Genomic DNA, 72,089 nt, shown 5'->3' with positions numbered 1-72,089 from the left:
TGAGGTTGAGCCTGGGAAATGGAGGAGAAAAGTTTTTGCTTCAATGTCTGTAATATTTGTTTACTTGTTTCTCACTACCTAAAGCCATTTTAACTGGCAATAAATTATTTTTTTCAAGATAAGTCTGTTTTGCCCATGATGGTAACTGATAGGTAATTTCCCTGTCTTTACCTCAGTTCACAAGCATTCTTATTGCTGGTTTTCTTATTCTCTCCCCTTATCCTAAAAAGGTGGAGGAAGTGGCTGAGCGCCTGGGTGGGAGTTTGGCTGTTAGTAATGGTTAACCCACTATTGGAGCCGAAAGGTTTTTCAAGTACAAGATCTACTTCATCGAGGCTTGCAAAATCAGATGGAATATGTGGTGCAGAGGGTGAACTCCTTTATCCTCTGTATAATGTTGGAGAAAAAGACTTTGTCGTGACAAAGTAAAATCACAGCTGAGAAATCTGTAAGTGATTTCAATTTCCTTTTCTGTAACATGCTGCCAAATTACCATCTTTGATTACTTCAGTTTCCATGCTCATAACCTCTCTGACTCTTTAACTTCACCCGGCTTCTTATTTCCTTTCCGGTTCTGGATGAACTCTTGCCTGTTTTTTAAGGAACTTATTTGATAAGTTATTTGTCAAGTGATGCTCCCATTTCATACCTTTCACTGAAGAGTTTTCTTCTTTCTTACATAATATCACAAAATAAATTATGAATTTGCCTCAAAGCCAAAAGAAGAGCCATCATGAATTTGGAAAGGAAAATATTATGTGTTTGCAAAATCATGATATGCAGAGACAGACATAAAAACATAAATGGGGCTAAATAATCTCAACTTACTCTGAAACAACAAGCTCTTCTTTAAAAGGCAAACAGAATTAAAAACCAGCATTATCTACTTGAAATAGGGAAACAGTGAGATCTGTAACTTCTCTGGAAAATCTTCCCATACTTTTTACTCAGAACATGGAGCATGAAAGCTGACTAAAATGCTATGGCTTAAGGGAATACAGGAACAACACACTAAGCTAAACCTTCTGAGCACCAATGATGGTGGTTTTTTTTTTTTCCCATGTCCTTCTAGGATCACTGTGTGCTTTCCCAAAATCATTTGCATGTTATGTCTTGCTCTACGTAAGAGTTACCATCCATAGTATGCTAAGGTATTTTTTGGTCTGTGGTTTCCCATGTTGGCATGTCTATGTATTATATTCATATAAATCTTTCGTGCCACCAACAGTTTTTTGAACATAACTCAAACATCTCCAGACTGGTCAGTCTACTCTTGAACTCTCAAGTAGGTATTTGAAAAAGTCAGTGCTGATTTTCCTTTTTTTTTTTTTAAAAAACAAACTGAATGGGATGCAGAACACTTGATGATTTATTAAATGGTTCCATTGTAGTCGGAAATCTTACAGCAGCTGGCCAACAGATGCAGCATGCCCCAGCAGTCAGTACCTCAGCCTTCAATCTGTCGGATGGATTCCACTTTATTCACAGCCGTGCTTGTGGTTTTCAGTGGGGTGATCCCAGAAAACCCTAGCAGTTTGTTCCATTCAGCTAGTCTAATGCATTAAGGAATCCACTGGCAACTTTCTCTTAACACTGTCTAACTTTTCTGCATGAACGAGTCCTTCTTGTATCTATATTAAGTCCTTGGAGAGGGCAAGTGTAGACATTCACAATGTTCTTGGGTTTGTATCAATTTAGAATTTATGAACTTCTTTAGTATAGTGTTCTGGGTATGAACCTTATATTTTTTCTGTTTTACATGTGCCCAAAATAAACAGAAATGCACCAGTGGGCAAATTATATATTCCAAATTATACTACATTTACTGGACTTGTGATTTCAGAGGGAAAAAAAAAAGAAAAAAAAAGAAAAGAAAAAAAGAAAAAAGAATAGAAAATAGGTACTCATTTGCTGTTTAGTCAGGTTGGTGTGTAATTGGGCTTTAGTAGTGTAATCTGAGAACCTGAGGAGCACGGACATAATTCTGGCTTGGACTCAAACAAAGCCTTTAATCTGGGCAGGGATACAAGCATTGCTTGCAGGAAAAAAAACTTCTGCTATGAGAGTGGATTTTTGTTTGTCATGTAGACGTTGAATAATACAGACTTAAGCACGTTCTCCTCTGTTAGGTCATACTGTAGTCTTCACTATTGGCTCTAGTTCTTGCAGAGTTCAATGTAGAAATCATTGTTGATTATGGGGAATTTTGTTCTTTTTCAGATAGAAATTGTATCAGTCATACTATGCATTGCTTTTCTCTCATGTACTGTATTTTGTCTAAAAGCATCTGGTGGTACATGGTGTCAGACACAGCTGATTGGCCTTTGAACACCGCATCTGTGCCCATATCATTTTCAAACCCAACTTCAGCAAGTTGAATGATGTTCAGTGCTCAGCCAGGACATACTTTCTCAAGTGTAATTCAGCTTGCTTGGAGAGAAGGTGGTGTTCAGCCACTGGTGACAGACAGTTTATAAATTACTTCAGTGCTTTATCTTTAAAATGATGTATTAAAGACATCGGCTTGATGGGGTTTGGCTCTGGAACATCCTTCCCTCTTTTTAGAAGTGCTGTAACACAGGCTCGTAACAATTTCTTAGGGGTTGTCTGTGTAGCTGAGCATAAGTTATACAATTGGATCAGCCAGGCATTTGTCACTGGTCCCAAATGTTATATCTGAAATAAGTCTGTACCTCAGGCAGATTCACTTACAGCGTAACGTGAAAAGGCTACCTATGATGGGACAACCACTGGATCCAAGACTCTTCAGCTTGCCAGCCAAGAAGTTGTCTCTCTTCAAAATTTACAGCTTGTAGAGGGGCAGGTGCAATTCAGGTGTCTTGGATACATATCCAGTTGCTGGTCAAGAAACATTACTCACACCTGGCTATTCACATGTAAAAAAGGCTGCTGAAAGAAACTGAGACTACTTGAAGCATGGATATGATCTAACTTTCCAAATGTAACTCACTAAATCTTACCAGATCGTTTAGAAACTGCTGGAACTGAATCTGTTTTAAATTATTCTATTTTAAGTCTAGAAGCGATCACCAGTCTAGTCTGACACTCTACATAAGACAGGCCAAGGAATTTCATTGAGTTCTCCAGACCACAAATCCCTTCTTAGATCCATCAAACTTTCAAATCTTTGTCATGCAACTGTGAAATCACAAAGTTTGTGGGGTATTCCAGGTTGTGAATTTGTGGTTTTAAATCCAGAGCTTTAGTTATTTAAGTAATGATAAGGTATTTGTGTTAAGACAATGAGTTTTCTGGAGAACTTAGTTGAAGTGTGCCAAGATTGCTGGCTATGAAGAAAAGGAACGAAACCAACTATTTCCTCTAAGAACACCATTTTGACAAAATAATCCTGTGTCTGAGCTTTGAGGAATTGTTGTCACTCCATTTTAACACACATTTCCTTTTCACTTTGTAAAACATCTTCAATAGGCATCTGATCCTGGCAAGAATATAGGTGAAATGGACTTTTGGATTCACCCAGAATGGCCTGCCACTCTCCTGCATGACAAATGGAAAACAGAACAAAAGAGATAAGTATACTGCTTTACTTAAAAGCATATTTTCAAATCTTTATTTCCCTCTAAACAAGATTAAAAAATCATAGAAGTCCAGAAATTCTAAAAAAGATAATGCCAGGTGTTTTGAGGGAAAGCTATGGGAACAGATGGCCTTACTGGAGGAGGTAAAACAAAAATTTCTAGATGCTATATTTGAAACTTGGTGAAGAAGAGCAGCTGAATCTGGAGGATGGTGCCAGCATCTACCCTCTGATTTGAGTGAAGAACTTGACAGAAGTGCAGAACCAAAGCAATAAGGCTGTATTTTTTTCTCATTTCCAAAAATCAGAGTGGAGGCTGACATCAAATTAATAACATAGCCTTCACATGAATGTTGTGTTCTGACTTCATGTGTACTACTATATGTGGCCTTGTTCCCAACTATTGTATAACTCCATAGAGCCAGCACATGTATTCTCCACTGCTGGCACCAATTATGCTTGGCATTGTATCCAAACACCCACTTTGCACCAGATCTGTCAGTATCAAAGCCACGAGGCTGGAACTTTTCCTGTGCTCTGGAATACATTGATTCAAATAACTCGTCAAAGCTGTAATTATGAATAACTGTTATATCTGCATATGTATAATGGGACTAGATATCACTGGAGAGTAGAAAGTTACAATAAAGGCAATTCAACCATGGTGAAACACACCACACTATACTGTACTGTAGGGTCTGTTGTGCAAATGACACCCTAAACCTGAGGAACTTCGGGCAGCATCCTGCTGTAGTGTTGGTCTGCAGTTGAAAAAGATATCATACACCTTCTTCTCAAGTCTATATGCTCTTAACAATTTATACATATACAATAATTATGGATAATATAGGGGTTTTATACAAAATGCACACACATTATATTTGTATTTGAAAAGGGAATTCTAGACTTAGATCATCTATGAGGAAGATGATCCCATTTGAGATCTATGGGAGGGTACAAATGGAGCAATGGCCTGATGAGACCCATTGACAATCCACACAACTAACCAACAGGATATTAATATTTGGTCCCCGTGGTGTACTTTGCCCTTTACCCAGATGTCTGAAAGTAGTCCTGATGAAAACCATGGGTCGGTTATTCAGCAGACAGCTTTGCATGTGCATGTTTACCAGGGAAGATCTTAGGGCTTGGTTCTGCTAAGCTGTTACACAGCTGAACAGCCCTGTCCTTCATCCAGGGCTGCACCCTTTTCCTGCTCTACAAAATAGGTCCCGTGTGAAGACTAGCATACACATTGACTACTAGTCTTCATCATGTAGCTTGTACCCCTAAATTATAACAATCACGGAGAAGCCATGAATATACATCAAGATGTTTGCTCCTGTGTCTGAAAATATCTTCCTGAAATGCTCTTAGCAGATTCAACATTTAACCATAATAGTTACGCAAGTTATTTTGTAAATTGTTCTGCGGAGGAATGAAAGCTGTTTAAGTAAGAATTGAAAAGTACAATGAGATATGTATTTCTGAAAATAATTTTAGGGCATTCAGTCCAGCTGTGCATCTCTTTCATTGGTTGCTACACACAAGTAGTCAATTATGTGAAATATTTAAACAAGAGACATTCTCTTTGAAACTTGTAACATCATTTACTTACAGCTCTGTTCTTTCATATTAGCTTACATTACGAGAAAATGGAAATAAAATAAATTTTACTACAGCTGTATATTCACAGTGAGCAAAAAGGGGCTTGTACTGGGAAAATGGACAAACCGATGCAAGCTCTTTCAATTGCACACCTGTGGCACTACAAGTTGTTTGATTGACATGAGAGTAGCAGTCAAAATACCAGCTGGATTCTAATGTCTTGTGTTACTCACCTCTCTCTTCTCTTCAAAGCTTTCCACCACCCTCCCCTTTTAAAAACTTATTGTTTCCACGAAGTTTTCCGAGTTTATTTCCTTAAATCTTGCCTCCCCCTGCTGGTTGTGCAAAACAGAATTTGTGAATGAAACCCCACTGACCCAAAGGTAAATGACGTGGGAGAATTGCCAGCAGCAAGAAAGGACAGTCCCAGTCCTGACCCTGGAGTTGCATGAGAAAATCTCCATATACACAGTGGAGGCTCTTGGACTTCCTCCGAGTTGCTTCATTGCTTCTTCAGACACAGCAAGACCCACTGCCTATCCAACATGATACAATTACCAGAGTGGGGATTTTTATCTCTTTTTTTTTAGATTTTTTTTTTTTTTGAGGTGGGGGTTGGTTGGTTGAGGTTTTTTCTTTTGTTTTTGGGAGGGGGGGTTGTGTGTAAAACAGGTCATGTAACAGTCTCTGTCCCACCTATCTTTTAATAATTGGGTAAAGTTAGAAAAAAACACAAATGGGCAAAGCATTGTTTGTGGTTCCACATCCAACACATCTTTACTGAATGAGTGTGTACAGTGACAGAATGCATGTACTGTAAATTGGTGCATTTTCTAAGCTGCTAAAAATTTACTGAACAGGCAGCAGTTTATTTCTGTAAAGTCTTAATTAGCTTTAATTGCCATAGGTCTATTTATACCTATTTTCAACCATTTATTCAGCCTTTCTTTATGTTTACAGAACCAGTATAAGAACATCTAGACTGTGATGCTGAAAATGTTTTGCTAATTCAAACATATATGAACCACAGGATGTATAATTTTCAGAACTACGTCTACATGGGCTGCAATTTACATTAAATTGCTGTTTTGGTTAAATGGCACCTTAGCTACCAAGCAACTCTTTGAATAGTTGTTTCTTTAATTATTATTTAATTTTGTGGTTATGACTGGTTTTCAGTTAAAGAGGGTACTACTGACAAATTCAATTAAAGGAAAATAGAGGACTTAATGGTCCATGCTAATGATTCATTTCATACATAATATTTTATCATTTTCTGTGCAAATTTATAATGAGCGCTTAGCTTGTATTAATAAATGCTTACATTTAGTCTACATAAACTATAGTGATTAAAATACTTTGCTAACGGTATCAGTTGATAAATGCTTTTAAAACAATTAGGTTCTTCCTTTAAAGTAGTTTTATCAGCACAACTTTCTATGAAAAATGCATATTTTGTCATTAAGAAGGAAACACAGGTATAAGAATGTAATAACATATCCACAAGCAATGTTTTTTGATATTTAAACAGCTCATGATATGCATCTTCTACACTCAGGAAAACAAACTTTGAAGAATTATGGCAATCAGTTCAATATGCTATCTGATTTTATAATATCACATGAAGAAGAATGAGTTTGATAAATCACCTTTGCAGGTATCTGCATTAAGAAAAAGTACTTCTGTGTTCCGTGGAAGAGGCAGAAATTTTGGTTTCTAGTGTTTCTAAATACTCTGTGTAGGAGTGAAAGGGTGGGTAAGTAGCTATTACAGTCTTGGTTTTACATTTCACATCTTCACTGATGAAGATATATTGCCTTCCAAAGTGAATAAAGTAATAATTTACAATTTTTAAGGATATTGTATAGTGTTTTAAGATACCAGGCTGTTTTGGGATGATTTTGTTTTCATCGCTTTTTCTTGCACTAAGAAATTAGTACACAATCATTTGCTTTAAGTAATGAATGCTATCGGTTTCAATGGTAAAACAGACATTGCAGTTGCTTCTGCAAACTGCTACGACTAGTTCTGTGGGGATTTAAAACGTGTTTTCAGGGTTGAGGGCACAGAGTAGCAAAAAGAAAGGAAGCGGCTGAAGATTTTTTAGAGTAAAACACTTATTCAGGAACACAAGTCTATGTAGACATCAAGAACAGCCACATTCCTAAATCACTTAATCTGTGGATATGTTATTGTCTTCTGTGTTTAAATTTTAGGTGGTGATGCTGGTTAAGGATCGGGATGAATGGTTTACAATCAGTTTAACCTGATGACTATTAGAAGTACAGAAATTCAGCATGCCATTTGGAAGTTGCTGTCAATTCTCCTAAAAAAGGTGGGGGGAAAACGCACCATATTTCTTCTTTGAAGCAAAAGAGTTCTTAGATCCTTGTCTAAAGAAACTCTTTACACAGGCAGTCACTGCCAAAATCTTTGAGGTTTGTTTGTCTGGAACTACCACTGCAAAATCTGTTGATACCAAAATCTAATGTTGTTAAGCTTCTAAGGGATAAATAATCAGATTTTAAGAATGAACATAGATCAGGATCATCAGGACCATGCATCAGTGATCTCTGCCAAATGATGCATGACAATCAGAAACTTAAGTTTGTTTTCCTTTGACAAAGACTGACAGTAACATATTTTTCAGATTCCATCAAGAAAAAGAAAATATATTGCTCTTTGGCCATGATCTTTTTATCCCTGGATATTTCCAGAAGAAAGAAATTCAGTTTTCAAATACAAGTAAATAGGTAATACTGCTCTGGCAGAGGGGTTAGACTAGATGATCCCCAGAGGTCCCTTTCCACCCCTATCATTCTGTAACTCTGTGATTCTGTAAGAGCCACCAGACCAAAAGGTAGAAATGGTAGGTTATACATGTGCATGTTTCTCCACGAGGTACCCACAAAGGTAGATGTTTGTCAACAGGCATACAAGTAATCCAAATAAAGTGATTCTGTATGTTGCATTGTCACCTCCTTTCATCAAATTTTAGTTCAAATTCCACCAATTTATTTCAATATGGAGTTTATGGTTTCTTGCCAAAACCTTGGCAAGACTGCCTGAGCTGATGGTGACCCTGAAACATCACCACAAGATCCATTGCACCAGTAGCCTTAACTTCAGACAGCTGGCCACCCACAGCTAATAGCTGCTGACCTGCTTGTCTCTCTAGAAGCCGATCATGAGGCAGCTGGTGCCCAGTGCCAAGTTGACTGAGTGGCAGCAGAAAGGCTGGGGGTGGGTGTACCTTATTGCATCATCTCACTGTCTGTCGGGTTTAACCAATAAGCTGGACAAAAATGGGACCTGAAGTTAGGAAGACTGTCATTACCCTCGTGCACTTCTTGAGGAAGTATTTTAATATAGATTGTTACTTACCTGGATTTTCACTTGAAGTCAGTCATGTACTGAAGGATTCCCAAATGCTTTGCAAGTAAGGAAAAAGTTTGCCTGTCAGGAAATTCCAGATATTTACTGTTTAAAGTTTGTAAGTCATGGAGTGTATACAGCTATAAATCAGGGACTGAGCCAAACAGGTAACAGATTTTTTAAAGGATTCTTAGGAACTACCCAGACCTTGCACTTAAGCACAACACACTTGGCAGAGGGGTTACATTACATTCTTACCTTAGCTATTTGGGTGGATCCCTGCTCTACAACCGATTTCCAAATACTGTAGGTTACTGGGAGTGCTTATACGTGGCCTTTCTGCTGCTTCTGCTCAGTAAGGGGGGGACCACAGCACTGAAGCAGGCAGCTTCTAGCAGCAGCTCCATGGAGGAGTGCTGATGAGCACACACACCCCTCCTACTGCTACCTATCCTGGTTCTGGCCAGGCCAGAGTTAACCTCCCCAAGCAGCCAGCCCAGTTGAGCTAGTTAGCCCAAGCTGTTTCCACATCACCTGACATCACTCCCCCATAAGTGGGGCTGGTTGGGGAGGGGTACTCCTGGGTGCTTCCAGGGCAACCTGAGTGCAGCTGGGGTGTCAGGTCATTCCTCATGTACTCAGTACTCTGTGTTATTGCTGTCTGTAAGTGAAATTTGTTGTGGGCTGTTATTGTTTCTACTCCAGGAGTGAGCAAGTGGTGTGTGGTACTCAGCCACTGGTTGGGACTTAACCAACACACTACTTTGAGTCACGATTCTCATACAAGGATTCTTGTAGGCATTCTTCTTTCTAATATTGACCAGCACTATTGTATCTGTATTGGGATAATTTTCCATCTGTTGGTGGCTATAACCCTTGATGCTGCAATTATATAAAACACAGTTGTTTATTTTGCAGCACAGTCCTCAGAAATACTCCTCAGGGTTCAGCAGTGTTTACTGCCACAGTGTCATGGATCCCCACCCCTAAATATTTCTTGATATGTTTCACCAGAATGTTTGGCTGTCATTGGTAGGAGTCTTTTACACTGAATATTTACATGGTAAGTACTGTGGGAAAGAATTCTTAGAGAATTCTAAGTTACCTTATAGAACATGTATAGAAATGCATAGATAGTTGCAGGTCACAGCAATGTCCTTGAGGAAGATTATTTGGAAATTTGGAAAGATTAAAGGGAAATTAAAGGGAAATTTTCTCTACTAAGAGATTCCATGCTAAGAGAAAACATACCACATACTGCTAAAGAAAATATAAGCCTAGTAAAATTTGGTACCTCTATTTCAGAACTCTAGATGTCTGGGATTGATGTTTCTTCTTTCCTAGGAAAAATTGCTAATATGGGAAGAACACATGAATTGAAATTCAAATAATGGGAAAAGACTACAGTACCCTCTGGATTCCAAAGCCTAGCCTGTTGGGTTATAATAGATTTCACTGCTACTTGACCAGGTGTTTAGCAAGGAACTTATTTCAACTCAGGTCTAGGAACAGAGGCCCAGGATTATCTCACTTTTCCTTAACCACTTCAGTCGTGTGCTCTGAGAAGAAAACAAACAAACAAATATATATATATATATATATATAAAAAAGACTTTTATTCCAGGGCACTTTTCTGAAGTATCCTGTTTTCCTTAGCTTACAGAGGGAGTCCAGGTATAATACATTTTTAACTTTTGTGTCTGCAGTTAAATGGCAAACATGTTCTGATTATGATAATGAACAGCATCGGGTTTAGTTCTTGAAAATGCTACTGTCTCCTGATCCTTCAGCTGTCCAACACCTTCTATAGTGGTCTGGTAGAAAGATTATGACCTAATTTGTGCCAAGTCAGCATTTAAAATGTAGTAACACCAGCTTCCTCTGACTTATTTTCTTCAAGACTGAGAATCTATTTTACAGAAAGGACATATTGTCTGTCTTTATTTTATCTTTCAAGGTAGCTATCAGGTCTATAAGATACTGTTCAATTCAGTAAAATCAATTTTTTCTTTTTTTCCAATCAGCATCCTCAAGAAAGTTGATCAAGCCTGCCTGAATTCTTTGACACAGCTTGGGTCATTTTTATTCCAGAAAATTTCACTAATGATTTAATTTTTTAAACTGTACAATAAAAGACAATTTCAATTATTTTAAAGTAGAAAACAGATGTTAGTGAATTTGCACGAGCTAATTAACTTTCTACAAATACCTCACTGTGAGTTCAGAAAGCTTCAATTGCAAAAATTAAACATATCAAAAGAACAGTCGAATATGCCCAAAACAGAGTAGAAGCATGTGAAATGTGAGCAACATATTAATAGTTATTCAGTAATGATTGAATTCCATTGTTTTTTTACGTGAGCTGCATGAAAAAGGACAAAGAAAAATGGGGGATATTTAATTTTTTGTGGCTTTGTGGAAAACTGCAACACTGCAAAAATCCACCCAAAACTGCATGGGCCAAAGAAAAGGCTGCAAATAAGGTAGGAACTCCTCTGTTTATCCCTGAGCAAACACACAGTGTCACTTTATTTAACAGCCTTTGCACTTAGTGCAGTTGTCTAAGTACAAGTTCAGGGGCTGAACTGAAGGTTCACACCTTTCCCCCCAGCTAGCAGAATTTTTCTAGTAAGGTTGTGATCTTTTCCCCTAAGTTCTTTAATATATGAATCAGATTGCTGGAATAATAATGTTGAGGAAGACTGATTTCTCGGGACTTCAAGAAATGGAGTATTTTGTTTACATGATTAGTTACCAATAGGTATTTCCTCTTATTTTTAAAGATAACTTGGTACATTTTTCATTCCCTTTTCCTCCTTCAGTTGCTATTGTCTATTGCTCCCTCAAAAGACTTACTGAACTGTTCAGGTACCTAATTCAGGTAGATTTCAGGATCTGAAATCAGGATCTCCTCCAGGAATTCAGCTTCTTGCCATTTCCTTTGGCTGTATAGGGAATGTAGGCATTTGCTGTAGGATGGGTCCAGCACTGATGACATAAAAATTCAAGTAGTTATTGTATTGTAATTATTGTCACATGGATATCTTGGGTCCAAATAATAAGATTTAGCAAAAGCTGGTTAGTTACAGGGAAGGGGAGGGGAGGGAAGGGAAGGGAAGGGAAGGGAAGGGAAGGGAAGGGAAGGGAAGGGAAGGGAAGGGAAGGGAAGGGAAGGGAAGGGAAGGGAAGGGAAGGGAAGGGAAGGGAAGGGAAGGGAAGGGAAGGGAAGGGAAGGGAAGGGAAGGGAAGGGAAGGGAAAGGGAAGGGGAAGGGGAAGGGAAGGGAGGTTGATTCTAGGACTCTTGTTCAGTTCTAAGAAAAGGAGACAGAGGAAACCTTCAAATATAAGATAGGTGCCTCCACATAGAAGGACTGCAGATTATTGTCCATGTTCACTGAAGAAGCAAGAGATAATACTGAAAACTACAATATGGAACATCGAGTTTAGACATTAGGAAAGACAAAAGAAGAAATAATCTCTGTCACTTTAAGGTCAGGGAATTAAATAAATAGACTGCCTAGGGAATTTTTGGAATCCCCATTCTGGAGGTTTTTAAAAACAGGATAGACAAACATCCATCAGGGATGATTTAGGTACAGCTGGTCCTGCCTTGGGGTAGGAGGAGGAATTGAACAATCTTTCTAGCTCCCTCCCAGCCCTATTTGCTATGAATCTGTGATAAGCGGCAATAATACTTCAAAGGTAGACTTTGAGAGGTCATTCAGGTAGGGACAGAAAAGAGAAAGTAATAGTGAGGAAAACCATTGAGGGCATCTCTTGGTTCCCCAATTGCACCTATTTCAGGAACATTTCCAACAGAATAAAGGTATTATTAAATCAAGTTTTAGTAATAGTTTGAGATGCCAGAGCATAGAACCAAAGTTGGAAAAGTAATATAGAAGATAGGTCAAAAGATGAAAAAAATTCAGAATCCAAGTAGCGGTAAGCTACCTGTAATAGACAGGTTCTTTATTCCCACAGTGTTTTTAATTGTGTATCAGGCCCAAGAAGATAAGACTTTTTACATTCATCTTTAAATGTTACAAAAAGACATCTCTTCTTTGGGTCAGTGTATTACTTAAAAACTTTCAGCCAGACCCTGAGACAATTAAGATAGAGCAGATGATTATGACAATGTTAATGCAAGCATACAACAATGACATTTTTCCCTAGGATTAATATACAAAAGGATGTAATATTTTACATTAAAATATACTAGCTGAGAAGCTGGTATGTGTGACATGCTTATATGAAGCTGATTATATTTAAATACTTTATTGTAAGGCATATGCACAAAATAACGTTAAGACAAGCACATTATTTTTTATTTTCATGAATTTTGCATGTTTAACCACAAAGAAATTATGTTGTGTTCAACATTGCAATGGAATAAAATATATTCTGTTACTTAAAAACAATATTTTAAAATACTTTAAACTGGTGTCATTATTTTGCTACATTTTAGCCTGTTACAGAATCTTGTTTTATTTATTTTGGGGTTTTTTGTGTGGGAGGGAAGCAAAAGACAAATAACACGGTATCCATACAGACACTCAATCAGCGAGATCATCATGAGCATGCTTTGCATCTTTCTATCTCTAATATGAGGCCAAGCAGAAATGTATTTCTGAATCCTATTCAGATGAATGGTCAACCTTTTTTATTTTTTTTCATTTTTTTTCCAAATGGCACCAACCCCATTATCTTAAATTTGAAAATTGTTTTTTAAGAAGTTGGCTGAATTTTACCCTTAACTCTGACAGAAGTATTTGTGAGCACACACACCTGCAAATCCTGCTTAATTGCATATGGAAAACACTTAAAAGTGAACTGTTTGTATGATCAGCTCTATACTGCACGCTTTCTGTTCCTATTTCACAGGGCCATAATACTGATTTAAGGGTGAAAACTAAGAACTAGCGTATGTATCAATCATTTCAGATTGTTCTTCATTCATCACTGTGCATACGCCTCAGCAGCGTAGCCAAATCTACAAGAGAAAGTAATTCATAAACAAGGCATGTGTTTTTCTTCTCATTCATGCTATCACTTTGCTGTATTGTTTACTGTGTATGTAACCAAGGGGTCAGTCACTGGACTCTTTTTTTACTGGATGGTTTCAGAGGCGTATTAAAATGGAATTAGTGTAAGTAATTTGGGTAAGACTATTGCTCACTATCTGCTGTTGTTTTTATATTTCCCCTCTGAACAGTCATTATCTGTAGTAAAGATTTGACTTCACCATTAAACAGATCTGAAGAGTCAACAGTACCATTGGACCAGCCTTTATAACACAAAATTCTCTCTGATTGCAGCAACCGTTTTGTTTGGCAAGAGGCTGTAGGCAAACTGATGACAGGGAAGAGGTGTAGTTGTATCCCCCTAAGAAGCAAAATTGAAATGGCATTAAGACCATGAATTCTGTGATACGGCGAAAACACCTCCTGAGCCATTCCCAGCCAAGCTTCATCCTGCAGTTCTGCTTCAGCGATCCTGCAGCCTGTTACAGACACCATGAGGTTTGTCAGGACCTGCGTGCCTGGGCTGACCACCTCTGATGGCTCCGGGGCTGTGCGGAGCCACTCACACTTCTGCGTGGCTTGTGTTGGACAATGTTGTACAATCGGTTTCCAAAGGCAGTGCCGTTCAGTGCAGTCACATGTGTGCAGCCTCAAAGGGGGAAGGAAAATGGGACGAGGTAAGGGTCAGTGACAAGTGGCCACACATGGGTAGGGGATGGGTGAAGTGGAGTGGAACAAGGGCAACAAAAATGACGGGGTTTTGTTTCCCTGTGCTCTGACAGCAACTTCTGGGAGACATTCCCTCCCTCTCACACATTCATGCTGCAGAGTAAACTGCCTTTTAGCAAAAAAAAAAAAAAAAAAGAGGAGGCAGTTACAGCCTTAAAAGGCTAAGTACAGCTCAGTTACAGACCTGAGGGTAACATGTGTTTGGTGGCAGAGAGTATAAGCAGCACTGAATATACCAGTTAATTCTTCAGATGTGTAATTTTCCCCACTACAGGTTTCTCTTTAATCCCGCTTGTTTATTGGTACTTAAACAGATCTAACAAAGCCTAAGCAAAAAACAGAGGATGAATACTTTGTTTCCCATGCCACAGAGAGAATACTTTGACTATTTCTATATGTGAACTAAAATCAAGAGTTCAATATTTATAACAGACTATTTCCCATGAATTATGCTTATTGTTTGCTAATTACCTATGCTAAAATGTATTAGCCATTGAAAAGCAAGAGTTAGTAGAAATCCTGGAATATGAACAAAAGAAAGCTGGCAAACATTTACAATTGTAATGTCCCAGCACAGTTCTATTAACTGCAGCTCTGATTTATTTCCCCATCCTCCTGTTCCAAGATCTGCACCTTGTCTTTTTTCTTTAGGATGAACAAAGATCATGGAACAGATTGTAAGTGAGGCAAATTGCATGTCTGTTTATGGTTGTGTTACGCATATTCTATATATCATTTGCAAACTATTCCCCAAAGAAACGGTATCAAACTTTTGGGGAAGAGAAAGGATCTGATGACAATCTGTTTTCATTTCATTTCTTTCAGATGCTCCATGATATTTTGTCTGCTTTATCTGCTTAGATTCATTTCTTGTACTGCAGCTATTGCTTTGCCATCATTGCCCATTTGTTTTCTTTTGTTCTTTTTTGCTTTAATGTTCATTAACTATATTATTTGATTTGATGATGGCATCACAATTAAAAGAAAATCGGTCCAAGTATATTTGAACAGAATTTTACATTTGCTTTGTAAGCACTCTAGTTAAAATATAAAGGCTTCTGTATTTTTTTTAAGCACACACTTTTAAAAACATAGCAGTATTCCAAAATCCCTAACTTATGCACACATTTGATCTGCAAGTTTTAGCACCAAGGTAATTTTACTTGGATGGTTTATGAAGCAATTTAACATGAATCTTTTTACTTTTTATTCTACAAAACTCAAAAAGAAAGTTCTTCCGTTCTTTGCCTTTTCATCCGGATACCGTCGGCACTAAGCTGGGTTGAGCAACAGTTATTAGACAGTTTTGACTAAAGATAACTTGTGTTAAACACCAGAATTGCCAAAGCACCAGAAGTGCTCGGGGAAAAAACAGAACTCCTGTGAAACAGAACTATTAACAGTACCTGCCAAAGACAAAACTGTTATCAGCACCTTGGAATACCTTTTAGCTAAACAAAAATCTATCAACTTTAGTAGACTTTCCATCCTGCATGCGTTGTCCTCTGAAATGACTGTTAAAATGAGGATTTTTAAAATGTTCTTTTTAAATCAGCAGTTTACAAAACCCGTAAATCAAAGGAAAAACTCCCTTCCCAAGAAAAATACAAAACAAACAACCTTGATTTTCTTTCAGTTCCATCAGCATGCAACAGGAGCAACTCCTTTAAATCAATAAGGTGTCATCAGGCACGTACAGAGCAAAATCAAGCTCTTTAAGACAGATGTAATTAAAACATTGGATAACACCCTATCCTGTGATCTAGAAAAATTAGTGTAATGATTTTTTTTAAAAAAACCTAAAACCCAGCCAAACAAAACACAAACCCAACCCTGTTCTTAGCTATTTAACAAAACAAAGCTGCTGAATAGGAGACAGGGAAAACTTTCTCTCAGTCAATCAAATTGCACTGCAGATTCATTCAGTGAGAAGTGTTAGGAAAGAAGCAATAACGTTACAATGTAAGCTCAGTGTATTTATGGATAATATTTTCTTATGCAGGTAATTAATCATCATGATTAATTATCCTAGAAAGTGAACAGATTATTCCAGTAAACCAAGATTACTTGCCTATGGGTACAGATCTGGGAGCTGCATATATACACATGCACTAATAAATGATAAGGATCACTGGTAAGGCAGGTTGCAGAGCTTGGGAAAAGTAGTAGTTACTAAGTGAAACCGCTTTTGGCAACTATTGACCTTTGAGTTCTTAACCTGGAGGATATATAAACAACACAATGTTCTCTGGCAAGTTTTCCCTGATAACCTGCTGGAAAAGGGACAGAATATCCTCAAGCCATTTTACATGCACAATTTAACAATTATGTGGTCAGAGGAAGGATGATTCTGTTAAGCTGCTGGGAATGGTAGATGTTTACAGGCTTTACACATTTACAAAGGAATTTCAAAATCTAACACAGCATAATCAATATCAACGCCAATTCTTCTATACTGAGATAAATGATATTGAACACCGCACTGGGAACACACACACACAAAAAACAAAACAACACACAACAGAAAGAGGAAGGAATCAGGATGCATAAAACAGATCATACAAATCAACATCGCAGCTCTGGCAATCCTGGCTTAAGGACAACAAAGATTCTCTCAGCACAGACAGTCTGAAAAATTACTTTGATCTATTTTAAAGCACCCCATTTTAAAAAGAAATGCACAACAATTATTTCAGTTTTCTATTATAGTTCAATAAAAAAATCAAACGTATATCAGAAGTTATTTTTAGATTATTTTTATAATAGCGAACCATGCTCAACATTATAATATAAAGGGTTTATATTTCTACCTTTACTTGAAAAGCATATTTTCATTTTGAATGCATGTAAGTAAAAATTTTGCAAACTAAATGTTTGGCAACCCACATTGCAAACACCACAATGCAATCCACATTAAGCTGAGTGTGTGCACAGAGGTTGTCCTCTGAATTTTTTTGAACTGTCCACCCTGCCAAGTTCTCCTGGTTATATTCAGGAAGCAGAGGGTAGCAGAAACAGCACATCCTAAATCCTTCACTGCCACAGTTTTATTTCTAATTGGTGTTTCCACACTCTCCATGCATTCATCAATCAGATGTAAATTACAGCATGCCTGATTGGGTCTCCTTCACCCTAACCATTCCCTGCTGACTGGCAGTGCTTGCCAACTGCTGCAGTGAGCAACATGAGCAGCAGTAACAGCACCTCTACTGTTTTGGTAGGTCTTGGCTACCACCAGTAGCACAGATAACAACTGTTTGCTTAACACCCATTGAGCGTCTTGAGAACAATTGTCCTGTTGAAGAGTGCAGCTGTCACCCTTGATCAAGTAAGGGACATCACTTCTATCAGGTAACAGAAAAGAGTAGGTCCACAAATTCAACCTCTGTGGCAATTTCAGAGGAAGTCCTTCCTTTACATTGGAAACAAACACAGAAAAATGGAGTGGGGGTGTGTGTAAGAGGCACAGAAGATGAAAGTTGAAAAAAAATCTTTTTTCATAATACTTAAAAGTAGTGCATAATCAGAGAAAGTACTACAGAGTCTAAATAAATAAGTCAATATGCAGAGTAGAATCTAAATAAATAAGGAGGATGGGCTGTGCACCACTGAAAATGTTTAATAAAGATACATGCTGAAATACTTACAGCCACCTACAAATGTAGCGCCCAGACATTATTCTACGGTCTCCACTGTGTTATTCTGCATTTCTCATGCTGCATAAGCATGGATTTAGCATATTTTAAAGCTGAATGTTGTTTAAAATTACCCTCAAACTGGCATTCCCCCAACACAGATTTCTCAATAGGCCATACCCCATGAGCTTGCCCCAGTGAGAGTATTGCCAAGTCCCAAAGGCAGCTGAAGAGGGACAGAGAAAGAGGGAGGGACAAAGAGGAACAGTGGGAGGAGAAGGGCAGATATTTCATTGTTTGACCGAGTGAACAAGGTAAAGCAATCGTGGAAATGTGAGAATCAAAACTTTTTCTTTTTTTTTTTCATTTTTTTTAAATTTTCAGTTGACATATGCAAATTCAATGGCAGTACCGATAACACCGCATTTCACTGACCCTAGCAGTATTTTCAGGGAGCAGGAAGAATGGATCCTGTGGGTGTCACTCACAGAAAAGTATGAACTGTTCATGGACAATTTCATTATTGTGCTAGGCAGAAACAGGCTTTCCTTCATCTTCACAGAAAGATGTCGTTTTGTTCTGTGTTTTTCTTCAACCAACATCTTGAATGCAACCCTCTGTTTTTGAATGACTAAGATTGATGTTCCCTCATCCCTGCCTGCGAACACCGAAAGTGAGCTCATTGTTTCTGTGTCCAGCACTGAGCAAAGGCACTGGGACATCCAGGAGGGAAAGGCAGTTGCTTTTACAAGACTCAGGTTTGAACATCAGGAGTGGCATCTGGAGGATAAATATGTTCGTCTTACGTGAGAGGCAAGTCTTCTATTTGGGGCACAGGGAGAAGTCCCTTTTAAGAATATCAGAACTTCATGGGAGTTGCAGACCTTGCCAAATGCTATGTAGAAGTGCACAATGGAATTAATGTAATTTAATGATTCTCTGGCCTTTGAAAACTTCTAGCATCCATGAGTAGCCAAACAACATTTCTAACATCATTCATATATCACAATTCAATCACTATTATATCACAAAATACATCTTTGTGTAATATTCACTGTTTTACAATCCAAAGAGGTGTCAATATGGGAGGAAAGAGCAAAAGTCTATGTGCGATGCACTATGAACATATGAAGATAATCTAAGTGGAGTGGTCAACTGCTACTGAAGGGGTGGGAGAAACAGTTAATAGCTGCAACAAAGAACAGAACAATTTGTTTTGCTTCCACTTCTGTCATTGCCCTGTGACCATACCTTCAGTAAGACATTTTGCAACCTCTGTGCCTCTGTGTCCCTATTTTCCTTTTCACCCTTTGCCTGTCCTGTCAATTAATCTGTACATTCCCCATGGGCAGAAGTTCTGGGTATACATCACACTTGTAGAACAGGAGTGTGAATATGACTGCGACGCATTTTACCAGATGATACTTTACTAATAACAAACTCCCTGCCTGCTTGTTTTAACCTCAAGGGCACTGTGTTTAAAGAGACCCTGGTTCCCTTTGCCTCCCCTTTTATCCATTGTCAGGATGGTTAGATTATTCCTCCGGGTTATTAATACCCAGGTTCAGATCAGCTCACGGAGTCTGAGCAGACTGACTTTCCTCCTGTCACATCTGTAAAACCATGACACCATATGACATTTGGAGATGGGTTTCTGAACATCCCCTGCTGGAAATACTCTTCCCATTGATAACTGGAGCTCAGATCCCAATCAACCACAAGGCCACCGCATTGCTTTCACTGTTGCTTTTCCTCTCTGACCCTGAGGAGGGGAACAGCAGCCGTCCCAGTGGGCCAGAACTCACCTCTCCTCCTTCCAAGTCGCCTCAGGCAGCTGAGCTTTATCAGTTAAGAGAAAGCCAATGGCAGCGCTCTTCGAATATTTCTAAACATTTCTTCAGGCACAGTTACTTCACACATTTAAAACTAAATTCACAAACAGCTCTGAGTTGCCAGAAATTTAATTTCTTGAGCAAATAAATTCTTTCCACTCCCACAAAAAAAAAAAAAAAAATTACTCTGCAACTCTGCACTACTCTGTTCCATCATTTTCATAGTTTTATGGAGAGAACAACTGGATTCAACCAAAAAACATGCTGGAAAGAGAGAACTGTCCAGGGGACAGAATACAACACCGTGAACCTACCAAGCAGGAATTATCTAACAAGACAGAAATGGGCCAAGAAAGAAACAGTCATTGTGAAGGTGTTCAGGATAACAGGTTGCTCATACACATGGAGAGGGAATTCACTGTCTAAAACAGGCAATGAAATTTTCAAGCACCCAGGAGAACTGAAGCCACACCTCATCAGAAATAAAAGATGCAAGTTGGGAATAGCCTCAGCAACTACAGGTACAAGGAATCCCAAGGAAAAGGTGACCATGGCCAGGATATGGGCAGGCTGCACAATGCTGAAGAGGTTTTTATCAACAAGGTCCACAACTATGACTGAAGAGAACAACCTGACATTTGACTTTGAGAGCAAGTTGAATAGAACAATTTCACTGTAATGAGGAAGATGGATAACTGGAACTTCAGAGAACTGAATTCTCAACTACCTGCCATATCATGACAATTATAAGTCCAAGTAAGCAAAAATAGCAAAAAAAAAAACCCAAACAACCAACCCAAAAAAACAAAACAACAAAAGCAAAGAAGGAAACAGAATGAAATATTTTTTGAGATATTATTGGTGGAAACGGAAAATCACTAACACATCCTTAATTACAAAGGGGCTTATTCTTCATAAAAATTTATATACTCAGGATGCCCATGTCATCACAGCCTGTTACAAGCAAGTATTTTGCTCTTCTGCAAAACACCTGCATAAATACACAACATAAGTGGCTGTAATAAAGTACTTATCTCTGAGTATGGAGAGGGCTTCTTTTTGGATATGTAAATATTCTCTTAAAAGGAAATACAATAGTAGAGTGACAAAACGTTTCCATCATGGCTCAAGTTAAAAAAATGCAGCAGTACCTTAAAAGTAATTTCCTTTGTTTCTTACTTTACAGACCATCCTTCTGGAAGGACTCAAAGGAGAAATATGTTGGAACTCAATTACCTGTGCTAGTGAACCACCTACAGATATTTAAAAATAGCTGCCTCTCACAGAAACCTAGTGTGAACCAAGTGCTTTTTTATGTGTGCCTCTCATGTCTCATTAACATAATAAAATGCAGCATGTACCTTTTCACACTGCTGGAAGAAGCCAAAAATGGTCAATAAACCACTAAATATAACTCTGTGGCCAGTGAGCTTTTCTCTGATCTTTTAAATAGTTTTCTTTGCTTTACCTTTGATGGGCAATCAAATGAAGGTCAAGCAACTACACCTCAGTCAGACACACGCATGTCTGACTTCAGTCTATCTGGGTGAAGCATCAAAAGATAAACCCTGGAAGTTGGGTGCATCCTTATGAAATTGCCCTAGGTATTTGAAAGTGAATTTGAAGCCTTGGACATCAGTAAAGATTCTTTCTGCTTGACCTCCAACTCCTATGGAAACCACAGGGTAAAAAGGCAGTTGAGAAGTCTTCTCCAAATGTCTCAGGCATTTACATAGCCAAACATTTTCTTGGCCTGACTGGCAGATGAAGGCAGGAGTCAGCAGGCAGTATCGTTATGAGCCAGTATTTCAAATGCCTTTTTCCTCTAGTGTTCCGGTTCCGATGCTTGTCCAATATGGGACAGAAACTCTTGCCTATTTTTCAAAGAAAAAAAGAGGAGGAGGACAAAATAGAAAAGCACTCTTGAAAAAGAAGAAAAATTCTTATTCAGAGGATTCCTTTCTACTTCATTCTAGCAATTTCATGATAGGTTTGCGCAGCTATAATGAAACTTTTAACAACATCTCAAACCTTATTTTAAAACCTCCTTCAATATTCTTCCTGGGCAAATGTTTTACTACTTTCATTTTTTTGTTTGTTTGGGTTTTTTTGTTCTTCATTGTTTTTTCAACAGCACTGAATAAGATGAAGTTTAGTCTCATGCTGGAACATGGTAATTTTTCTTATTGATATATTCCTGACTTCAACTAGCATATTTTCACTAAAATTTTCCAATTGTATTTACATATTCTCACTATAATTCCTGTTGTTTCAGGGGAGCAGCTTCTCCACATTGACTTGTTAGCATCATATTTTTGGTAATAAGGTGCTCCAGTACTAAAGCTAGGAATCTTTTTTAGGATCCACACACTTTCATCCCTGCATTGGAATCTCTGATCTATATTTACAGTAGTTTTATCATTTAACAGATGTTTGGACAGTTACAGTCCCCTCTGGGACAGTACTGTGTGGTTTTGAACTACTCCAGAGTTGTTCTATGAATATTTTTCCTCACTCTTTTATAGTCTTGGGGGTCTGTAACAGATGCTAATTGTAGTTTCTTCTTTGTTTTTTGATAATCTAGTCTTACCCAAATTATTCCACTGCTGCCCTCATCATTATCAAATTGTATCTTTCTGATTTTCAAGGTTTCAAGCAGTAGATAAGACCACATTAGCTACAGCTTATACACACACAGCATAGCTTAAAAGTTTCATATGTGCATATGGAGATGGTGAGAGCATTCAAGAAATAGGGGGTTTTGGCAGAGAACATCCCACACCTCCTGTCCTTTCAGAAATATGCTTTGGAATAATTAGCAGCTCCATCTCAACTTCCCAATTTGCCACAATGCTCTCAGATATTACGCTGCTGCTCCACAGTTTTCAAAGGGGCTTATCATGCTGCATGCTGATCTGTTCCCTGAATCAAACGCTTAAGACATTAATAGCATGACCTTGAAGCATATTTAAACAGTTTGTGTTATGTGAAGGTTGCCAAATCCTGCAGGTGAAGATGCCATATTATGTAATAGTGCCTGTGTTCACCATGCGCTACATGTACCCTGGGAGCTTGCCAGAATAGCCAGCTTCCTTGCTACAGGAAGAATGGGAACTTTTCACAAATAACAGGCATAATAAAAGCTCAGGTTGTGCTCCATCTTACAGTTCAGTGGAGGCAGAAGGAAAAAAACCCTATTTTGATAAAGTAGCAAATATTCCAATTCCAGAACTTAGGACTCCAGTGGAGAATGAAGAGGCAGACAATGCTATCTATTTATAGTACATTTTGCCTGAATCCCTTCTTTTGTACACAACAGCCATGGTCTTTCATGCAGAACCACTGTAGATGGACAGCTGTGTGTCTAAACATCTGTGATGAACAGAACTCAGATGGGAGCTTAAAAAAAGAGAAAACGGCATCAACATATTCATAAGTTGGTGTGGGAACAATGAAAGCACATATTGTAGGTCTGAAGGAAAAAGGCAGAATCAGCTTGTAAAAAAAAAACCCCATGAAATTCTCTAAGAAATTCTTTTTGCAGATGTCAGCATAAGCTTTCTGCCTGATTTAGTGTAGCAGTAAACTCTGGAAGGGGACAAAAGAAGTAGCTTTGACCAGCCAGAAGTTTCAAAGAAACACCTATAAATCTAAAAATCAAAATCTAAGTGCAACTTGATCAAGAAGAACAATAACACCTCAAAAAGAAAATGAAAGGGGAAAAAAAAGAAAGAAAAAAACCCCTAAACTGAATTAGCTCTGTCTTGTTTGTGTATAATATCAGATCAAGATCAGACTAAAGCCAAAGGCACTCAGATTATAATCTCTGAACCTTGCAAGGTTCTATCAGAATCTAACTGATTTTCCACTTGTGAATAAGGCAAGTTCAATGCCTTAAAAAAATAGCCAATAAAATAAAATTTAAAATCCTGCATTACTGACCAGACATCAGTATGAGATTTTGTCATCCTCACTTGTACTGATGTTACCTTAATTTTCAAGTAGTTCTAATGATAGCTGGCAGGAGTGAGAGGATATGACTCAAAGCAGTTTAAGTAGTTTGTTATCAGCATGTCTCTCCTGTAGAGAATGATAATGAAGCGTATAGAATGCATCTTCACCTGAATTCAATCTTTATTATTTATTTAACTGTTTAGATGGTTTCCAGACATAATACAAATTTTCTTTACATTAAAATACATTGCTAGAGTAAGATAGGAGCTCTCTTCTCCTCTTTCTTCAAAGATGATGTGCAGAGCTCTAAGTAAAAAATTATGACCCTTGTCTTTCAAGTCTCCTTCTCTCTGTTCATAAACAGTTTCCTGAAATACCTAGTGGTAGTCCTCTAGCTAGAGAGTGAAAGCACATTAGGATGTAATTCCTCTTAGAGGTATTTCCAACCATCTTCAATGGGCTTGACATGTGTAAAACTGATGGGACATAGTGGACTCCAGCACAGGGATGCGTTTTAAAAGTACATTGCATTAAACTTCTTATGCCAGTACATTGTACAATTCCTGCTGCATTGGCTACCTGCTGTCTATTTTTACTGTAACTTCTCACATGTAAGAGAATGTCACAGGTCCTGGAGTGGAAAAATCGAAAACTTTCTTGCCTGACAGTTAAGATATAATAAATTTTGCTCTTTAAAACCGCATTCTTATTTTCCATAATCAAAAAATCCAAACCTTCAGTATACAAGAACTCTGTCTTATAAAAGCTTGCTCCCCAAATGACCTTAAACTTCAAGAAAAAAGTCACAAAATCATTGCTTCCAACCTTTTAACTCACCATAAATGAAAAAGGGGTATCTGTGAGTTATCACAGAGTGCTAACTGTGAGTTATCTGCAAACAGACTAATTTTCTCAAATATATTTGTTATTCAGAATTAATGTATAAATTTCTGTGAGTGATTCTTGGCTTGATCACCAGTATGAGAGCAGTCTATTGTAGACAAAATAATGACACTCATATATTGAGCTGCTTTGACAGGATATAGAGGTCACACATTACGTATCTAGATTCCCTAAGCAGCAATCTCAGCTCCAATGCGCGCTCCAACATTACATATTCACATCTTCCTGCCTTCTGGGATTGAGACAGTCTTGATCAATAAGAGCTTTTAACTAAGAAATAATAGAGTAGTACTCCATTTCCAGGGATAGAAAAAGGAAAATCTGTCAAATGACGATAAAGAAGATATGATGAACAATCATTCATTTATTAGCCATTACTAGGATCTAAAGTCTTTCCTTGTTCCTCATCCCCTTGCCAAATGCTGACAGGATTCAAGTTTCTCTTAGAGTCTTCTGTGAATCTTCAAGGATGAAGATGTGATTCAGCCTCAAAAATTGTAGTGCTATCTTCACTGGGAAGAGATCTGAGAGAGGAAACATTTGGAGTCCCATGTTTGGGAAACCTCTGCTATGAAAAGGTCTTTAGTCAGAGTGCCTTTCTATCAAGCCTGAGCACCAGACAGCACATCCACTCACTGCATTCTTTGGGCAGAGTTCAGCTTCTCTCTTCTCTCTTTAGAGCAAAGCTGCATGTGTCCTTGCCTAAAAAAGGGACAAAACTGTCTATCCATTGATACACATTATTTCACATCCTCCACAATCATAGCTGAAGTAGAAGAACGTCCCAATGAGCTTGTGAAGCACAGAATGGAGAATGGTCTCCATCATACAATACCACTCCCTGCTTTGGAAATTTCTGAAATTTGACAAGACAAGACAATGAAGAACCTGATTTTCTTTGCTTTGGGCAGGAGGTTGGACTAGAGATCTCTAGAAGTCACATCCAACCAGTAGCAAAGATTTTTGTTCTGTATTGCATAGTCTCAGAAAAATAAACAGAACACTTAGTTTTAAGAGGTAGAGTCAACAAATATGGCAAAATGACAGCTGATGAACCATATCAAAAAATGCCAGACTTAGAACAAACATAAATGGAAAATAAAAATTAGAAATGTATCAAATTGCAAAACACAAATGAAAGACATTTATTTACTGAACATCCATTGTGCTAGAATATGAAGATACCTCTCATTGAGGAGATGCATGGATTTTTTTTTTGTTTTGTTTTGAAAGGGCGATGATGTAGATGAATAGATTTGGGCTCAGACATATTATTAGGTCACAAAATGGTGATAAACTGCTGATTTCACACAGCTGCTCGAATCATGTTTGTGATTCTGGAGCGTATGAAGTGAGGACGGAGTTCAACCAGCAATCAACAAGTACTAGCGCCCTTGCATAGGAACTTGTTTAGAACACTGTCTAAAGATATGTCAAGAAAGGTAAATTTTAACTAGGATTTATACCAAGAAGGTCCATTAATACAATAAGGCAATGGAGGTTTCACAGTTTAAGAAACAGGATCAGTAAATTTAATCTGGAAACCACAGGGTTTCTGTGTGTTTGAGAAACTGGATTCCAGTGGAGATTTCCAACAGTATTAGGGATGGGGTTGTGAGGGATAAAGGAAAATTTAACTAGTCTCAAGAATGACTTTGATAACCATCTAAATCAGATCACATTATGTTCCTTTTTACGAGGACATTGAAATCAATGATCCAAGATGTCACTGTCCTATGATCCTCCGAACAAACTGCAGTCATCCGGGCCAAAAGGGAACATCTCCTCTCTTAGATAATTATGAAAGCAGAGATTCTCTAAATGTGGAATTTCATTTCAGGACTTGTGTGCAGCCCTGTGCTTGTACTGCATATTGCAAAGAAGTGAGGAGAAGGGCTGGAAAAGCAAGCTAAGGAATAATGAATTGCATACACGACATTAAATTTCAAATGTGCCAGAGCAGGACACTCTCAAGTATTGACAGTATTCACTGTCTCTCTGAAACACAAATTAAAAAAATCATAATTTCATTATGATTTCTACACAGAGCAGGTCCCATAGTAGAAAATGCATATTACTTTTGCAAAAGACACTACTCAGTAAACCCTGTGCATTCTCTATTCTTTTTACTCTTATACCTGCTTTACGGAGGTGAATAGAAATGGATGTGGAATTAAAAATGAAAACTCTTTTTAAGAAAGAAATAGAATTTTCCACTCCTAATTTTTGGAATTGCTGTTCATTCATGGATAAAAGCTGAGGAAGGTCTGTCGACATTACATTTTTCTTCACAAAAAAGAACATTTCATTCTGTGCAAAGGACACACATATTCTGTAGGAATGAAGATGATAATGGTAAGAGAGGTGAACAGAAAAACATTTAGACCTTCTGAGGAAAATGTGAAGAATCCACCATAGTAGGGTTTGGTTTGTTTGCTTGTTGGTTTTGTTTGGTTGGTTGGATTTGTTTGGTTGGGTATTTTTTGGTTCTTTTTGGACATGCAGTAGTCCATCTATCTGAAGTTCAGCTAGAAGAGAAAATTATGATCACCTGTAAGTTTCCTTTCATGTCCCAAACTTCTCAGTTGCACTGAAGGAAGAGGAGCCCAGATAGTAAAGGATGAATTTCCATGTAGATTTTTCAAAGCTTAGCTTCTTTGTGAAGCCAAAGGAAGTTCAGTTTGCTCTTCTCTCTGGTAAAAAAAAAAAAAAAGGAAGAGGACACTTGTGCAGCAATATTTTGGAGTAGTGGAAGAACCACAAGAAGTTAAAAAAGGAAACTTTGTACCACATCCCGTAGTTTCTGTTTCAACAGCTAGAAATACAGTCATTTTGTGAGGAGGTTCTCCTCCAATATCTTCAAGCAGGGTTCATCTAATCTAACATTGACCATTTTTTATCAAGCCTCATCACTGTAGTTCTCTTTATAGATACAGCACAAATCATGTAATCCATTTTAAGTATTTACAGGGGATTGAATGAAATATTGCATTAGACCACCAACTATTCTCCCATGACTGTAGAGTCCAGAGAGCTAGCTTAAACACAGATATTGAGATTTGGTTGAGCAAATCCTAAGTTTCTCATGAAACAATAAATCAATATTACTATCCCAAAGAATCACTTCAAAGCCTAGTCTTTCATCCGATATTTGACGTCACATACTGCTCCCCACCCTAGATGCTCAGTGCCGTGATTTGTTTGTTGCAGTTGCTATTGTCACATATTTTAAGTGTAATTTTTGCAGTTAAAAGAGATCAACATTGCCTCTAAGAGTCAAGTCTAAGATGTGACAGGTATCAAGAGAGAGGCCCACAGGCATCACATCATCACATAAAAAAAGGCAACACCAGTGATTACTAGAGCTGAATGTATTTCTAATAAATAAAAACTAAAAGGTAATATGATAAAATGTCTGTTGTTAAAGTAACCTATAACTTTGATATATGAAGAGCAAGTCGGAAACATAATGAATTAGAGATCTATTCCTCTTGATCTGAAGGACAATTAAAAAATGAAGCTGCTGCTGACAAATAGGTGATATACAGAAACCACTTTTTAGAGGAGTCTTCAAGTTCAGATGCCCACCTTTGTTTCAGGGACCCTCAAAATTACTGATTGTCAGTCTTTTGTTGAGGTAAAGGGTATTTTATAACTTTATTAGTCCAAAACAGCAAAGTAAATACTCAATGAGCATTATATATTGAATAATACATAGTAATACTTCAGATTAAATAACCATTTTGTTCAGTGATTGCATTCAGTTTCCCCAGTTGGCAATTATTGATTACAGGATATAGCCATTTGTTTCTGCTAACCACTCTGCCCTTGTAAGTGTAAACATCAAGGACAGTGCTTGCATTCTTCTGTTTTGCATAGCACTGGACTGCTGTGCATGTGGTACAAAGATCCATGACACAGCAGTGATATATCTTTTGTTGCAAAGCAAAAAGTTTGTATTCATGAAGTTTTTAATACTTGGGATCCCTTCTCTCTCCTCCCTGCAGGCTAACTTTTTATATCACTACTAGTGCTGTCATAAATAGCTTAATTCTGGGTAATAATTATTCCTAACTGATTATATTTAATGGCAATTGTACTTTTGTCATTTCAATGTACTTTACGAAATAACTGGTAAGTGCTGTTTCAAATTTCTTTGAATCATCATGACAAACTTTGCTCCAAAATAGGTAGAAATAGTAGGAAAAGCTGCAAATGTGAATTGCAGAATTTGGTTTTTAATATTTTTGGATTTTAATATTTTCCTATAAGAAATAAAAATATCACCCAGTTCTGATTTCCTGTGGATAACTCATTCAGTCCCAGGTGCCTAGTCATATGTTTAGACAAATATATCCTGAAGTAACAATAGACTGCTACCAGTGGCCAGAAACCTCTATTTATTTTGGGTTTTTTTTTTTTTTCCTTTTTTCTCCATACATTTTATAATACCACAGGACTGTAGTCTCCACTGTGGTACATGAAATAAGGGTTGTGTGGGCATAGGAGCAGACAGGAGCAGACAGGTGTGGGCTCAGAAATGTTGGTAGAGAGGCTTCTCAGAGTGATGAAGATCAGGCTTGCTGAAAATTGAAGGCAACCACCGACAGATACATGTGCAGAAAGTTATGCTTTCCTTTAGCTATAGTTCAGGTTGAAAAGTGATCCTTCAACTTTTCATCTCAATTTTTTACACGCCTCTGGTTTTGTCTAGAAATTGTCACTATCTTTCAGTTGAAGATGCTCTCTAGCCAAGATCAGACGAGATCTTTGAGTTCTTTCCATTTTCTGCTGCTTATTATTTGGATAATTTTGCCCTTTATTTGCACCGTCTGTCTCATATCTTTAATGTGTCTGAATTGCTCTGAATTCCTAGTATGAAAGAATATCATACTTATGTTCAGATTATTTTCTGTACATCATTTTTGCTATAAAGCACAGTTTTACAGATGCAGAATAAAGTGAAAATACTACATATGCTTTGTTGTTCTTGACATACAAAACTCATTCTTCAAGCCCATCTGTAATATTCTTAATAAAATGGTTATCTTTCATTTATTTTGAGTGCTAGATAACCTGGTAAAAGTTTTCCATAAATAATACATTAAAAAATCATAACACATAACATCTCATTAGATGATGTTTCTAATTTTACACCTATCTGAAATAGCATGCTGTCTCACTTTAAATCTCTAAATACATACAAAGTGGAAAGCTTCATAAAGGTTGCACTTTTTTAACCATCATCCAAACCTGTTTCAGAATTTTGTAATGGCAGAAATGTCATCATATTTAAATTAACTATAAACACTAGCTGATGATAATTTATAATCTTTAACAAATGCATTCATTTTAAACTATTTTTTTCTTTAAAGTATCTAAGTTTAATACTTTTCCTAATATAAAATCACATTTTATATTTGTAGTAGTGATGTTGGTGAATTAATTTCTATTTGGATAATGTCTGCAGTGTGTTTAAGTGTCTACATATTTCCCTGAAATGAGGAAAATGAAACCTCAGGCTGAAGAGTCCACAGTGACTTGTCGTGAATGACCACAATCATTAAAACAAGTGGAGTGGTGATTATTTTTATCAGATGTTTTTCTAACCAAACTGGAATTCAGCTGATTTAGAACAAAATAATATAATCCCAGAGTTGTTCCTTGCTCCCATCAGGAACATCTGTTGCAGCCTTTCCATCAGAAAGGAACAAGCTGCTTTCCTGGTCAACAGGGTCTCAGCACCATTGCTGGTGCCTCTTCCACCTTCCATGTGCACACCAGTGTTCTTGATCTTTGAGGATGATGACCATTTGCGACACGTTGTCAGCACATGCATCTTCTGTATGACATGGCCAGGCCATCACCCTTTTTAAATGGAGTCTCATTAGCATTGATTTTGATTGCAGTCACATCTCTAGCCTTGAGACAATGCCCTACTCATATCAAACTAGACTGTTGCTGTAAGATTCCCTCTGTCAGATTCATCACTGCTGGTCTTCCCTCACCTTTGCATCCTTCCTTGGACTCATCTTTGACTACTGCATTAAATGTCAATTTACACTCTTAGATCACCCTACTGCCCATCCTGGGCTTCTTTTTGATTTTTATTCATTAACTCTAAGAGACAAGAGTTGGTAAATCACTGATGCAAACATCCATTCCTCCATTTGTTAAATTTCACTATTTTTTTTCTAAGTCATTCAATTAGACAGAAGATTTCTTTAGGTAAATATTAAGATGGATTCATTATTCAACTGCCAATGTCTCATAAAGTCATTTGTCTTTGAAATCTTGATTGGTTCACTGGGTCTACAACCTATCACAATAACTAATGTCTGACCGCTTGGCTATTTATTTGAATCCGTATCTATTGTCCTCCACATCTCCAGGGTGAGGATGGTCTTTATGATCTCTGTGTACCACTTGGCACTGTAAGTTGTAGTTCCTTTGGCACTATCTAAATGCAAGCAATAGACATGTTAACATTTCCAGAGGTCAGGTTTAAACCATGAGCAGCTTCATGCCACAGTGCACGCTATAGTTGTAGTGCTCCAAATGTCAGGATTACAGACCTGGAAGCTCTTTAGCATCCGTGGATCCCACAGTTTGAATCCAGTCTGTAGAGCACAGTCATCCTGTCCTTACCGAAGATTAACTCTTGCCATAATTAAAATGCATAATGTAACACTGAAAACCCAAACCTCACCACAAATTGGAAATAGATCAACACACTGAACTCTCTTCAATGTGTCACTTAAATAGTTCCTGATCAGTGCAGTGCAAGCTATATGTGCCCAGCCACCTGTTTCTTTGAAGAAGAATTTTATTTCCCCTGAAATAGACTTGACTCACAAATTTATAATCACGCAGTTTTGAATTACTTAACATAAAATTTTAATAAAACCCCCAGCATTTGCAAAGCATGTCAGCTTGAAAATAAAACTAGGTATTTCAATAACACCCAAGTGCCCTATTTAACATTTTTGGAATGGAACATTTATTTCAAAATTTCTTTCCAAAGTGAAATTGCTTTTAGAGAAAACCATTAATAAGAAAATCAAAATGAAATATTTAAATTGCAATGAATAAAATAATTTGGCGCAAGATATTATGGAGAAATTTTCATCATTTTGTGAGCAAAAAAATCTGGGTTTGCTAGATCTTTATACCTCTGCAGGATAGAAAGGAATTTTTTCCCTTCCTTTTCATAACAGAATTTTCAAGACAGTTTTCCAGGCTCTAATCTAAAATCTCATCTTTTCCCATTTTACTATACTATCATATCTTATATAAAACACAATGAGGTGGATAAATTTCCCTCAGAGGTAATGCTAACCTCATCTAGGAATCACAAAACATTCATTCTTTATTAAGATTGATGTGACCATGTTGGGAATCTTGGTTGTTTTTAGGGGAAGGAACTGGAGGAAGCAAGCAGGTCATTAACTGAAACAGGGGAAAAATGTGTTGAACACAGAATTTAGATTTTTCCTTTTACCAAAACCACAGCAAACAACTCAGAAATATTTTGTTGATATTTCATTTGGGTCTGTGTACATAAAATCTGGAGTGAAGAACTTCATTTTCTGCAAAATTGCTGGAAGACACATTTTCCACGTTAGCTAACCATCCCAGATATAAAGCACCTACATTCAGTAAAAAGGCAATTCAAATTCCCTTTTCACTTCAAGTTTTGGAAATGTTCAAGTCCCAGGAGAAGGTCTGCAAATGAGGCAGTAGATTTTTCTCAGATAAAGTGCTGATAACAACATCAATGATTAAGGCACTGTTCCAGGAGGAAAAGGAAAACGGGTCAGGAGATCCTTCTGTTTTGAGAGATTATCTCAGCAAAGAGACCTGGGTAAAAAGACCTTCCTCCTATTGTTTGCTCATGAAAATATAACCCTGCCTTCTCCGTATGCAGTGGCTAACACTCTTAAGCACATATCAATATATACTTTTTTTAATAGAATTTACTCTCAAAGCCAAGACGGGATATAAGAAACCAGTCTTATGCCTTGCAAGTTACCCAGTGAACTTTCTCCCTTGCAAGATTATTTTGGGCATAGACACTCCCACTCTGGCAATTAAGAACTCCACATCTTCAGTCTGATGTGTTCGATATTCAGCATTAAAACTCTAATCTTGATATCCCCTCTGGTAGCATGATATAGTGGTACAAAATTACTGCAATGTCTATGAACTTTACTGGATTTGAAGCTTCTAGAATATACTCCCTGATTGAACTATTAATGGAGAGCAGCTAAGGAGAGATTAATTAACCCTTCATTTCCTAACAAGGAAGATGTGTGAAGTGAATCTAAACATTTTCTATTGAGAAATACATGCCAGGTGTTATCCTTCCATCTTCAAAAAGGCAGAATTACCATCTATATGTCTTCTTAGGGAACTGTTTTAAAAAAAAAAAGTTATATAGGACATAGATTTTAATCATGGATCAGTTCTGTAAAATTCATTGCAGGTTGCTTGATGGCAGGTATGTGCATGGCAAATACACAGAAAAGACTGTAACTGCCAGGTAAGAAATAATTTATTTTGCATGTGAATGAAGAATCCCATTTCTGTTTCTATAAGATTTTGAAACTTTCCCTTCAATCCAGTTCATACTGTAAGTTCATTTTTTAATTAATTTTGAATTCAAGCATTTTAAGTATTAGGGTTTGCTTTCACACCAGAACAGATTCTTTTGCTCCTATTTTTGGATTTTTGTGCAAGAGCTTGAACACGCACTAAGTTGAAACTATTATTAGACCAGATAGATCAATTAGATGTAAGAAGTAAGATGTTAAACCGGATGGCCTTCACCCAAAAACTCAGAAGTAACTCAGATGTGAATTTGCAGGACTCTTGGCCAAGATCTGTAAACTACACTACAAAAAGCCACTGTGGCAGAAGACTGGCCAACTGCCAGTGCAACTCCCACCTCAAAAAAAGTCTCAAGAAGTCATCATGATCCTAGGAAAGACAGGCTTCCATCTCCAGTTTAAAAAATAAATACAAACAAAAAAAAAACCCAAATAAAGCAAAGTTAACTTCTTCTCAAGTCACAGAAAATGTAATATTAGTGAGACTAGAGACAAGCCTGTTCTATGGGAAAGAGCCCAATTGCTCTAAAGAAAATCCTACCTCACTACCCCACTGCACTTCTCTGATAATGTCACTAAAAATGTGGATATACTTGCATTATTTAAAAAAGTCCTTGGTATCCAAGATTATTAAATAAATTAAACTGTTGCAGGACTGGTAGACATGAATTTTTCTAGATCAGAAGCTGATTAAAGGATAGGAAGAAAACTTCCAAGCATAGACATTTAGGGTGGTCTACCATTGACTGATGCTTGGGCAGTTTTTTTCCCAGTGTAGTCAACAGTGATCTGGAAAAAAGAGTGAATGCTAAAAACTCCAACTTTGCAGATGATACTAATTTATTTTTTTTTTTTAGTACTTATTTCTGTGCAAATGCTGAGGACCTACAAAGAGTTCACACACACACGAGTGACCAGAAGGCAGCTATTTTTTAGTGTGAAAAAAATAAATCAATGCTCTGGGGGAAAACCAATGAGGCCCACATGATTCTGCATTCAGAATTGATGGTTACAACTCAGGAAAGCCATCTTGGAGCATCCGTAAACCATTCTCTGAAAGCATCAGTTCAAAGTGCAACAGAAGCCAAAGAAGGTAACATTGTGACTTTAGTACTAATGAATAGATTAAATAAGGCTTTTTTCTTTTCTGGGTTTTAAAGAAAAGTTAACTGGCATACCTGTCAAAAATGAGCATAATCAGAAACAAATAGTAACATTTTTGAGTTTGAGAGCTTTTGGTTGTTACTGTTTATGTCTGGTCTGTCTCTTAATTTAAGCTGTCTTTAATGTTGAGAGTCATTCTTTTACCAAGACCCTCTTTTGTCTCCCTTATGATACATATTCAGGAATACAGGCACATGAGTGGAAAAAGAACTCAACACATTAAGGAGTCTTACGTGCAATGAGACCAAAAAGCTTCTTATACCCACAAATAAAGTACAATCCTGAAGAATTTCAACTCCATTCCTAAAGGCAGTAAGTAAAAAGTGGCAGGGCTGTGGCAATGCCAGTGAGATTGTAAGAAAGCTCAGAAGGGCTGACATCAAAGCAAAAAGTGCAACAGTAATGGAGGACTCTGTTTACCTCGTGGTTAAATGTAACATCAAAGCACAACTCATTTTAGACAACAAACTTGGAACACTTAGACAAAGAATCCACAGCAGATGCTGTATTTTATTTAGTCCAGAAAAAAAGCCCTGGCTCAAAAATTTAGCATCAAATAGTCATGGTAAAAGAGTGACCATAACATATTGAAACTCAATAAATGTAATTTTTTAAAAGGCAATGAGAATTTATTACAATGGTATTCAATATCAAACAGGAGGACAACGTAACAATTAGCTCGTTAGAAAAAAGAGCACCTGAAAGTAAAATACAGATTGCAGATGTTTTATAGATAAAATGTTAGAGTAAGTATAAAGAAAAATTAATATGATTTAATAAAATAAATGAAAATATCTTTACATAATTGCATACACAATCACAAAGAGAAAACAACAAAAAACCAACTAAAATCCATCATGAACAAATTATAGCTATTTTATAGACAACAATCAAATTACAAAGTTAATCAATTTTTCAATTATTTAAAAATGGAAGAAATGTCAAAATGAAAAAAGTCATGAAGTCTAGAAAGCTGAGTTAAAAGTTAAGAGCAGTCATAAAGATTTTTATAAATAGCTTCCTAACCCCCTAAAACTAGTAATAACAACTTTGTAAGATGAAATTGGTCATCAAAATACTTTGATATGAGAAGAATGAAAAGTGGCAATTGAAGTATAACATTTCTAAAGGATTTTTGTGAGTTTGGGGGAACAAAGGTCACCAAGCTTGGCTCTTGTAGAGGTAAAATTGCTAGAAACCAGAATTAAGCCAAACTACGACAAAACAAAAATGTATTAACACCAAAGGGAAGGGAAGGGAAGGGAAGGGAAGGGAAGGGAAGGGAAGGGAAGGGAAGGGAAGGGAAGGGAAGGGAAGGGAAGGGAAGGGAAGGGAAGGGAAGGGAAGGGAAGGGAAGGGAAGGGAAGGGAAGGGAAGGGAAGGGAAGGGAAGGGAAGGGAAGGGAAGGGAAGGGAAGGGAAGGGACCTTTGCAAGGGAAAATAACACCTCTCAGAAGCTACTGCTGGTACTGAATATGTCAGTGAGAATATTTAGGTGTCTGTTCATGTATTGCTTTACAGCTATGTCTGCCTCCCCAAGTTCAACATAGAGGAAATTTTCAGGATTATCACTGGGCACTTGACATATTTTTGTACTTCTTGACTTCCTCTACAAAACAGGACATGAGGCTAGAGAGCTTTGTTTGGTACAGCTATGCTCATATTTGCTCATGACTGATCTTTCTTGCTGTCTCTACCAGAGCAAAATTGTGATCATGGTTGGCCGTAGCTCAATCCTTGCCCTCCCACATGAGTATAAACAATGTCATCTGCACTGATATCTGCAGCAGACAACCCTCAGGGGCTGTGTGCAATCTCTGCTGGTACCCCCTGAAGCGATTCCCGTTCTGTACAGCATTGTCAGCCACTGATAGCACCCAAACAGGGTCCAGAAAGTTGTCAAGTAGCTGCTTGCTGCATCCAGTTTTACTTGCCAGAAGCCATCTCTGGCATCCATGACTGAAAAGACTATTGTGTTCACTTGATTTGGCAATACTTCAGGGACTGTTGGCAGGGAACAGTATAAGCACTTTAGTATGCTATTGAGGTCTTTTGGATTGATGCAGATCATCAGTTTCCCTGTCTTTCTAACTGCCACCATACTGCTGATCCAGTCAATTGGCCTTGCAACTTTTTTCAGCCACCTTGTTCCATGACAGTTTTAACTTTCACCTTGAGCTCTGCTTCAAGAGTGTTGGTACTGGCATTTTATATATAGCTGGTGCCATATCACCTTAACCTTGCAGACCTTAAATATTCTCGTTACCCACAAACCTGATCGCTTGACCAGGGACCTTAATTCCTCTTTTAATAGTCAGAAAGGTAATATCTCAGGTATGTTTTCCTCACCCTCAGTTTGTGCTGTGATGTTTTCACTTCACAATAAACACTCACATGTGCTAGTGAATAAGTTCTGCACCAGGGGATGGATTTCTGCATTCACCCTGCCACAGGAAAACCAGAAGCTAAACCTGGTCTACCTAGCTCTTCAGCATAGGCCTTTCATAAAAGAGATTTAAATTTGATCCCACTGCAAGAAAAATCTCCATATTGTTTTATTTTTTACAAAATCTGCATAGTTTACCCGGTTTCACTGTGGAATTGCATTCCGTTTAGTGAAGGTTTTCCTTTGCCAGTTGCTTGTCATTTCTCATATTCAGTTTCTGAACCACATTATTTTCTTGTTACTGCCATTGCACTTACATGCTATATATTATTCAGACCGGCTTCATCACAGGTGCTCACTTTTCTCTTTTCAAGCACTTATGCAAATTAAATCACCAGTGTAATTTAGATCTCTTCACTTGCATGTATGTGGTCCAAAAATTTCCTCATCCAAGTTCCAACTATGCACAGGGTGACACCACCTTGCTCTTAAGCAGGACTTTTAACCACTAGACCTCACAGTTTTCTAACAAAAGAGGTCAATATCATTATCACAGTTTTATAAGGGTGCTGTATAGGGGTGAAGTGACTTGCTCAAGGTCATCTAACAGCTTGGCGAGAGCAGAACTTTGGTCTTACGAGTTCCAGTCTAGTGCTTTATCCAGCAAGAAACCCTGACTGTGCTGAAGTCTGAGGTCTCCCTGTCCTTGGCCTGTTCTATTAAAACGCTGCACTGGCATTCATATAAACCATTTACCAAGGGTAACATCCATTTGTTCTGCATCAAAAAGCAAGAGAGATTGACACATACATAATCTTTTCCTATATGTGATGGATTGATCCTTGACTTAGGATCATTTCAGTTGCCTCTTTGTAGTCTTCCCATTACATCAAGAATTTCCCAGGCTTTCTATGCAAGATGAGAATGGAAAGCTCTTAAACAATCATTTCTCCCATTCTTCCCAAGGAAACTTTTTACTGCCAATCCAAATTTGTAACACCTGCAGTGTTGAAAACAAAGGCTTCAAGGCAATCACTGTACATTTATGTTTGTCGTATGATGGTTTAAAAACACAAAAATCCACACAGAATTTCTTTAACCATTTTCCAGAGAAGATTTTTTGTTTTGTTTTGCTTTGTTTTTTTCAAAATGCCAACATAGCTAATCATAGAGCATAATCCTCACATACAGGTTTACATAGAAGATTCTTGGTATATTGGGATAGCAAGGTCCAAAGGCTTTTTTTTTTTAACCTTCCAAGGATACAAGTACATTTGTGTCCAGTGATGGCTTCCTGGTAGAATTACAAGAACATGAAATAGTCTTTCCTTCTACTGAAAACCCTAATCATACTTTGCATACGGAATATACAGTGTTCTACCAACAGCATTTCATAGATAGATGCTGCCTGTGTGTGACAAGAACTTCACTGAAATCCTGAGGAGATGATTCTTGACCATACGGGTGGCATACAAGAATTTCAGCCTGATTCATACACTGCTTCTCTTGTTCAGGTAATACCTGAAATAGAAAAGACATGGTCCCACTGTCAGAAATATTGTGTCATTTTGCAGCAGGCCCACTTACAGACACGCTGCTTGATTTTTGGTGTTCCCTGTCTGGGCAGGCCTTTTTAAAGGTTTAAATGCAGGCCAGAAGGAAAAACCCTGTATCCATGTGGTCTCATACAACAAAAGCCTCGAAGTTTGATGCAGCTGGGGTTCAGGAAGAACTTATTTGGTTGTGTGCAAGCAGATAACAAGCCTACAAACACACACATGCAGACCTTTTCCTGAGGTGAGAAGCAGCAGCAGTGCTGCAAAGCACACGGACCTCAGCAGAATCCATACCCCAACACAGACCACAGCATGCCACCTATGTACATGTACAGGAACTGATTAATGGGCTGTCACTTTATTTGTTGACTGCTGAATTATTTATACTTATAAAGTGTTTAATAATTTAGAGCTGATATCTTAACAAATTACAGCTGAAAGTGACAAGGGGAAGGTGGCACAAGAGTCTCACTTGAGATCAATGCCCTTGTTCTCAGGGCACTTTGGAACACGATTTCTGCTGACTGTCATCAGCAAAAAAAGGAAGGGGGAAGTATGTTGATTTGGTATTACGTGTTAAATAGAGAGAACTGCATATTTCAGTAATCAAAGGAAAAAAGTTGCTTTAAACCAAAAAGAACATGAAATTACTCTGAAGAAATCTACATTTCCATATGAAATGAAAATCATTGTCTTAAAAAAAAAGACTAAATAAAAGCTAATTACAGTGTTTGTTTTTAAAATTTTGTCTCAAAGCATTTTATCCATCTTTTCTTGCCACAAAGGATTTGGATACATATTGATTTTGACCTGTGTGCCACATCTTTACAAAAAAGCTAAGTCATCTTAATACGAAGAGGTTATTTTTTACTGTATCAGGACGGAAACAGAATTACCATCTACTGGCTCCATGTAAGTTAAACTTAGAGAATGCATGAGCAAGAGAAACAGAAATTCTGATTTTTAACAAAATCCAAATGCTACCCGAGAGAAATGCTGGCTGAGTCAAAGTAGCTGAAAACAAAAAAATCCTCTATATAGGTAAATAATATTTCACTCCAGGATGTTTTTTACTTCTCAGACATTTTTATAGAAGACAAAATACTTCAATGCAAATATCCAAAATAGTAAATTCCATTCCCTAAGCAGGAATTTCCTGGGTATTAATCCCCTCTATTTCCTTTAAATACCACAAGAATGCAGTGTCTAGTAGAATCATATTTTGGTGAAACTCAGATTCTTAGCAAAGGCATGAGGCTCCTATGACAGAAATTACACTACCTCCACTGCAGACAAATACATTTTTCAGGATAACCTCTCCAGTGGTGAGCACAGTTTCATCTTGTCACCCCAATTCTACAGTGTCCACAATAGAAAAGTAAATTGTGTTAGCCACTGCTGAGTTCCAGTAGCACTGTATACCCACACACAAGGTACTGTTCACTAGTGCAAGACTGACCTCTGCTTGCGTTCTGCTTGCTTCAAGCAAGCACCATATGTCTTTCCACCACAGTAGCACAGGCACAGTGGCCTCAAGCAGTGTAAATCGCATTCAACTCTAATTCCACCCCCACCTGCCCCAATATGCTTATGCACTCACTGTCTTCTTCTGTGGCGCAGGCAGTTTGAATCCTGTAAGAAATAGTGTTACACATGCAGTAGAAACTTGGCTTTGTGGTATTTCCCAGTATTAGCTTCTTTAACAGCAATTGCTTTCTCTCTTTCTGTGATTTAATTGCTGCTTATCTCCACAGAGACTTTTCTATGTACATGCTGCCAGCTGGACTAGGATCAGTAGGTGGCCATTACTGGACATTTGGGAGCAATGACTTGAATTAAGGCCAGCTGAAACCCACCAACAATGTTTTCATCCTGCCCTCAGAAACAGGCTCACCCACAGTATTTCTTCTGCAGTACTGACATTTACAAGACTACAAGCTTGGGCAGCAGACTTCAGTAAGAACAAGATCCAGTCAGTGCTTATTCTTTCCATAATGCTACTAATGACTTCAGGATAGAAACCCGCTCAGCTGCGTCAGGGACCTAACTCATATCTATATTGTAAACTGCTACTAAGGAAGCCATCCTAAATTCCCAGTAGAGAGCAAGTCAGGAACTTCTTTAGAGGTACATACTGTTCCTCAGTGTAACCCCACACATCTAGCAGCTGTGTTGCCTTGAGGCGGGCAAGTGACAAACGTCACCCTCTCTTCATACCACGGAATGATTTAGTAAGAAAGTAAGTTATAAAATAAAGCTGGTTTGGTTTTTGTTTGTTTTTTAATACATAGATTTCCTTATAGAGGTGCCATTTTCACATGAACAGTTGTGTGGCGAATATTCATGGGTGACTAAAACTGCTCAAAAAAGTTTTTCTAGTATATAAGTGAAAAATGCATAAAGGAAGGAGAAAGTTAGCATTAATGACAAATCTTGGCTAAGAATTTATTGTTTTTAAATTCATTATCCTCAATTGTTAAAGGATGTTATCTCTTTTGATACATATTTTCCACTTCTAGGTTTTCTAATATGAACATGCTCTATTTAACTGTTCCCAGGGTACCAGAATCATATAATAATGGACAATAACTTTTTATCTTTTGATGTGGGGGATATAAGACATAAAAAACAAGGATCTGTAGATTTTTGAAAATGACAAAGCAAAATTGTATTGAGTTGCTGCCCTTCTAAACACTTTATACTGAGAACCACATCTCTACAGTTTCTAACAGTAATTTTTTTCTTTAACTCATATTTTCTATTATTGGAGGGTAGAAAACCTAACGAAAGTGCCAGTTTCTCATGAACTGAACCATTTCCAGGATTTGACTAGGAGGCTGTATATATGATTCCTTCCATATTAAATTTGAATTATTAAAACTAGGAATGAGAGTGAACTCAGTGAAAATTATTGCTGAGGTGAAGTGTGACAAAAGTATCCAGGGCACATACAGATAGCGCAAAATGCAACATCACACCTGCTAAGCCATGGGCCACTAATCCATTCAAGGTCTTCAAGCCTGATCTTCAGGATCCCCACCGCTTCCGATCTCTACTATTTGGAGGGCAGTTTCACCTCCCCTCCTCCACAGCCTAGGATAGTAAATATGACCAGCAGGAAGCCTGGAACTGACAGTATCAATGACAGAGTGAAGTCTGAAAGAGCGTAGCACAGAGCTTTATTGGTCACAGGAGGTAGTCAGCTATGGCATTCCTTTCCTTCACAATTCACATGATGCCCTGACACCACTTCCTTGAAGATAGCATTCAAAAATATCCCTGAAGTCTAGGCATAACAATAACATATCAATTACTTACTTACACACTCAGGAACATGAGCAGGATATTAAAAGGGAATTAGAGAAAATACAGTCTTTCAGGTAGGTTATTGTTCTCCGGAATGCAAACTCATAAGAAATGTCTGGCATTAGTATCAGCCTGGTAGACATGAGCCCCAGTCAGGAGATGGTACAGAAAGCATCCCAGACTTTGACCTCTCCCTGTTTCTTTGCAGCCTGCGTTTCCCTTCCCTCTACGGCACCGTGCAAGCGTTTTCACGAGTCGAAGTTCCAGCAGTCCTGGGCCCCAGAATGCACAGCAGAAATTTCAACTATTGTGTGAAATCCTAACCCCAAGGAAGTCAATAGCAAGACCCTTCTTTGGGAACAGGAATTCATCCATGATGTCTTGTTAGTTCAAGCAGGTGTTGAGGATGCAGTATGCTTTTTGAGATGAATCTGTGATCAGCGTGCTGCTTTCTTACACTCTCCCATACTTGAAACAAAAAGAGTGTTCCACTGCACTTCTATTACCTTGGCAGCCAATTTTCTCCTTTGTCCACTCAAATGCAACCCTACATCCTTTACTTTTTTTTTTTACCAATGTATTTTCATAGAACAACACAAAAATTGTTATTAAAAAATCAATGCTCTGCTATCATTTGTGGTTTGTGTTCAAAAACCATAGGTATCTTCCCTGAGCTGGCCCAGACTTTCTCCAATGGTTCTGCACAAGGTTTTCTGAGACTGCAGAAGACTCACATAAAGCCTCCAACCCCCATATAATTCCCTATGTTAGTAGTCTTTTCCGCTGATTTTTTTTTTCTGTAAAACATTGTTTCACCTGCCAGAATTTCTAGACAACACCAGGTGTCATTAAAAATTGGACTGGACAAAGCACTTCAGACCACGCTGTCAGTAACAAATCTCTCCTAGCAGAAGGGAGGACCTGATGACCTAATAGACTTTTTCCTATTTTAAACCCTTTGGGCTTTTGATGCCTCAGTTCCCTGACTGGTCCTTGACAAATACGTGACAGATAGAACAATAAAATAAATCTTCAGTGATCATCTGCATAACATAGTCCTGCTTGATAGATGGGAATAATGCCTTTCAAATTATGTTTAATTTAACTTGGTATGATAGGTGATGTGGCAAAGTGCTCTAAACGAGAACTTTCCATCCACAGTGTTGGTTATTATAGTAAGTAATAACATCTCATCTTGTAGCTTAAACAGCCAGGTGATCTGAAAGGGCACTTTTTTGTCTTTTGAGGATGGTCAGAGTTTGGGACTCCATAGAAATGCAATGGGGGCAGCTGGTCTGGACAAAAGTGGGCTGGGAAGTAGTGAGGCATGACAATGAAAGGAATTTGAGGAAAAATATATCTTATTCTGGAAAATCTGAGAAATTATTCATATTAATGATAAGAAGTTACACCTTTTTAAAGTTCAGGTCTGAATTTTGCATGGAAAAGGTCAGTACTGCTTCAAATTCACTGAGACTTGGCATGAATAAGCCCAGCAATCCCATGTTCAGGCAAAAATCCAGAGGATCCAAAGTGGTCCCACATATTTGCTAATAAGTATTTTCATTTGAGGTCAGAAATTAAAAGTTCCACCAAAGAATCAATCAGTTAAGTCCCCAAAAGCCTTGGATCTAGAGCAAACCATGGTGGGAGGAGTGGATTACATGAACTCCGACTAGCCAGTGGGTCCCTGCTGCCCTCTCCTGCTCTGTGTCACTGACAAGTCACACCGCCTAGGTACCAAGCTCTCCACTAGCTGTTGCTCTCTATCCATCACTTCTAAAATGACTTTCTCTCATGATAGGGGAATTGTTACTAGACTACACCAGCTAAGGAAATGATGGCATCTAGACATCATCTGATGAAGGTGTCACATGCACAAGAGCCTATCCAATATTCCTGATTGGACATAATTAGTACCTGAGCACACATGTCAGGATTTGGCTCCAGGTTTCAGCTACAGAGCTGAGCAGTGAGAGCTTAATGAATGCAGACATTTGAGATCCTGCACATCTCTATTAAAACTGGAGCACAGAAATCCAGCTAAAATTATGTAATAACCATGGTAGCAGAGATTTCTTTTCTCTCTTCTTTGAAGCTAGAGACAAACAGACACCATATAGTACAGGGAGTTACTACAGTAATTAGCCTTTTTTTCTGAATGCTATAGTAAACACTTTCAGAGTAAAATTCAATGCATAATCACTGCTGGTCTAAAAATGACAGCTGTTCTGGAGACCGATGTATACACCAATCTCTCCTGTAAACTATTCCGTTTCCTTTAGTTGTCTCGAGTTTGGGGTTTTTTTTGCCAATTCGAGTATGACTCAGTCCTTTTATGTGTGGTTTTATCTTCCACTTTTGGCTTGGAGCTATATCTAGGCAGACTTCTTACTCTCACTTTTATTATAATAGTAAGTGGACAATTTAGTTTAACAGCTAAGAGATCAGTCAGGCAAAAGCCCAGGAGAAGATACAAAGTGGGCCACTCCAAATTCTAGCACATTATTTCAAGACTGTTGCCAAAATGTTTTTCAAGGATTAAAAAGCTTTTTCAGTATTAAAGTAAATAACGGGTACCTCACATGGCTCTGATTAGGAACAGACTGAAAACGGTCTGTGATATCACTTTAAAAAGTCAAAAGGTTTCTCCATGATTAAATATAACAAAGAAATATCAAAAGAGGGAAGTAGGAAGAGTTTACTGCTCGTCAGAAAGCCTAGTTTTAATTTAAAACATGAAAACATTTTCCTATTAATAGCAACAGAAAAAGCAGGAAAAAGTTAAAGGGAAACAAAATGACCAAAGCTGTAGGCACATCAGAACAGACACTGTAGTATGAAGAGAGCATGAAACCTGAAGGAGACTTGCATTTTCTCATCATTCCAATTCCATTGCTGGGCAACGGGTGTGAAGAGAAAAAAGTACTATATTTTCCTCAAAATATCCTCCCCAGAATGTCAGGAATTGACAACACCAACGCAAAAGGAAACAATGGCTGATCTCATGGTTCTGCAGTCCTCTTCTCGCAGGCTTCACTCAGCAAAACAAACCCTTCAGGTCTCACAGTCCTTTGGGACCATGCATTAAAATAACTCGGTTATATTCACAGTCTCTGTCCCTCCCAGACACCTTTGTAGTGGCATCACCATCCTACTTAGAGGAGACCATTTTTTCATTCTTGTCCCAGCTGGAGAATAAGCACTGCATTTGAGGTTATCAAGGGGATGGGCAGTAAAAGGACGAAAACCAACAATGAAGTAATGTTACCATGAAGGCACGGGCAATACCCAGGAAAACATGTAGGCTGACTTTTCTTTGGTATCTTTAGTTTGTCTGTGGGCAGATTGCCACAAAGGGAAAAAAAAAAAAAAAAAAAGAACGAGGAGGGAAGAGAAAACCTATACTTTATTTATTATTTAAATAAACAGTTTTATACTGCTTCCATTTTGTGCTCAGTTTTACAACAATATGAGTCCATTTCCCCATCATTCCTTAATATCTATATTGTTTAGGACTTTATATACTGTATGATTAGTTGGCATTGGTACTGTTCAATCTGTACTAATCTGTATGCATTTATATTGTGTGAGCAGTTCTCTAATTGGTTTTCATCCAAGTAATCCCACAGAGAATAAGGTTACATGCTGAAAAGGGCTGAGGTGAGAGAGTGGTTAAAAGGGGAGTGCAAACTCTTTTCCCATCCTTATTAAGAATGCTTTGCACATCTGCATTTTCTAAAAACATTTCTAAACTCCCTCTCTGTGAATAAGCATAAAGTCTTTTCCACAGCACAGAAATGCACAGGGAGAAAACGAATCTGTTTCAGAGAACCCCACCCATATCTGCTTTATTCTTCCCATGCTGCTTTACTTCTTGGTCAGCTAAGGCTGTGAAAAATAAATACTATAGTTTAGAAAGGGGAGGGGTGGGAAGCTGGGGGGTGAGGGTGGAGGGGGAAGGAATTATTAAAAACCAAATAAACCCAGAAAAGAAAATACCTGTTGGTAGAAAATACCAAAATACCAAATTTAGTTTAAGTAAACAAAAAGCGTATAGAGCAGGGAATTAAGATCTTTTCCTAAAGGTGACTAACAAAATTGAAAAAACAACAAACCCAAAACCCAACCCAAAACAAAAAGCCCAAAAGCCAGCCAGTACTTTCAAACTTAGCTGTTTAAATCCCTATCTGGCCAACTTGCTCAAGGATAGCCTAAATTCCAGATATTCCTCATCACAAAATTTCTGAAACAGTTTGACAAGTTCTGCAGGTACTCAGGGTATTTAATTTGTAACTGCTTTTGTTAGCAGTTGAATTTTAAGAAATATATTCAGCAATTTCATTTAATTGCATAGTAAGAAAGTACTTTCATATTTCTGTCTACAAAGGACATTTGTTTGGTTGAGTTTTTTAAACTGTCTTTTATATTACCAGTCATATACCTTTCAGAAAAAGATGAGGAAGAAAATCACATGGAAGTTATTCTGGTTTTCCTTAAACATAAAGACAAATTTTAATTTTCTCCATAGAACTGAATATTTAAATTTGCAAGTACCTGTATACAGTCACTGTTTCTATCAGCTCCAGCATTAGAAATTTTTTTTGCCACATTCAGATCAAGTTCTAGCTTTGATTATACTTATTTTTTTTCTTTCCCTTCACAAAAAACTTAAGTCAACATACCAAAAACTGAATGTAAAACACACTTTTTATACATACCCATGCCCACATTCTGAGCAGGCATTAGAATATTTATTTTAAAAACACTGGGCTTGCTTACCATATTCACAACTTTCAATGGCTGGATTTTAGAAGAGCCTTTTTGAAATGAAAGTCTCTTGCTACTGTACATTCTTGTTAGCGAGAAAATGTAATTTCACTACTTACGGCTAAACAAAACCCTTTTTTACTGCTTGAGAGAGAGATATTCTGAAGTCATTCTCTGCATTTTAAAATGAAGTAAAAGATAAAATTTTAGCTTTTACTCAGAGCCATGCAGATGACATTTTTTTCTTCAATTAGTTATCATCCTGCCTGCACAATGAACAATAATCTGGACTTTAAAGAAAGACAGTTGTCCCACTAAACTTAGCAATGATTTACACCAAAGGACAATGTAAGCTTACCGGTTCCCTCCCCCCACTCACAGATACCACCATGCTTCACTTCTGCATTATCTTCTGGTAACCATCTCTGGAATATTCTTAAAAGCTGCTAAGATGATACATTAGAATTCAAGCATGTGACAGATACAAAATTAAAGTTGACCTTCTCTGTCAGAAAAAATAAACAGTAACCATTAGCAGCTTTGTACCTCTGCATTTAACTCCCTATTTTCTGCCTCCCTAGTTTGGGTCCATTAGCTGGCTGGTGCAAAGAAGACCCCCGGCAACACTGACTCCCTGTGGATATATTACAATGCCTGGATATCACACTTGACGATATCCTTTCCTCCACAGACTAATTTTACATTTGAAATAATTCATTCTTGAGTTGGTCACACAGCAATAAAGTAGACAAGAGTTGCCAAAATTCCTTAAAAACTTCCTGTGTCCATAACTCTCTCAACAACCTACATCTTGCCCTGGGAGCTGTTAAGAATTCATATTGACATTTGTATTTTCACAGTTTTATTAGTAACTCTGAATTTCTTGCTAAGCATCATCAGTTGCAATACAAATATCTTTTTGTTCACCTGACACACTATTAAAGAAGTATTTTGTGTGGAAAATATGCACACAAATGTTCATCTTCTTACAAAACTTCCAAAAGTTTTGTTGCTGGGGTTTTTTTGGTGGGTTTTTTTTTTTTTTTTCCCCATTGCAGAGTGCAGAGAGAAGATTTTCCATCTACAAAACTTTCAGAACCTCGGGATCCTTCAGAGTAAATAATGCCTGTTAGATGACTGTCGTATTAAATTTGATGGAAATAAGCACATAACTTTACCACCATGCCACACAAAAGCACCTACTACACAGAACTAAATGAAGGATTTATACACCAGACAAAAGTGAGTTTCAAACCAAGGAATTCTGTTACGAACTTGGACAAACATGCAGAGTAAGACAGCACTCTTGTATTTATTTTGACCATTTTCCAAGCATCTCAGTATGATTTTGGGGCTCATCATATAAGCACATCCTGAGCCCATCTAGGTATTGATGACAAAGTAAATGTATTCCCATCTCCATTTTCTTGCAACAGCTGCAGGATTTTTCTATTGCTGTCTGCTGGGATTTTCCCCACATTTTTCTTGTGTTCAGTAAGGCGTGGTATATCTTTGAGAGAGAGAGAAACCTACCACACTAACAATTAAATACAGTCTGTATTAAATTGCTGGTGGGACAGGGCTTATTATCTTTCCCAGGACTAAAATATATACCCTGAAATCAGAAACTCTCTTGTCCTTTGACCCAGGAGCAGAGGATGATTTTAATTCTCATTCCATCTGCGCTGTGGTGCATGCCATTTCTCCTTACATTTTGATATTTTCCTGTCAAGTTCATATTTATTGTCTGCAGTGACAATATTTTAAGACTTGCTTCTGGTTTTTAATGCACACATAAATTAAAAAGCCCAACCAAAACAATAAACAAACCAACAAAACCCCCCAAAACTCCAATACCACCCTTTTTATAAATTGATGCGGTTGCTTTGAGTTTATAGAAAGGAAGACATATAGGGAACATTTAAAAGTTTCCAAACAAAACCACACTTTCATAACACAAAGCATCACTGTGCTATACCAAATTTGCAACCACCCTGGTATCCTTCAGGATGGGCTTTTAACTACTTCTCAGCACCCTGGTTTGTATTGCTTTATCTGCCTGATTAGACATCAAACCACCTTCAGAAGGCTTGCACAGAACAGATGTAGGGGGAAAAAAAAATTGGTTTCTGCCAAAAAACTCATAAGCTCAAGGGCCGTTTAACTTAGCTCAGTCACTTAGTTTATTTTGCATTAGAGGAACTTCTCATTTAATTTACCAGTCTATAATAGGTAACTTTTCAATATGAAGCTAAAGGTCACTATTATATGTAAGGAAAATTAAGCCGATGTTCTTGGTTGCCTTACAGTTCTCCTAGTTCAACTACTCCAATAAATGAACATGTACAACAAGCCGAAGGGCTTTTTATTACAAATTTAATTCATTTCTCTAGACAACTGTGAAATTTGCCATTGACATTAGTCATTACCCCAAGGCGAACTAAAAGATGATCTCAGTTAATAAATGATCCTTAACAAGGAACGCTCCTATCTTCTGTGATATTGGCACAGGCACATTTTATTAATGCAGGACTAGCTTCCTGCCAGAACACTAGCATTCACGACTATTTGGTGTGCTTGTTTCCTCTTCCTGCTCCTGATATTAATAATTATGCAACGGGATAATTAGCAACACAAAGAGACAGTACTATGTGCTTGCAGCTAGATTTTCAGCACGTTAACCTTCTGGGAAATAAAGAACAGAAGCAAAGAGTCTAGCCAAATAACCAATGCAGGTTGATTTCACAGTGTGTAAAAGGCTAATTATCTGTGAAAAGTCTGACCTCAAGTAACAAAATTACACAAATGTGCAGGCATTTTATCTTAAATAAAACTCAGATGCACTAGTTCATAATGTGAGGAATCATGGTTAATAACCATCTTTCAGAACTATTTATCTATATACAGGCTTAGAAAAATAAAAAGAAATCCAAGGGGGAAATAACGGTCTCCAACAAAATCTTAACCAGTTATGCAAATACCTGCAAAGGTAGGGCAAAATAAACTCTCTCCATCCCCCAACAATTGCAATGCTAAAAAATATATATATATATACCCAGTATGTGACAGAAGTAGGTTAAGTGCATTTTGTTTACTGGAGACAGGCTACAATAAAAAGCAGAAAATATTACTACTTCTTTACAGATACCATGTGTAATTCATTCTGATATAAGAATATTTATCCACTAGCAGTAATAACAAACCACAATTTTTGTCATGAAAAAAATAAATTGTATTTGCAAAAAGCAAACACATTACGGAGTGTGTAAAAATGCAATATTCCCATTTTCTAGTCAGAGTTCCAATTTATTGAAGTAACAGAGCAGAAAATGCACTGACAGCTGTTACATTTTATTGCGAATTAGTATATACGTTTTATATCCAGTGAGCAAATGCATGATACATTGTATTCCAGTAATTGCCACTGGCTTTCCAAATGGAAACTGAATGATCTTAGTGCAATTACACTCAGGAGAGTAAGTGTAACAAGCTACAGTTCTACATTATAGCTCTTTAACAATACCAAGAATTTCACTGTTTTAAAAAATAAAATAAAAAGGTCAGACTGTATATATATATAGAGAGAGAGACACAAATATGTATTTATCCATCTACAGATTATAAAGTGAGTATTTGCACTATTCCGGCTTAGATTTGGTTAGCTATAACACAGTCTGTATGTTTCAGAAAGTTTGTAAGAGAGATGCTTAAGTTGCTAGTTCAGTCATTTCTTCAGCATCAGTAGTTTGAGGGGAGAGGAGGGGAAGTGGGGGGAAGGGGGGGGGGGGGGAGAGAAGAGGGGAATGGAGAGAATGGTTGGAAACTTTGAACACATAAAAACAAAACTTCTCATTTCACATAGGAAATAGATGTTTGCTATTTCTAACCCACTCCCTAATTTGCCGATACCCGTGCATAGAAAAGAAAACATTTCCTTCGAAAGCTCAACACATTACCTCCAGACGGGAACGTTTAAAATGCTTGTTACCGTAGGTTTTTCTCTTCCCTCCCCCAGTTATCACCTGAGATAGCAACACTCCCAAGAGAGCCCATGTGCTGAGAAATTAATATTTCAAATGCATTAAGGGGAGGTGGGGGCAGGAGGGAAAAACATATCATTTTTATTATTATTATTATTATTTATTTTGATTTTTTTTTTACTAACCTTCGCAACACATTTTAAACCATTTCGTTGGGCAACCAGTCTTGTGACAGCTTCTGCACCTTCAAGCTGTAGCGTGAAGCGCTCTGTAAAGCCGGCAGTCTCCTCCCCTCTAGTGGCTACCAGACCTCTTTGCAGCAGGCAGAGGAAGAGAAAGGCCTTTAGAGGACCACCTCAGGGCCATTTGTGTCATTTTTCTAAGCCCACAAGGGGAGAAAAAGGAAAAAAAAAAAAAAAAAAAAGAAAAAAAAGAGACAAAAAACCCAACCCACAACAACAACAACAACCCCCCCCCAACCCAACAGAGGCAGGCAGTCTATCACCACAGCAAATAAAATTTATCAGTCATTTAAAACAATATGTTAGTAGCGGCTACAACTTAATCAACACCAACCTGCTGACATAGATTTGCAATTTGAGCAGGTTATTAGTGATCGAATTAACAGCGTGTCACAACTTGTATCTGATTTATTAAAGGGAGCTGACTAATGCAACGGGGCTACAAGCAACATGCATGGAGACGTTTTTCAGGCATGCTGACTACTGTCATGCACAGCCCATGAGAAAGCAGAGTTAGAAACAATCCCCCTCTGATTTTGTATTGTTTTGTTTTGTTTAGCCTTGTTTTTTGTTTGCAGGCGCTTATAGATCATTGTATTTGGTGGTACTGTAACACATGGGGACCTTCATCACAAACCTACACCCCAGGGAGGGGAAGACCCTGTACAAACAGGCACAGAAATTTCAGTCTTACCACATGTAGTGAAAGAGCTCAATGGGAGGGGCAGGCACAGGGAAGCAATGTGAAAATACAGGATACCAAGATGGGTAGTGATATCAGCGATATAGTAGCCTAATCATTGCCAGATTCTTTTCTTTGTAGTCCTCATGATGACAGATTTTAAGAAGACACGAGAAGGAGAACTATGAAGTGGGGCAGCTTGTCTTTTTGGAGTTTACTCAAACATCTTCCTAAATACGTAGGGTAACACGGTACAAAGCACAATGTCCCTAATTTTGTCCATTAGTCAGTGTTTGCAGTTCCTTTATGGGCATCGTCTAACATAGACCCAAATGTACAGAGACATCCACACGGGGAGCTTGGATTTAAAATTCTTTCACTTTTCAAAATTTGTCCCTGAATGGGGTTTGCTTCAGCCCCCCCACTCTTTGCTTCTACATCGAGCCCATGCACAGCCACCAAAACTAAGACCTTTCACAGCTTTAGACAGGGCAATTTATTTCAGAGGACTATTGTAAACACAGTTAAGTGTGAGCTGCACAGTTCAGATTTGGTAGTGTATCCAAGTCCAAGGGTAACCTGACCAGATTTTGATTTGGGTCCACTTCTAATGCTGAAACAATTAGTTACAGCCCAACTAGTGGCTTGAGAGCATTTTCATGAGAAACAAGACTTTAACATAAATCCACATAACCAAGGAAATTCAGAATTGAAGCTGTCAATTCTTAGGCCCAATAGAACGCATAAAGAGGCTTGTTAATGCTGAACTAATTGGCATTCTTGGCTTGACAGTCTCAGCAGAGAGACCAAGGAGTGAATAAGCATGGAGACTAAACTACCCTCTCGCTCACAGGTGGTCCCTCTAGGTTAGGACTAAAGCACATTTGGAGATGAAGAAGTGAAGAGAAAAATGTACACCAACGGTTCTGCTTAATTCACAAATGGAAGGTTTTAGCCTACACTGAAGGCAAGGCAACCAATTCTTAACCACTGGCTATTCTTATAGTGTCAGTTAGCCTGCAAATCAACAAAGGTTTTCATTTCCTTTTAGCAATAGTTTATGTCTGATAATTAAGGGGAAAGCCTTATGTTCTCAAGCCACCTCCATCACTGTGTTAACTTCTAGGAAGCGTATGAAAAATCCCAATCTGAAAAATGCTGAACTCTGCAAACTGACCAACATCATCATGGTATTATCAGACACGTACTCAGGGGAAGGACTTCACCCCTACCCCCTTGAGGTGGCCAAGTACAGACCAGGCAGTGAGCAATCCTGCAGTCTCAGCCCCTCTGATGCACACAAGAGCTCACCCTTTGCATCTCATGTAAAAGTTAAGTGTTTCTCTGGCAAGTATCAGGAGGTGAGGATCTGTTTTTATGGCATGCTCAGGCCTCCATTATTTACAAGTATGTCTGTAGCACTCAGGGAGCTTCATAAGATTATTAATGTATCATTGCCTCTGGAAGGGAGGAATAAGGGTGTAAGAGTTTATTTGCTTCAGGTAGATAGGTGCTGAGCAGTTCTCCATAGAGCACTGTAAAAATTCCCCTATCTTGCCCATTGAAACTGCTCTGGATTGAAAGAGAAAGGTGTTGAAAATAAGATGCACAATATTAACACTGAGGGTAATTAATCACTGGAACAAATTACTGAGGGCCATGGTAGATTCTCTTTCAGTGGGAGTCCTTAAATCAATATTGAATAGCTTTTTAAAAGGTATGTTCTACCTCAGCTATAAGTTCAATGCAGAAATTACAGGAGTAAATTCAATGACCTAGGTAATACAGGAATTTAAGTTAACATACAGATTTCTAGACTTAACAATACTTTAATTTGTTAGTTTTATTATTTTTTTTAGTTTAGTCCACACGAAAAAGGATGTGTGCATACATATATATATATATATATATGTAAAAAAAAAAAAGCCTTGGAAAGAATGACCCATCTTGACAGAGTAGTTCTTCAGCTGTTGTAATATCAATGGAAATAAATGAGGAAACCTTGATCCTATACATCTTAAAAGTGAGTACTTAAAAATGACACACGCATATCTCTTCAGATTTTTACATTTGTCAGATTTCCTTGTCTAAAGGTTTCTCAGGGAAGGAATGGAAGGTGGTGACAAAGGGATTCCCAGCTCCTGGAGCCATCAGTTTAGCCCCAGTGCAGTTTTAAGCAGCTTTAGAGTTGCCCTCAGTTGTGCCAGCTTGCAATCATGCTCTGGAGCTCTTACGCCATTTAACAAATAGCCAGGCCACAACACTATTCATATACCTGTATATTTGTCCCTCCAGCACTCCCCCAAGCATATTCCTTAAAAAGGCGGAGAGACAGAGGAGGAGGTCAACAGTAGAAAACAGACTCTGTGATCAGAATCATATCTACTTACTGCACCTAAAATAATTTATCTAAATTTTTATTTTAGTCTTTTAGCAACGGACTTAAAAAATACAAAGAGAGGATCTACTCCTTCTTAGATAGAAGTAGAATTCCACACTAATTTAAAAGGTGACACTTACAGACATCAACACAATCTCTCATGTGGAAGGTAGACTAAAACATTTGCAAGTCCTCCTTTTCAGAAGAGCCTGACCTACTCAAAAGAGAAGAAAAGCAATTCTAATTTCTTGAAGCACAAACTGCAATTCTAATGGTATTATTTTAGAATTATGACCATGATTTTCACAATTTTTCTGGCCTTTCAGTGAAGAATCTTCAACAAAGATATAAACAAGCTGAATCCTGAAGTATTAAAAATTAAAGGTCACAGGTCTGGCCATTGACATCACTTATGCTTATATACTTGTTTAATATAAGAAACCAAATATGTTGTTCAGTTCTCCACTATGCTAGCTGTGTATATCAGCCTTTGTGAATTTTCCCAGAGATACCTTGCCTTTGAAGAAGCATTTGGAGTAGAATTTCTGATAAAATTTGAACATTTGAACATTTGATAGCATATTTCTTTACCTAAACAAATTGCATATTCTGGTTTTCAGCTGCTCTAGATACCAAGCAACATTTGTCCAGCATTGTTTTGTTCTCCTGCAAAACTGAGTAACTCTTTTAATAAATGGAGAGTTGTTGGAAACATGTTGTACACGGTTCAATCCATGTACAGCCTTGTCAAATGGGGCTGTTTGAACTCAACAGTCTACATGAATAGTTTTGCAGGATCAAGATCTAAACTTTCGAATTCAAGAATTTTAGGTTTACAGTTTGTTTACAGCTACTGTTATGTATGTGAATGCAACACACATGGTTTTAACAATTTTACCCAGCAAATAACCATTTTACTCCAAGACCATTTTTTTTCCCTCTGAAGAGAAGATAGTAATGTAGAAATAGATGCTAAATGTAGCACTCCACTGCTTCTTTGTACTACAAATCAAGCCAAATTCTACTTCCACTGTCCATGGGAGATAAAGCATTGAATCGTTTCAGGAATACCTTGCTAATGCACACTCATTTCAGTTGAAAGCACCACAGTGGATCTGACAAGAGAAATGCAGCTTGGTAAATCTCAGAAGCCTGTTGTCCTGCCTTAACAGATATGTACCAAATCACACCTGATGCATTCCTTGGGATTTCCCTCATTTCTCACACCACTTACAAAAATTGAGGGCATTCCACATTTCCTAAGGAATAGTCTGAACAGGGAGCAAAAAATTTAGCAGAAGAAAACACATTCACAGTGAGTCATCAGTTCCTGTGTTATCTGTCATGGCTTGAGATAATAATGGTCTTTCCATATCAAATCAATTGGAACAGCAACAGAATCATGATGAAATGGAAAACCAAGAGTAGATTATGAACAGTGTGAAGTAAGTAGTTATCTCTTAATTCATTTCAAATGTACCACCCCCTTAAGTCTGAGGAACTGTCTCTCTGAGAATCTAATGAGCCAAACAAGTTGCTTCCTTCAGTATCCCCTTAGACATCTTTCTAGGTGTGAGTCCTGCTCCTGAGAAGACCAGCTGGTCAAAAAATGATGCACACCCGGCAGCAACAGAAAAGAGCAGATCCATTTTCAGCTGCTCAGCAGACCAAATCATAAGCTACTGGAAATGGAGACTGCTTACTGCTATTGTGCTTGTCTGAGCAGGGACTTCAGGATGTTCTGTGTTTTTAACAATACACACAAAGAAATGGATCAAGTCCTAGTTATTGCTCATGGGCAAAAGAGGAACATATTTAAGATTTTTCTGCAGATGAATGCGGGGGAGGCCAAGAAAAATATAATATAGCCCTACAGATGCATAGCAAGTAATCCTTTTTCCCATATTGCAGTATCATATGTGAGGGAACACATTTGCTCCAGGATTGCCAGTTCACAGAAGGATCAATGCACAGACAGGTTCGTAGAACCCCGTGTGAACCGACAGAGCTTTCCAAATTCAGGGCAGATGAAAGGGAGCAAATGATCTGCACGGTGCCAAATTCTATATGGTGCTATAGATAGCTGATCAATGCCAGCCGTGTAGCAGACCCTTGCTCTGACAATCTGAAGGTCTGCTCAGGTGACTACAAACAGTAGAAGCAAAGAGAGAACACACGGAGCACAGCGTGGGCGTTATAACTAGAGTGCTGTAAATTAGAAAGGCACACATTTGTAATTGGCATTGCTGACAAAGAAGTGGCACTAAAGTTACAGATGGAGTCAGAGCTGATGCTGGAACGAGCAGCCTAAATAGCTTGTCACTCTGAGCTCATTAAGAAGTAAAATGCAGATCAGGGAACAGCTAAGCAGCTGGGTCAGGTTGTTCATTGGCTAATTTAGTCTAAACAAGAAAGAAGGAAGGCATGAAACATGTTCTGGAAGAGTGTAAAAGAAAGCAAGGAACCAGAAGGGTAGGGGTGGCCAACCACTTGCTGCAAGCTGAAACACAGCTTAAGAGAAAACACTAAAGCCAAAGGAAAAAAAAAAAAAAACCTTGAAAAACAAAACTCCAAACTTAAATCAACCTTCGCCTTCTCTTCTTTTTTTTTTGATATTTCACTAAATAAACAAAATGCAAAAAATTGGGGTTTCAGCTGTCTCAAAAAATCATTGGAATCCAAGAATCAAGTAATCAGCAACACACATGCCAGTCAAGCATACAGCTATCCACGGCTGAAGACCGACACTGACATATTCATACATATGTATGAGCGTCAGTATTTGCATGTCAGCTCTAAGCATGTAACAATGCAGGTACTTGGGTTAGAAAATTTGGCAAAAAAACCCCTCTCTCTTTTCAGAACTGAAGCCAGACCTGCCACCGCTGCAGTCAGAAGGCCTGAAAGCGAGACAGTGCAGAGCCCTCTTCTCCCCAAATTATGAACCACCCGCTCACCTTGTAAAATCAGAGGCTTGCAATCAGGATCTCCCAACAAGCATGCTTGAACCCAGGACTCTCCAGGCTCAAAAGGCTGCCGGGAAACCTCCACAGACCCACCTAGGCTGCACATTTACAACAGATCCCCTCCCGAGCTCGCTTGCATGTTGCAGTCCCATTTTGTAGGCGCTCCTTTTTCTGTGAAGGCTGCGTGGAATCAGCGTGTAACAGAGGGGAAGGCTGGTACAACAATGTTAACTAACTCTTCATTGTAATTAAAGGCGTAAAATCTGCTCCACACACAATCTTTATTTAGGTAAATTTCATAGCCGATAATCAGATCTTCTATGAAAGAGAAGGAAACAAATGAGCTAGAAATTCGTGATCTGTCATATTTAGAAGCCATCATCAGTCAATGCCAAGATGTTTTTTATGCATGGGCATGTAGGTATGGCGATTGAAAGGGACTCTTCTCTGATATTTACATCTTGTGCAATACGTTATCATTCCCCCAAAACAAGTTTTGTGAAAGGTTATGACTTTTAAGCAATATTATGTCCTTTGAGTGTGGCAAGCAAAGGAGAGGAGGTGAAGGAGAAGACATCAGAACCTCTGTCTGCGTATCATATTCTGGCTTCCGGCAGAGCTCCCAGGGTCCCCAGACATTGTAGAAGATACATAAAATCATCAGGGCAAACCCCCAAATTGTCTATAAAAGTCATGATCCTGGCAAATTGCTGTGAGACCACCTGTGCAGAAGTCTCCTACTCCAGGTCTTCTTTCTGGAGATTTTAGTGTCCTTTCCAGCATTACCAGTCTCCCTGAATTTTTCTTTGTCGTTTTCCACCCCTTTGTTTGATCTACAGTGAATAAATGTGTCAGTGCTGCTAGAAAGGCAAGCTGTTTTTTAGATTTAACAGAAAAGGAGCTAAAAGTTGAGAGCTTTCTCTGTGAGGGAACTGTTATAATGTTCTATTATCCCTGCAGGGATGGAGAGAAATTCTTGTAAATATTACTTATTTAACAGAATATTCTTAAACAACGTATCAAAGTACTTAGTGAAATCATATGAACAAATCATAAGAGACTGGTGAATTGAAATGATTAAGGCTCGTTTAATTTCTTGAAACCAGGACATTTCCCCAACATCATAATATGGATTTGGGTTACATAGTCTTGAAATAACTGCTGGATCAATTTTCTGTCATGTCTGTTGATGTAGTACATAGCTGGCAGATACAAATTCAGCTCTCTGAGTAGAGCATACCTTCTATTTTCCTTTTTCCCCCTGTTTTCCTTTTATAATTTATTTCTTAAAATAAATTTCTCTCTGTTAATGTTTCTGTTGAGATAACTGTATTGATATATTAAAATGTCATTATTCTCCAGACAAAAACTTTACACAATTGTTTCCAACTCTCTGCATGTTTCTTTCAAGACATATAGATTACATTACAGTTCTATTATTCATATTCTTTTTAATATAGGGCTAAAGCCTAAAATAAAGTAGACTTGGAAAATTTCTATAGAATGTGAAAAGACAGGGGAAAGACAATATGTCTCATTCAAGCTGGCAGAATGAGGTTGGTTCAATAATTATTGAAGAAAGAGCTTCCTAGGACAAGTAGCTCCAGTACAAATAGCACAGAGTAACTGAGACTGCAAACAGTGAGTGTCCTGAAGGGGTAAGGTGTCACACTGGGAGGTGCAATAGCAGAATTAGATTTACTGTTACTGAGCAGTGATATTCAAACCCTAACAAGAACACAAGGACAGGGTGATTGGGTGGGTGGAAAATGGGGCTGAAAATTACTATTCATAGAATCTTAGAAGGTTTTGGGTTGGAAGGTATTGGAAAGGGCAAAAAGTCATCTAGTTCCACTTCCCCTGCCATGGGCAACCAAGTTGCTCCAAGCCCCATCCAACCTGGTTTTGAACACTGCCAGGAAGCAAGCAATATAGTCCTGGACAATACTCTTTTCCTGACATGCACTTAAGATTAAATTCTCCTCTTCTGCCAAAGATCCATGAAATTCATAAGGAAATAAAGTTAAAAAAAAAAAAAAGGAAGTATTTTTTATTGTCCAGAATTTTCTTTTGGTAGTCTATTCCTGACCTAGCCACCTCCCTTCTCTAAACAGGTATCCCAAATGAACAGGCACTTAAAAAAGTGAAGCCAATTTAAATGGAGATGGTAATGCTTGCTGTTCTCACAGAAGCCTTGAAAATAGCAACATATCTGTAGGATGTTCAGAGACAACTGAATTGAAAGTGGTCTAGAAATGCAGATTATTGTTGGTATTATGAACCAATATAATTTGCATTTTCTTCAGTATTATTCTCTTTTTGTGCTATTTGTTCATATTTATGACTTTTGTATATTTATATGCATCAAAAATTAATAAAAAGATTTATTAAAGAAATGACAAAGCTATAATTGCTCCAATTGGAAAATCAGCACAACAACTTCACAGACAACAAAGCAATATGTTGAATTTATGAACTCTGCCTCACTTATTTACATTTAGCACACAGAAAATATTTGTACCATTTAGTTGATGGATTGGAAGCATATTAGGTTAATTAAACCTATCTTCTAAGTATCCTTTTCAGAGTTTAAATGCTTCTATTGTTTGTACTTAGAAGAATATATGTGTTCTAGAAAAACTCGTATGTTGTTACACCTCAATTCAGCAAAAACAGTATTTCTAATTTCAGTAACATCTCTCACAGCCTTTCAAGTAGGTCTGAACTGTACTTGAAAGTTTTGCTGTTTGTTGTGACAGGGGTGTTATTTTTCTTTTTGGAGTTTAATTTAAAAGCTCCAGTGACCCTTCCTCCACTCCTTCCACTTTGATTTCTCCATTAGAAAGCAGGATTTACAAAGAGAATTTCTGTTAATATAATGATTTTCCTTCTCAGCCTGTGGAGTTTGAAATACCAAAGATAACAAGTTCAGTCTCATATTGGCCTGGGTACCTCACTTAGATTATTTGTTTTGTTTTGTTTTGTTTTACTAAACACCTTGCACCCTGTATTGCTGCTCATGCAGAGGTCTAGGGTGGTGTGATTGCTGTACCAAGCACCCTGGGTTTTGCTCCACTGTGCCTCGCAGAACATGGGCTAGACAAGCCATCCAGGAATGATGAAAATTATGACTTTGAGCAGAAATCCTTCAAGTCATGAAGTCTGCATCACAAGTAAAGGTGGAGAGTGATGCAAACAGCTGCTAAAGAGGGGTTCAGGTTCAGGAGAAAGTAAGCAGCAATTTTTGTTACTCTCTTTTCTAACATTTCCATAGCTTGCTGACAGCTTTAATGTGTAGTCAGACACCCTGGCAGCTTAATACTGAATAGATTGGTTCCAGTTTCCTGAAATCATACATGCTTTGTGTGGTTGTAGTCTGCATCGAGACAAAATTTCCCTATCTGAAAGATCTGCCCTTAAAGATGTGACTTGTAAAATTCAGTGTATCCCAGGCATGAATTGAGCTCATTGCTGCTACATTTATCTCTTCAGAACCATGACACATTTTAATGGAATTAATCTTTAATAGAATTAAGTGTTTGTGAATTGCCTGACTTTATTTTGTACAAAGAAACCAATGGAAATCTATCTCAATAGATCATATTAACCTACAAATCTATGATGCTAGATCAGTTTCAGGCTAGAAAACCAAACTGAAATCTGTACATTCCTAATCAGAGAAATTATATCTGGCAGTTCAATTATATGTGCAATTACTCATACTTCAATCATGGGAGATACAAAAATTCAGTGTTTCATGCTAACTCTGTAAAAAGGAAATGCATATTTATGAAAAAATATTTTTATCTTTTATTTTTCTTAAAGAAATTTCTTGTGGGGTAAAATCCTGAACTAGAGAGTGGTAAAAAGCTTGTACAATCCCTCATCTGAACACAATTTTTATAAGTCCTGTATAGTATTTTTGCAAAGTTATTCACTAGTTTTTTGTCACATATGTGGCCATAATGATTAGTCAGTTGTGTAAGAAATGTTTAGGTACTGTAATAATATATGAGAAAACATGCAACTTGCCCCAAAATGGTCCAAGTATAATTAAACTTGAATAATTGCTTAAATGACTTTTTTAGATCAGCAGCACTGATGTTTAAGAAGCAAGGCCACCAGTTATAGTTCAGCCATGTGTCTTCTACTCTGTTCCCACTCTTACCTGTCTTCCAGAAAAAAAATCTGTATTCAGAACAAAGTATGTTAAAAATCTGCTCTTGAAGAAGCAAAAGCCATAAGATGTCTTTCAGTTTCTCCTCCCCAAATAATTCTTCCCTTACATCTGGCCAAAAGCTTCCATGGTAGGAAGTTGAAGGAAGAAAGTCAGCCTATGCTGCCTATGCTGGGGTCCCTCCAAACCCCATGATCAAATATGATCAGTTTGTCTATTCCCCACTGAGATAATAATTGTCTCCTTCTAGAAGGAATAACGATCTCAGCTGGGAAGGTTGTAGTTCAAATACTTGTTAGAGCACAGAATGGAGGGTTGTCACAACCATATAAAAATACGTTTCAGTTTCCTCCTTTCTTCAAAAATCAGATGGCAAAAATCAAACATTTAAAGTTAGGAAACTCCAGATATACTGACATATATCAAGGCTTATGAACAATTGTGTGCTCTTTTCCAACTGGGAGCCTGATTCATTCATTCACCCTCATTCATTCAGGATGAATGTGTAAGCAAGTATGCACAATAATTTTAAGGGTATGCCTATAGTGAACAACACTGTTCTGTGAAAAGACACCCAGCTGGCTCTGAAACTAGAAACAATCACAATATGAAAGTGAAGTGACCTAATTAGTCCCAGTGCAACTACCATATTCATACAGCTATACTGCTTCCTATAGACGAGCTAGTATACCTGTGTGGCGTACCATTGTGGCATAGACATATCCTCTCTTTTGGGACTAGCTTGAATAACCTTATGTAAAGTGTATGTGGATGTGCCCTACATTTCTCAATTATCCCAAGTTCTTAATTATCTTCAAGTGCTTGCTATCGGAACTCAACATTTTTAAAGAAGAGTTTATCAGTAGGTAATTAATATATCTTTATCTGTAGGCAATTAATATACCCTTAAGATATTCAAGAAGAATAGTGATTTTCAGCAGCCAAGAGTGTTTTAAAATAATTTGCTTTTTCAGAAGATGGGCGTGACTCACTCTTTCTAAAAATAAGATCTCTGAAAAGCTGTCAAGACCATACCTGAATATTTTCTTGTGAGACTCACTGCAAGCCTAGGAGGAAACTCAAGAGAATTTTTCTCCTCTTGGAAAGAAAGGGAAAGTAGACCTCTCCTATTCTCCTTCTCTCTCATTCCTTCTTTTATTTTTTTTTTTAATTTTTAATGTATTTTAGATTGTTTCTTGTGAGGTTTATACTTTAACCAGTAGCATAGAAATAATGAAAAATTAGAAGGAAATGTTCTGTGTATTTCTGGGTTAGCTGGAGGCAGGAAAGGAGACTACTGTGATATGTACCTTGTTTCTAGAAAATTATGAGGAAGTAGCAAGGCAGAAAATAGCCTACAAGATGAGTAGCTGCTCCTAGTTAGGTCATTTTTTGGTGCAGCCTTGAATCTAATTTCAGTTGTACAAAGAAGTGTTGAGTTCAACACCATGAAACAAGAAAATTAAGTAGGGTAAATCTAGGGTAGATGATATCAAACCCCCATCATTTAATACATCACCCCATTTTTTAACAGGCTATTTAAACTGGTACCCTTCACAGAAAGCAAAGAGGAGTTAAGTGAACCATTCTGATTTAATATAACTGAAGAGCTAATATTTTATACTGTGTTGGCTTTTAGTGTTTGCATTAAGTACTGAGAGAGTGCCAAGTGCTTTACAAATATATACGAATGCACCCATCTTACCCCTACAGCTTACAATATGAAAAGACAGAAGGAGAATAATGGAAAATACATTGCAGGAAAGAAAACTAGAAAACTTCCTTTGTCTAAAAGTAGTTTATTAGAATCTTTGCATTCTAAAAATTAGAATCCTAATTTTCTGTGATATTCAGAGCAATAAAGCACATGGGGCAATAACTCAGATGTCTCTGTCTCTTTTCTGGTAACTTCTCAGTTGCTCTCAGAAACAGATTGTTTTCAAGCACTTTGTGAAAAACAGCCTTTTCTCTTCATCATTAGAGTTCTCTCAAAGTCAAGCTGAAGCTAGATATTATTTTATGGAATAAAGTCAGGACCAAATAATTTCAAACACTGGAATGAGATTAATATGAAACTTCGTCTTTATTTTGTCTTAAGTCTTTTCTATATTGCGTTTAGCAACCACAGTTGCTGCCATTTGTTCTTTTCCTACTAGAATTGAATTAGAAACCAATTCAAACTTGTGCATCAAAGATTTTACTTATTTTACTTAAATGTATGAAGTTGCCTTAACACAGTAACTGGCACAATGGCAGCCAACTATTAGCGTACTGCTATTCCCTGTTTGCTAGGAAGAGATATTAATTCTGATGAACATCTATGCAATTTTTTTTGTTCAATAAAGTATGAGGAGAAGTCAGAGTGGAAAGATACTGACTCCTTCAATATGAGAGTCCTCCCTCTATTGAGAAATATAGGTTCATGGTCAGCTGCTTTTTTTCATGGCAGCCACAGCAGGATTCAGCTGTTTGTCTCAGGTAGAAATTCTTGCAGCTTCCAGCCTGGCCCTTTGTCTGGCCTTTACTGACCTCTCATATTTGAATCGGAGGCCTAGTAGCCTTGACACATGTAAAGTATAACAATTCTTGCTCTGTTGAAAAATCTAGCTAGCCAGTTCGAACTGTCTGGGATTTCCATTACAATACAAAATTTGTTGTTTACCAGGTTTTTTTCTTGCTATTTTGAAAAAACCCACTGAATTTAATCAGAATGCCATTCTTTAAAACAAGCAAATAAACAAACAAACCCAAATAAATAAAGAAGCCCCTTTTGCTTTTCTTTCTGTAAAAAATCTGAATGGCTTCACACTTTTAAAAAATACTCCAGTATTTGACAGAAAAAGACAAGGAGACAGAAATTTCCATACTATGTACCCTGGAAAACTCTGGGAGAAAGTTCAGTCACCTTATTGTCCCACAGTACATTCAGACTCATCCTTGTTGTTACATTCCAAGTAATTTTTTAAAAAATCGTTGTTCATTGAATGGTCATAAATCTTGGCATGTTACCAGAAAAAAAACCTGGAAGTTTTAAAAAACTTGAACTGATTCAGTTGAGAGATTATTTTCTTACCTATAATCTCTTTTGCTCTTGCCTTATCCGTTGATTGACCTCTGCAGTCAAACTGCCTTTTAACATCCTACAGATACAGAAAAAATAAAGAGTTTCTATAAATATATGTATATATATTTTAGCTCTATAATAAATAGAGCTTTAATGTATTGTTAGGGCTTATTAGTGGTAAGCACCAATTATGTCATTTCCTAAATTGTTTCAGTCATAGAGCACAAATTCCGATTCCCTTTCCCGAATTCTTTCTAACCTTTGGTCATTGGGGGAATGCCTCATATCTGTGAGACAGAAGCTTATGCCTTGAAAAGAAAGGAAACATAAACAATATTACTATCAGTAGGTGAAATAAAAAAAAAAAAACAACAAAACCCACAACCTACATCTGTTTTACTAGCACTAAAATACATACAAAACCCAGGAGATTTCCAGTGTTCTGTTCATTCTGCTATCTTCTTTTACTATTATTTACAGAAGAAAAGAGAACCAATTTCCCTAGGTTAAAGTTTTACTATTACACTAAATACACTTGCTAAATTTACCTTTTACCTTCTAGAGTCTCAGTGATCCACACTTGCAAGATTCTCTTTTTCCATAAAATTTTAAATGTTTTCATATGACTCCAATCTGAAAATTCATCAAACATTTCCAAAAATTTAGGAAAAAAAAAAAAGAAAAAAAGCAAGGTATGTTTTCCCTGGATTATCAGAAGAGACCACAATAGCATAACAGGGAAGAGGAAGGAACAGTTTACTCCTGCTTAAATTCTTACTGAGCACCTCCTAGTACTTATTCAGCAGTACTTTAGCTTTCTGCTGAGGAGAGACAAAAACATTTAGAAACAATTCACTGCAACTTCATCAATTTTTGAATAAATGGAAAATGCTGCATTCTCTGTAATCTGGTTAGAAATATGAAAAAATATTTATGACTGCTTCTATAAAAGTACATATGAAGATGAATACAAAATAATAATTAAAATTCAGTATAAAAATGAACCTGATAAAGACCAACTGTTATGCAGTGATATGCTGTTTGTGGGCTAAATTCAAGAATGAATTTAAGTTTTTTTGTTTTAGAGAACACTATCTATGAAGCTCTTGGCAGAGAATAGTGAGATGATTTCAACACAATCTGCTGGAAGTCTCATGGGGCTGACACAGGTTCAGGATTTAGAACAGCAAATGAAAACTGAACTGGAAGGATGATGTTCTAGTCTTATAGCTAGGACACTCATTTGAACAATCATGGTCTCAGATGTAGCTTTTACAGGTATATAGATGTTATAAAATTCATAGATAGTGCTTTAAATGTAAGTCAGAATCCACGATATCCACTGTTAGGAAACAGTGAGCCAATAAAACTTTCTCTCCTCCTCCTGTTCTTCACCTTTGCACTTTCCACCCCACACCCCTGCCCATGGTCAACTGGTGAACCATTCCTCCAGGATGAGGCAGCATTTGGCTTTAAAGTTGCTGTTATGGACAAAGACGTCAAAATTCTTCCCAAGTGTTGATTAAGATGCCTATGTGTTTGTTTACATCTAAATTTCTTTATAGTTAATTTATTTATAGATAGATGTTAATATCCCTTGCCATTTGCTTCATCCTAAGTAAAGCAAATTAATCTGACAGCTAAAACAAACCAAAAAATGTCTACATTACTAGTTAGATTAATAATATCTTAATTTCCAAAAAGGACTCTTCTGCTCTAAACAGGGTTTGTGGAAGAAGTAATTACATGTAAAGAATTTAACTAATGTTTTGTTAGATATGAATACCTAAAGTGCTGATATTTACAATCTGTTCAAGGCTACTTTCCATTTCACCTCCCTAGAGTAATGCTATGACTCTGCCTTCTAAGTATATTCTCCAATTATATAAATCTCAGCTCATGGTGTCCTGGGAATTAATATTCTGCTTGCATACTTCCTGACCTTAGTTCATTTTAGAAAACTAATGTTTTAGGATATTCTAGAAAAAAGCCAACAAAGTCAGTTTTCAGAGTATTTAGGACCAAACTATATTACATGGGATAAAGCTAATCTAAGAGTAATTTTAATCTTCTTTCCTAGTAGGAACAGCTAAATAAAACAAAAACAAAACAAAACAAAAAACCCTGACATTATTGGTGCTTTGAGGTACTCAGGTTTTGAGCTCAATCTTGAGATGCATTGAAAACTGTCTGAATGGCCAGGCCTAGAGAGTGGTGGGCAGCAGAAGAAAGTCTAGCTGGAGGCCAGTACCCAGCAGTGTACCTGGTAGGTAGGTCTAGTCTTGTCTAAAATCTTCATTAAAGACCTGTATGTTTGGGCAGAATGTACTACGAACAAGTTTGCAGAGGACACAGAACTGAGAGGAGTTACTAGAGAGCCACGCTGCATCCTAGAGGTACCTTGATAGGCTGTAGAAAGAAGCTGACAGCAACCTCATGACGTTCAGCAAAGATGCAGGCAGAGCCCTGAACCTGGGGAACCCCAGGCACAAGTACATGCAGGGGGCCATGCTAGAAAGTGGCTTGGCAGAAAAGGATCTGGGGATCCTAGTAGACACCAAATTGACCATTAAAGTGTAATATGCCTTTGCTGCAATGAAGGGGAATGGTGTCCTTGATTGCATTAGGCAAAATATTTCCAGCAGGTTGAAGGAGGTGATCCCTCTACTCAGCACTGGGCCATGCCTAGAGTACTGGATCCAGTTTTGGACACCCCAGTATAAGAAAGAAATGGACATACTGACTAAGGGGCTGTAGGAGAGGCAGCAAATGCTGAGTCTGTTCAGCCTGAAGAAGAGAAGGCTCAGGGGGACCTTATCCATGTGTATAACTGCCTGAAGGGAGGGTGCAAACAGGATGGAGCCAGACTTTTTTCAGTAGTGCCCAGTGACAGGATCAGAGGCAATGGACACAAACTGAAACACAGGAGGATCCCTTTGAATATCAGGAAATACTTTCCCCCTGTGAGGATGACCCAGCACTACCAGAAAATGCCCAGAGAAGTGGTGAAGTCTCCATCCTTAAAGACATTCAAAGACTGTCTGGACAAGGTCCTGGGCAATTACCTCTAGACAGACTGGCTGAATCAAGGGACTGGAACAGATAACCTCCAGAGATGCCTGTCAATCTCAACTAGTCTGTAATTCTGTGATTCTGAGTTAGTTCCCAGAGTGTTAAATGAAAATTGTATCCCTAGAACTAAGCAGATAAAGAGTGAGATGCAACCAAACTTAACCACTTGGAAAGATTAAGTGGAGGAACTAAACCTTAACTGTTTTAGTTAGATAACTGATTAAGGGTCAAAGGAAGCACAAAATCTTAGATATACCATCAGGAGTTGAATACCTGGAGCTATCCCCATGTCCTGAAGTTATTTGCAGTTTCCCCCCATTGCCGAAATTTTCACTCTGTTTTACTCAGAAAAAGGACTTCTTAGGAAAGGGTCTGCATATTCAATACAAGCACCAAGTTGCAGAAGCTCACATGCAAACATCTTTTGTCAGTATGTGTTCACTGAAGGACTTTGAAAACAATTCTCCCTTTTACTCATCTTCACTGAACTTGCACTCCTTCCTACTACTAACATAAGATTCCTCAAAGCAGAGGCTCTGCACATCTGCACAGAGACACATTCTGGGAGTGTCCCCTTCCCACATTCAGGAGCTCAGAAGTTTTGAGAGGTTAAATGGTACATAGCAATGATTAGTGTGTTTTGGAAATATTAGTAAACCTGAAGTGATGAATTTGCATACTAAAATGATCACATAGATTCTTATATCCCTCAGTGAATTCAGCCAGAAATGGGTCACACACAAGAACACAATGAAGCAACAAAAATAATTGTAGCAAACAAAGAAGTTATATTGCAAATGTGGTGTCTGTCTAAGTCCTCAGTAGCTAGAGAAAATCAGCAATTGCTAAAGAAAAAGGCTATAACTTTATTATAAAACTGTAAATTTGATATTTCTAATTTCCTTTGTGATAGCCATAATTATTTTTTTCTTGAGCTTTTATGTGATCAGTTTTGCTCTCAAGAATGTTTGCAGAAAGATAAACCATCGTGAACACAACTGCAAAACTGCATTAATTTCTTCCCTAGTGTATGACTATCTTGAAAGTTTTGTACAGATTGGAACTAAAAGGAAGGGAGAGAGGTTTTGGCAAAAGAACAAACTAAACAAATGAAACAAACACACAGTCACTGTATGGAAAGTCTTGAAGTAACATGGATGAACTGCAGTCCCATTCAAAATTACATATATGGATACTTGGAAACTACAAATTAGTTACGAGTTGTAATGAAAAGATTACAAGACATATAGATAGTTCATATCAACAAGATCCACAAAATCTGTTGAGAAAGAAAATAACCAAAGTGCTAAGCATTTTTCAAAATGTATTTCTAGTTTTTCAAAATAGTGGGGGTTTTTTTCCAGAAAAAAAACTACATCAAAGTAATTTTTTCACTATAATTTCCAGTCTTGTTTCATCAAAACATTTGATTTTCACTGAAAAGATCATTAAAGACACACTTTGTACTATTTTATGATCTCTACTCATTTATGGAAAGGCAGTCAACAACTGCTATCCATACACATAAGGTACTTGATGATAAAGGAGGAAAATATTTTCTCTGAAACCAGTATCTTCTTCAAAGTCTTAACCATGTAGGGAAAAATGGGCTGTTTCTTGGGCCCTTATAATAGTTGTAAGATGCAGAAGAAAGACAAGAAATACTTCTCAACACATAGTGACCAGATGCCTTACACTGGAGTAGTTAATTATTAGGAAAAAGTTTATTGTGGATAAATAAACTATGTCAAGAGAACTCTCTGTGTAAGGAGCTCTGAGTTGCAGGTAGTTATGACCTGTTGGAATAAGAACAGGCTGGAACATGAATGTTAAATAGCAATACATCAGGTTGAAGAAATATTGTGATTTAAAAAAATATATAGAATAACTAAATGCGAGTAACAGTGACACTAAAATTTAATACTTTCTTGTGAAACACATGAAATGGAAAAACATAAAACATAAAAACTTCAAGCCCTAAATATCTTTCCCTGTGAAGTCATCCTATATAATTTCTCCTAGTGGTTCCACCAACTCACATTATTTAACAGCTTCTGTACTAAGAAAAGACCTCATGTGATTGTTTTTATTGATAGCCACATTTAAAAATAGTAATGGTTAATAACAGCACACTGCTTTTGTTCTTTATCTTTAGCAGGTTAATGGGACAAGTTAACTCCATGGAGTCTGACATGCTGGTCAGAACATCCAAGCAAAGCAGTTTTTAATACTAATGAAGTATGTTCACTCCAAAAGTAGGACCAAAATAAAGCCTGTTTGCAGGAATTCGAAAAAAAAAATACCATTTTTCCATCTATTACTGTCAATGTCCCATTTGTTTCTAGTGGAGGCGAATGAAAGTTGAGGAAACTAGTGTACCCATGGGTAGAGAACAAAAAAACCTTTGAGATTGTCTTCTTGTAAGTTGCATTGAATGTTTCCCTCTTCCTAAAGAATCTTGTAAATTCTTTCCTCACAAAAACATAATATTGCTAACCAAATTTCCCATGCAGATTATGACTTCCAGCCCATGATTTTCATAGAGTCACAGAACCACAGACTGGTTTGGGTTGGAAGGGACCTCAAAGATCATCTAGTTTCAGCCCTCCTGCCATGAGCAGGGACACCTTTTACCAGACCAAGTTGCCCAAAGCCTTTTCTTTACTACTTATTTTATAGGCACTGGTATCCAACAACATGGTTCCTCTTTGGATAACAAAAGCATGTGTTCTCACAGTGAAGTTCTGATAGGGATGAATGTAACTGGTTTGATAGAATTGTAATGTTCCTTTGTAATTTAATGTAAAAAGTACATAATTTTAATAAGCTGTATTGCTTTCATAGATCTGGTGAATCTATTGAATTTTATAGGGTGGGTTTTTTTTACAATAGGACAATCCTAAAATAAATGATACCTGGTATAATTTTCCATTCATTTTTTAAGATTGTCCAATTAGAAAAAAAATGTTTCATATCAGTTCTGCTGCATTCCTCTCTATTTTGTTCATTAGCTGTATGTTTTCAACTTAGTTTGGGAGTTGCTTTTTTCATTTCCAGAAAGTGCTCTCAATCTAATTGGACTTCATAATAGTGATATTCAAGTCTCTCCTCTTGGATGAAAAGCTAGGGATACCTAAGTATTCATCTTTTTGTGGTAAATTTAGCTATAAACTCCTTACCTGTATGCTCTAAGTCAAAAACAATCAACGTGACCATCAGAAAATCTGTGGCTATATCCACAACTATACATAATTTCTGAAATGCTTTGTAACATTTAAGACAGAAGTAGAAGAAAGTGTTCTCTTTTTATTAGACTGATGGTTTGTTTTTCCAGACAAATAAAACACTCATCAGTAGAGTTGGTGGGCATGGATTTCCCCATGATCCCTGACAGATGACTGCCCCTTTCACATGAAGGGTCCTTGGAAATAAATTGCTATTTCTACCACAACTCTTGTGCTACACATCTGTGCTGAAATAATTTCTTGTTGGGATTTGCTTTGAATTTGGCTAAAACCTCAGGACTGCTACTGTGCAAAGGACTGGTAAGAGTCACCAGCTCTGCTCCATTTGCTCTTGGAAAAATTAGATGCATAAATACAGGAGCACTGATTACAGAACAACTCAGAGGAAGAATTCCCCTGCTGAGTCAACATCAGATGCTAATAGATAGCCTAAATTTTCCACGTCTGTCTTACCATTTGCCCTACACTGTTCAGTATTGGTTTTGAAAACTTGAAGCTCTGTCTTGAAAATACAGATACACTTTCTATCATCAAGCTGATGGCATTTCCATACGTATCCCATTAAAGTGACATCCTTAATACAAATGAGTTGGTATCCTTCTCAACTTAAAAGCAACTTAATGGTTCCCTGATTATTCTGTAAGCATGGTTGGCCCTCGGGAGAAATTAAAAGCAGCCCACAGATTTGCACCAGCTGCACAGGTCCCATGGAGTCACAGTTTGAGGTGCTGGGCAGGAGTGCTCTCGCTCATCTCTCCATCTTGGCCAGGGTTTTTCCACTAAAAGAAACCACTAAGAGTGTAATTTTGAATGGGGAGACTGTGTGGAATGCAATAGTCAATCAATTATATTTTGCATTTTAAAAGCTAGAACAGTGGTTGTGGTGGGAGTAGCAGTAGTATATTTTCTTCCAAGTAGAACACCATGATTCATGAAATCTTAACTTGTACCAGCGAATCTAGTTTTGATTAGTATTATGAAATTAATGCCAGAATTTAGAGTGTAAGAGGCAAAATACAGCCACATTAAAAAGTTACATTTTAACGTATATTCATCAGTCACTCAATGTGCTCAGCCTAAATCCCTATCATGTAAAAGAAGAAATTTCTATCTCCCACAATTTCATCACTTTAATAAAACATTGTAGGAGAAAGAAGATGTGAAGGCAGTGTTAAAAAGGCCTATTGTCCTCCAAGCTGGTTTGATGCTAAGGCAGCTATTTAGCAGAACCATATACCATATCCTACTACTTACACATAATTTATTAATGTGTAAATCTTAAATTAAAAAGAATTGAAAACAGTTAATGAGCAAGAGTATTCTGGCAGGGAAGACACACAAATTAGAAAGCGTAATATGAGCAGTGCAGAACTATGTAAATCATTGTCGGTGTTCATTCAGGAAAGTTATGCTTTTTCTCTTATTTCCAATGGGTAAAGTATTCACTTCCATAAAAATGAAAGCAAACAAAATAAAGTAAGCTTTTCTTTAGGGTTGTATCTTTGTACAGTATATCTGTCTAACTTGCAGCAAAAGTGCTTAAGTAAAAACTGTATCTAAATTACAGTAAAAATTGGTTTTATAGTCCCTCACTTTTGATTATATCTACTTTTGACATGTCTCTTCGTGACATTTTATTTCTTGAGATGCTTCTATTTTGTGCATCTCCTACCTCATCCTTTAATTTTCCTAACACTAATTCAAACCCATAAACACAGAAGCCAAATGAAGGTTCACCAAACCCCTTGTGCACTCAAGCTGCCAAGTTTTGCACAGCTCTACTTAAGACTCACATATGTGATCACTCACTTTGAACAAGCTACAATCACAGCAACCAAGGAATTTGCACCAGTTTAGAACAAAGCCTGCTTCT

Source organism: Gallinula chloropus, assembly GCF_964237585.1.
Source record: "Gallinula chloropus genome assembly, chromosome: 1".
NCBI lineage: Eukaryota > Metazoa > Chordata > Aves > Gruiformes > Rallidae > Gallinula > Gallinula chloropus.
This window is presented reverse-complemented; position numbering follows the sequence as displayed.